At 43.2% G+C, this 61,168-nt stretch overlaps 3 protein-coding genes and 1 pseudogene across 5 annotated transcripts; all 4 read right to left on the reverse strand.

The window, feature by feature from the left end:
• Positions 1 to 3,267: 3,267 nt before the first annotated feature.
• Positions 3,268 to 4,932, reverse strand: CRYGC (crystallin gamma C). 2 transcript variants are annotated; one of them, XM_047770475.1, is made up of 3 exons: positions 4,888 to 4,932; positions 4,538 to 4,780; positions 3,268 to 3,608 (listed from the first exon to the last, which is right to left on the reverse strand). In XM_047770475.1, exons 1-3 carry the CDS (start codon positions 4,894 to 4,896, stop codon positions 3,336 to 3,338), a joined length of 525 nt encoding a protein of 174 aa, XP_047626431.1. In that variant the 5' UTR covers positions 4,897 to 4,932; the 3' UTR covers positions 3,268 to 3,335. The 2 variants fall into 2 exon arrangements, with proteins under 2 accessions (XP_047626431.1, XP_047626430.1); XM_047770474.1 differs by having other exon boundaries at positions 3,336 to 3,611; positions 4,888 to 4,896.
• Positions 4,933 to 13,173: 8,241 nt separating this feature from the next.
• CRYGB (crystallin gamma B) lies at positions 13,174 to 15,074 on the reverse strand. 2 transcript variants are annotated; one of them, XM_047770477.1, is made up of 4 exons: positions 15,045 to 15,053; positions 14,703 to 14,949; positions 13,986 to 13,995; positions 13,239 to 13,497 (listed from the first exon to the last, which is right to left on the reverse strand). In XM_047770477.1, exons 1-4 carry the CDS (start codon positions 15,051 to 15,053, stop codon positions 13,239 to 13,241), a joined length of 525 nt encoding a protein of 174 aa, XP_047626433.1. The 2 variants fall into 2 exon arrangements, with proteins under 2 accessions (XP_047626432.1, XP_047626433.1); XM_047770476.1 differs by lacking the exon at positions 13,986 to 13,995 and having other exon boundaries at positions 13,174 to 13,514; positions 14,707 to 14,949; positions 15,045 to 15,074.
• Positions 15,075 to 24,605: 9,531 nt separating this feature from the next.
• On the reverse strand, positions 24,606 to 26,930 carry LOC125121981 (gamma-crystallin A-like; annotated as a pseudogene).
• A 3,798-nt stretch (positions 26,931 to 30,728) lies between these two features.
• C3H2orf80 (chromosome 3 C2orf80 homolog) lies at positions 30,729 to 53,078 on the reverse strand. The gene is made up of 8 exons (XM_047770478.1): positions 52,968 to 53,078; positions 50,969 to 51,050; positions 48,897 to 48,979; positions 46,846 to 46,933; positions 46,393 to 46,464; positions 35,349 to 35,436; positions 34,667 to 34,788; positions 30,729 to 31,179 (listed from the first exon to the last, which is right to left on the reverse strand). Exons 1-8 carry the CDS (start codon positions 53,006 to 53,008, stop codon positions 31,171 to 31,173), a joined length of 585 nt encoding a protein of 194 aa, XP_047626434.1. The 5' UTR covers positions 53,009 to 53,078; the 3' UTR covers positions 30,729 to 31,170.
• Positions 53,079 to 61,168: the final 8,090 nt, after the last annotated feature.

Consider the following 61,168-nt stretch of genomic DNA (forward strand, 5'->3'; position numbering starts at 1 on the left):
AACCATCTGCATCCCTGTCTCCACCACCATCATTAATCATAACGAATCTTTATTATCTTCAGAATCCTTTGCTAAAGATGAATATATAAATTGCCAGCAAAGGCACAAAGCCAACGTGTGAAAGTGATTGGGACCCGGTTCCTTGATAGTTCTCTTTTGGATTTCTAAAGAAGAAAAAGTCCACTTCATGTTGGCTTGCAAGCTCCCTATAATTTGGTGTGAGAGAAAAAAAAAGAGAGATAAAATAAGTCATTTATGAAATGTTTGGAGATATTGTTCCAAAGCAGGGGAAAAAAAGTGTTGGAGAAAAGTTAGGTATGGAAGGAAGTTCTAAATGTGTATGTTATGCCAGGAAAACACATTCCCTCCCTGAACGTTAGGGAATAAACATACATAGCATGAGAAATATATAAATAAATATCACTCCACTTTTTTTTTTCTCCTAGAAATACGTCATGGGATGTCTTAAAACTGCTCAGTAAAAGTACTTGATAAACAAATGATTACATGTATTGTTTATTATTTGGAAAGTACTTGGCCAAAAAAAAGTTAAGAAGTACTTATTATTTAGTGTTAGTATTTAGTGTTATTTCTTGTTTCTTTCTTTCTTTCTTTTTTTTTTTTTTTTGTTAGTTTTTAGGGCCACACCTATGGCATATGGAAGTTCCCAGGCTAGGGGTCAAATCAGAGCTACAGCCACTGGCCTACACCACAGTCACAGCAACGCAGGATCCAAGCCTCGTCTGCGGCCTACACCACAGCTCAAGGCAATGCCGGATCTTAACCCACTGGGTGAGGCCAGGGATCGAACCCGTATCTTCATGAATACTGGCTGGGCTAGTTTCTGCTGAGCCACAATGGAAACTCCCGATTTAGTGTTATCTTTGTGTAGAGTTCTATGGTAGTAGGGACAGTGCTTTCTGTTTGTCTGTTTTGTGTGTTTTTTCACCCCCACAGCTGGCCTATGATAGGTGCACAGTGCGCCCCTAACTCAAAGAAGTTGGGCTCCCTGGTGGCTAATAATTGCTCAGTCCATTAAAAAAAAAATAATAACTTGCCATGTGTGTGGACAGTCTCATTTCTAGGCCTCTATCCTCCAGAAGTTATGGCAAGAGTAGATAAAGGTATATGCATGAAGGTATTCATTGCAGCCTTGCTTGTAAAGGCCAAATTGGAAAAGCCCAGTCACCAATGGATAAATGGTTAAATCATCTAGGTGACCTCCCACAATGGAACATAACACAGCTGTTCACAGAGAAAACTGACTTTGATATAGGTCCATATCTGGTTATGTTTGTTGTTGTTGTTGTTGTTATTGTTGTTGTTGTTGTTGCTATTTCTTGGGCCGCTCCCACGGCATATGGAGGTTCCCAGGCTAGGGGTTGAATCGGAGCTGTAGCCACCGGCCTACGCCAGAGCCACAGCAACGTGGGATCCGAGCCGTGTCTGCAACCTACACCACAGCTCACAGCAACGCCGGATCGTCAACCCACTGAGCAAGGGCAGGGACCGAACCCGCAACCTCATGGTTCCTAGTCAGATTCGTTAACCACTGCGCCACGACGGGAACTCCTGGTTATGTTTTAAAAGCAAGTTGCAGACTAATATGTACTGCATAATTTCATTTTTGTAAAAAAAAAAAAGCTCATGTTTCATGAGGTGTCTATACAAATAAGGGGAAAATTCATAAAGAAGACTAGCAATGAAGAGTGGGATCAGAAGAACCCCCTCACCTCTGTCTTTCTAGGATGTGTAATGTAGTAAGATTATGGAAGACTTTCACATTAGAGGGAAAATTTCAAGTTAAAAATAAATTTTCTGGAGTTCCCATCGTGGCTCAGCAGTTAACAAACCTGACTAGCATCCATTAGGATGCGAGTTTGATCCCTACCCTCTCTCAGTGGGTTAAGGATCCGGTGTTGCCGTGAGCTGTGGTGTTGGTTGCAGACGCGGCTCGGAGCCTGTGTTGCTGTGACTGTGGTGTAGGCCCGCAGCTATAGCTCTGATTGGCCCCCTAGCCTGGGAACCTTCATGTGCTGCAGTTGCAGCCCTAAAAAGACTAAATAAATAAAGTTTCTACCAATGAAATCATTTTCAATTTTTTTTTTTGTCTTTTTGTTGTTGTTGTTGTTGTTGCTATTTCTTGGGCCGCTGCCGCGGCACATGGAGGTTCCCAGGCTAGGGGTTGAATCGGAGCTGTAGCCACCGGCCTACGCCAGAGCCACAGCAACACAGGATCCGAGCCGCGTCTGCAACCTCCACCACAGCTCACGGCAACGCCGGATCGTTAACCCACTGAGCAAGGGCAGGGACCGAACCCGCAACCTCATGGTTCCTAGTCGGATTCGTTAACCACTGCGCCACGACGGGAACTCCATTTTCAATTTTTTTTGATATGCAGATCTTTCCTTGTGAGCAAACAAACTTTACTTCAATCAAAGGGCTCTAGAAATTATGGCTTTCTTCAATGTGCCTTTAAATTTGAGCCTGCTTTTTGGTCAAGAACTTTTTATTGTTTGCGATACACTGTATCACACCAATCTATTTAAAATATTAGTGTGCCTCTCATTAATTTATTTGCCTTAGCTGGCAGTTCATTCAGTGTTTGGCCAAGCAGCTATACTGGCCAAGAGATGTACCCTGGTCAGGAGCTGTTCTATTTACTTATTTATTTTTGGTCTTGCCTGGGCAGGTGGAAGAGCCAGGGCCAGGGATCGAACATGAGCCACAGCAGCAACCTGAGCCATGGCAGCAACAATTGCTACACCTTTAACACACTGAGCCACTGTTTTAGAATAGAAAGAAAACTCTTCAGCTGAGTCCAAAAATATGGCAATGGCTGATGGCAGCTCTGGCATCAGTTATTTAAAACTGTGCTTGAAAGTAAACAAAGCTTCAGTTCCTTCTACTGTCTGATCTGGCTTTTTGCGAATGGTCTGCCCTTCACCACTCATCTGTGACCCTCTGTGGCCAACGAACACTCCTTGGGTCAGAAGGAAACTGCTGGAATGTTGTTTCTCATGGTCCTCAGCTGAAAGCCTCCTTCCTCCCCATTCACCCTCTCCCATTTCTCTACCGCATCTGCCTTTCTTTCTCAAACAAGCTCTCTCTTTTCTCCGCCCCTACTTTGGAGGCTTTTTCAAAACTCATTCTATTTTGAAGTCCGTCTAGGCCAGATCCCTCCCCCTTTTATCCACTCAACCTTTAACCGCTAGCATCACAGGTGAATGAATGGGCACACGATGAAAGAAAAACAGAAGCCAGCGATTGCCAATGATACAGACTAAATACTTTATTAGGTTCCCAAAGGAGAAAATGGTAGCTGTGAACCTATTTTAGTATAAATCCACCACCCTCCGCAAAGAGCCTGCCTTCGCATCCACAGCCCCCCAGTCCTGGTAGCGCCTGTATTCTTGGGGCCGCAGCAGGTACTGCCGGCCACAGTAGTTGGGCATCTCGTAGAGGACCCAGCAGCCCTCCAGCACGTGGAGGGAGCGGACCTCGCTCAGGTGGAAGCGGTCCTGGATGCAGGAGCAGTCCTCGCTCAGCTCCATCATGAGGCCTTTGTGATCCTCTCGCTCATACAGCCGCAGCCTGTGGGAGCTTGTCTGCTCGGTCCACAGGGAGAAGGAACAGACAAAGCAACCAAGCAAGAGGTGAACTTGGCAGGTTGGGGCATGAGATGGTCAACGTCAAAACTAAGACTCTGAAATTGCTGTGAATGCTGTGTAGGAATCTGTGTTCTACTAGCATTTAACAAATATTTGCATGCTTATTTTTGATTTCTTCTGTAGGAGATGGAATTTTCAAGGTCTGGGTTAGAATCCATCAAAAATGCAAGTATATTGATTCCTAACTCTTAATTCCCTAATTTTTTGATTCCTAGGTAATAACTCAAAGCTATTGTTTGGGAAGAAAATGCATTTTGCCTATATTTTAATATGCATATAACCTCCCAAATTTATACACACACACACACACTCATACATTTACCACTAAAATAGAATTTTTAAAAAATCACATCCTTCATTGGAAAATTTGTTTAAATAATCTGAAATGAGAATTTAACTGATTTTCCAAAAGGTAATAAAGATTACCTTTTCCACAATTGGCCAATACTTTTGAATAGCCTATACTAACCATGGCGCTTTCCGTGTTTACTAGTCTGCAGTGGAAACTAATTTGTTCACTATCAATTCCTTTACTATAGTTCGAAATTAATTGGTTAGAAATATTGTTGCCTTGTATGCCCAACCAGCTTCCCACTTGCAAGTTTTGTTTAATATCCCACTATGACGTTACATTTGTTACAGACAAGTTTTGATGAACCCAATGGCAGCAAAAACTAAAAACAAAACTGACTCCCTAAGTGAATTCTTCCTCATATTCTCTGCTGTTTTCATGGCTGTATCTACCTGGGCTTTGGCAGCTACCTAAAGCCCATTTAACCCTTCGGTGTTTTGAAAGGAAAACCTCCCTCACCCTAACACCCATCATAGGCGCTCAGGCGGCAAGATTGGAATCAAGCCGGACTCACTTGGGGGATGAGGCGGCAGGAGCGGATGGAGTCATTGACGCCCATCCACTGCTGGTAGTCGGGGTAGTCGCCGCGCCGCAGGAAGTACTGGTGGCCCTGGTAGTTGGGGCGCTCATAGAGCATCCAGCAGCCACTGTCCACGCGGATGGAGTTGCAGCGGCTGAAGTAGGGCTGCAGGTTGGGGCAGTCGCTGCTGCACTCATAGCAGCGGCCCTGGAAGCTCCGGTCCTCGTAGAAGGTGATCTGCAAAGGAGGAATAATTCAAAATTAAATCATTTGCTCCCCATAATAGATCTTGTATTAAGGCCTTTTCTTCTTCTTCTTCTCCATTTCACTTGTGTTCCGCTTACCTTCCCCATGGCTGGATGACACGGGTGACGCGAGTTCAATGGGATGGGGCCCTGGCAGCGCGGCGGGTCTATATAGCAGGACGGCTGCTGCGTTGGCAAGAACAACACAAAAGGGGCCCCTGGGGGTGAGTAAGGGGATTTTATGGATCCCTTTACACGCTGCATTCAGTGGAAATGCCTGTCATTCTCTAGTATGTTCTAACGCTGTCCTGTTCGGGTTCTCGATGAGTCCCTAGAGTTGCTTTTATTTGGATTCATGGTGTTTTGTAAATTTATCAGCACATCTGTCTGAACCTTTGACCTGAAACTCACCTCTCTATACATATGATTCAATTATGCCCTGTGTATTTTCTGGGAAAAATCTATGTCTTTGTGGAAGAGGCTCAGAATTCCAGAGAAGCTGTGGGTGAAGCAGAATACCTGAGGCACTAATTTTCCTGAACGACAGAGACCACCAAGCTCTTAAAACCTCTTTCTTTACAGGATTTGTCAATCCAGTGCAGAACACAAACCTGCATTCTGATCTTTGCTAGTTTTAACTGTGTTGACCCAAGTCTTTTAAGACATAACCAATCAGTTCCTCTTTGGTAAGTGCACTTTATGTAACTGAAAATCACCTCCTGGTAGCCAACTCGTGATAGAAAAAAAGAACAGAAAAGAAAGGTTTTTAGGGCCCTTGGGTTCAAGGACTTAGAAGTATATTGCTTTATAAATTGCTTTCCCTTTGCCGGGGTAAGGCAGTCAAGTGGTGGATTCAGAATGTCCACTCAGTAGCCGTGTGAACTTGGCAAGGCACATGGACTTTCAGAGCATGGGTTATTTCATAGTACTTCTCTCATGGGGCATAGTATATTGCATGAGAAAGAGAGAGAGAGGGAAGGAGGAAGGAATGGGGGAGGAAGGAAGGAAGGAAGGGCAGTCTCTAATATTTGGAAGCCAGCCTGACCCTCAGAGCTAGGCCATATTTCCCCATTAGACGTAAACAATCTCACAAAACACTAACTTCAGGCCAGGTTACCCTGAGACCATGATGAAATGAAACATAAGAAGGCCACTTCATGATTCTGTCTAAGCACAGGCAAAAAACAAAGCCAACGTGCCACCCACAAAATACCAGACGCCTCCTCTCTCACGGCTACTTCTTTTCAAGGGCAGCTTTATCCTAGCTCTTTGCTCCCTTCTCCAGGAGTAGATTTATCAAGATACCCAATCATAAAATTACCCCTGCAGTCTGACAACACCCAATCCACAGTGAACGCCTGCCTTTTTGGACACGCCCTCAAGTCAGCCAACCAAAGTACAAATCCCATCATAGTTCTTTCTAACACCCTCTTACGGAGCCAGTCCATGCCTCCGTATGGTGTGTGATCCCCTCACTGTAACCGGTAACAATGGTAACAATCCTGCTTGCTTCACATCGGGTGTTTCTGGTGGTCTTTGGCTAAAGGACACTGACATGAATAAATGGGATTATGTGCTTCATGTTTTTAGCACACGCCTAGGCACAAATGAACACTGAAGGGGTATTTGATGGCAGTCACAGTGACATGTTACTAAGGATGACTTCAGCCTCTTGCTCTCTCTCAAAGATATTCCGTCTTCTCAAAGGTGCCTGAAAAATGTCTCCACCACAGAGCCATTTTGTGGTTTGAAAAAAATTGGTTAAAAGAATTTGCAAGGAACATTAGAAATCACCTAGTGATTTTCAAACTCTAGAGTGCATAAGAACCACCTGTGCTTATTTAAAAAAAGTAATTACCAGGCCCTGACGTCTTCTGAGATTCTGCATCATTAGATCTGGAGAAGACTCTAGGAATCTGCATTGAATCAGCACCAGATTGTTCTTGGAACAAACTTTGAAAAATTCTAATTTTTTCCTTCCCTCTCCCTTTTTTAAAAAAAGTATAGTTGATTTACAATGTTATGTTAGTTTTGAGTGTACAGAAAAGTGATTCGGTGATATATGTTTATATACATATCCTTTTCCAGATTCCTCTCCATTATAGGTTATTACAATTCAATTCCTCATTTTTTTGATATTAAAAACATGTTTTAGCTATCCCCGGTTAATGTTTTATTAGCAATGATAACAATATTCTTCTTCTACATGTAGGCAGAAATGCTCTCTGCTTTGTTCTGAAAAGTCTCACATGTATATAATGAGTGGCTCAAAGCAGAGGTAACAGCATGTAAGTGACTGTGCTGGTAAAAACAGGAAAAAAGATAAAGGGGTCAGAAGGTGAGTATTACTGAACCTTAGCCTTGCCTCAGAATGGCATAGTCTGGACATTTCTCCCAGGGTGATGCCAGGATGATCAGGATCAAAACACACAGAGTCACACTACCGCTGACTGACCGAATGTTTATTTCCCCCCAAATGCACATGTTGGGAGCCCAATCTTTACCATGATGGTACCTGGAGATGGGGCTTTTGGGTGGGAACTAGGTCATGAGGATGGGGCCTCCTGATGGGGTAATGAGAAGAGCCCTGAAACAGCTTTTTTTCTCTCTCTGGCAGGAGAGGAACAGGCAGGAGCCTGTCTGCAGACCAGGAAGTGGGTTCTCACCACCACTGGATCTGCTGGCACCCTGATCTTGCACTTCCAGCCTGCAGAACTAGGAGGAATAAATGTTTGTTGTTTAAGCCACTCAGTCTATGTGTGGTCCCACTGTCTACTTGGTTCTCCAAGCATCTTGTTCATACCAGTGTAATGGTAGTTATCACTTATCTAGTTATTTGATTTAGACATCATTTCTTTGAAATACAAGAAGAGAGTCCCATGAGGGCAAGGACTATTCCATCTCTACTTTTTCTTTTTTGTCTTTTTAGGACTGCATCTGTGGCATGTGGAGGTTCCCAGGCTAGAGGGTCGAATCAGAGCTACAGCTGCCGGCCTACGCCACAGCCACAGCAACACGGATCTGAGCCATGTCTGCAACCTACACCACAGCTCATGGCAATGCCAGATCCTTAACCCACTAAACGAGGCCAGGGATCAAACCTGAATCCCCATGGATGCTAGTCAGATTTGTTTCTGCTGAGCTGTGATGGGAACTCCAATCTCTCTTCTTTTTCTTTCTGTTGAAGCATAGTTAATTTAAATGATGTATTAGTTTCAAGTGCACAGTAAAGTGACTCAGTTATACACACACCCACACCCATACACGTATATATTCTTTTCAGATTCTTTTCCATTCTAGGTTACTACAAAATATTGAGTATAGTTCCCTATGCTCTGCAGTAGGGCCTTGTTGTGTACCTAGTTTCTTAAGTTTAAATTTTATTGAAGTATAGGTGTGTTTACCTCTTTTATGTAGTAATATATGTAACTCCTAGTTTATCTCCATTCCCACCCTCCGCACCTCCCCGCCCCCGCCCCACCCAGCCTTACTTTTGTATTCTCGCTAACTGGCAAAGTGAACTGGCATGTAAAGGTTACTCCATGAATGTCTGGGGGCTGTGAATCTTGTTGCCTCATCTGAAATGCATCATTGTAATAGTCCACGGGACCTATTTCAAATGCTCGGCACAACAGGCCTACACACTCACATCAAAGTTCAGCATTTGCATCTCAATGTGTAGGATGACACAAACACCCCACATTTGATCTATTTAATGAGCCTTTATAACAGGCAAGATGAGCAAGCAGAACCCAGAAAAGAGAAATGTTGTGTTGTCCCCTAAGTCCTCCGCTCCTTCCTAATTCTGTCTAGTTTTTATGTCTCCTGAGATGCCAAATTCGTGTTACAACAGCAGTGACCGATTCCAGGATTTTGCTAGTGTCCGAGGTCCAGTCAGCAGTTGCTGACTTAACCACCCACCTGCTTGCTTCCTAGGACTTAATGCAGCATTTGTATCATATGTGTGCTTGGCTGAATGAGAAGAAGTCATCTGGTTGGCAGCCATGTAGAACAAACTCTCCCAACAAGTAGCTTGGGTAAAGGCCAAGGACCACCAGCATAGTACCAGCCTCTGGGTCTCTTTCTCAGCTCATCTTGATGACCATTGAATAGCTGACAAGAAGATACGAAGCAATTATTGGCCTACCTCCGCTTAACTCCTATGGCTATTCCTCTTGGGACAAATAGACTTTCATGTTAAAAATCTTCAGAGTTTCTGTTGTGACTCAATGGTAATTAGCCCGAGTAGCATCCACGAGGATGCGGGTTTGATCCCTGGCCCCGCTTGGTGGGTTAAGGATCCTGCAATGCCATGAGCTGTGGTATAGGTCACAGACACAGCTTGGATCTGGCATTGCTGTGGCTGTGGCATAGGCTAGTGGCTGCAGCTCTGATTCGACCCCAGCCTGGGAACTTCCATATGCCACAGTTGTGGCCCCCCCAAAAAACTTTTATTTGCACACACACACACACACACACACACAGAAAGAGAGAGAGGTCCCACTGTGGCACAGTGGGATAAGGATCCAATATTCCTGTAGCTACGGCTTGAATTTAGTCCCTGTGCTGGGAACTTCCATATGCCGCAGGTGTGGCTTAAAAAAATAATACATTTCTTCTTGCTTAAGCAATAGGTGGTTGTGATTGCCGGTGTTGCTTTAACAGACCCACAAAGAAGACAATTTGAACTCTGAAAGTCTGGAAGGGAGGGAAGAAGACACCTACCAACATTGGGACCTAACCCTATATGGCAGCAGGGCAGGAAAACTGGAGAGGGAACCCGTACGAGGGGGATATTTTGAGCGTGTAGCTCAATGGAATTGGTCCTTGATACTCTTTTATGGAATAGCTGCTACTTTAGTTTCTTTGCTTGGAGCTTGTATAAAGTTAATCAGGCCAGAAGACACTGTAGATTCAAAGGAAGAAAAGAGGGAAAAAAGAAAGAAAAACATTTAATATCTGGATTCATTACAAACTAGGGAATACAGGAAATGCCAGTGTGTGTAGGGTATGTAGGCTGCTGCCAGGGTTGTCTTGAATTGTTGCTTCATCTTAATGGGGAAGATGTTAGTGGAATCTTGTAGATATCCTTTCTCTGCTTTCACCTCTCCAAGGTCCCAGTGCTGAGAGAGAAGACAGAGAGAAGGAAAGAGGGTAGATTAGGAGTTAGTTTGGGAGTTCCCACTGTGGCTCAGTGGATATGAAACCGACTAGCATCCATGAGGATGCAGGTTCGCTCTCTGGCCTCGCTCAGTGGGTTAAAGATCCAGCATTGCTGTTGCTGTGGTGTGGGCTGGCAGCTGCAGCTCTAATTGGACCCCCAGCCTGGGAATTTCCATATCATAGATGAGGCCCTAAAAAGCAAAAAATTTTTAAAAAAAAATTAAAAAAGAAGGAGTTAGTTTGGGCATAATCTCTTCCTCTGGCCACTCCCCATGGTTGACCTTTTTTTTATGCTGGGGTTGGAGGGTAGATAAGATTCTCTTTGGCTGGAGTTCCCGTCGTGGCACAGTGGTTAATGAATCCGACTAGGAACAATGAGGTTGCGGGTTCGGTCCCTGGCCTTGCTCAGTGGGTTAAAGGATCTGGTGTTGCTGTGGGCTGTGGTGTAGTTTGCAGACACAGCTTGGATCCCGCGTTGCTGTGGCTCTGGCGTGGGCCGGTGGCTACAGCTCCGATTCAACCCCTAGCCTGGGAACCTCCATATGCCGCGGGAGCGGCCCAAGAAATGGCAAAAAGACAAAAAAAAAAAGATTCTCTTTGGCTGAGCCCCAGGGAGAGAAGCAACTTGTAAACTCAATTGATAAATCCAGGATCTCTAATTTTATGCAAGCTTTTGGTTCAGGTGTTTAAGGACAACTGCCATGTCTGAAGTCTGTGATTTTATGGCTACTGGGCAAAAAATGTAAAACTCGGCCCTCTAAGAAGCTTTTGGCTTTCTAATTCATGTTTGCTGTGCTATTATTGGCAAACAGAGGACACTGGCTACCGTCTCTAAGAAGCCAACTGTAGTGTTGGGAGTTTAAAGGTTAAAAAACTGGAATTTCAGAACAATAAATACCAAATAATACAAGACTCTGACAGTTGTGCAGGGAAGGAACCTTTATAAAGAGCCCGCCCATATGCCCCAGTTTGCCTGCAAATGTCCTGGTTCATGCCTCTTACCCTAGGGTTTGGATGTGGAGACCTTGAGTGTGTGGGATGGAAGGAGACTCTACAGAAATGAACAACTATGTGAATACAGCTAAGAACAAAGAGAGGAGCAAGGAAGGGAAGGAAGACCAGGCCATCCAGCGGCAGGTTGGAGCTTACAGACTGACCAGGGCTGGGCCATCTCATATGAAACTTGATATTATTGTGCTTTGATGATCTAAGCATCTCTTCCCCCCAACAATGTCTGTAATAAACCTGGCTGCACACAGGAATGCTTTATGGGAGAGGTGATGCAGGAGTTAAAGGAAAAGGCACTATGCGTCCCATTTGGATCCGTGTAGGGGGAGGGGAGGGGGCGGGCACATGTGGGAGATCAGATGATCCACCCAATGACGAGGCAGGAGTTGGGAGTGGAGAGTGACTGGGAAAAGCATAAACAACTCATTCCCTCTCCAGAATACAAGACACATCGGGTGTATATGTGTTGGGAGAAGTGGGTACACAAAGTCTTCCACCTGCTGTGAGATGGGATTTGGGCCACTTACTAGAATCTCCAAGAATGGGGTGTTTCAAATGAATTTTGACCTGAAGCCATCAGCTTCGTTGAGGAACTTTTTTTTTTTTTTTTGGCTTTTTGCCTTTTCTAGGGCTGCTCCCGCAGCATATGGAGGTTCCCAGGCTAGGGGTTGAATCGGAGCTGTAGCCACCAGCCTATGCCAGAGCCACAGCAACGCGGGATCCAAGCCGTGTCTGCAACCTACACCACAGCTCACATACACCACAGCTCACGGCAACGCCAGATCGTCAATCCACTGAGCAAGGGCAGGGATCGAACCCGCAGCCTCATGATTCCTAGTCAGATTCGTTAACCACTGCACCACAACGGGAATTCCTCACTGAGGAGCTTTTTAAGAAACAGCCCTAAGAACTGAATCTAATGACTGCAGGATGTTATCAAGGACATTGTTTACTCAATATCTTCCTTCCTAGGACCCACAAGAAAATTTTCCTTTATGTTTCAGTACTGGGAATGGTTTGGCTAGTCTTGAATGATGAATTTATTTGTCTTATAGACTCTGTCAGTCATGGAACTGAACTTGTTCTGCTGTCTGTCTGTGTCCAAACCTGGCTCTATCTTCAGCCAACGAAGTGCCTTATAACACCCAGTTTAGGCTCGGACTTCACCGCTGGCTCCCTCTCTCTCCTCTCACTCTCTCACTCTTGTTTTTATTCGGGCTCAATTGCCTCATTCACCTGTTTTTTATTTCTTTCATTTATTATGTCGTAGTTTTTTTTTTTTTAATTGCTGACTTTAATCCATTTTTTAAAATAAAGGAAACAAATCAATCAGACTTCTCCAGAAAATGTCAGTGTCTTATTTTTGATTTAGTATTATTATTTTCCATCAATGGTTGTAGTACTTTACTTTCTATTAAAATGATAGGAGGCTGCATTTTTCCTATGTGCATGTGGTTTTGGTAAAAATCCTGCAATTATTCTACAAAGCACATGCAGCAAAGAGAAGATGAATTCTGTTTGGATGTCTGTTTGCAGGTATTGGGGATGGAATTGGGAGAAAGGGGATGGAGGCTGTTAGAAGGGTAATGGATGCAGTAGGTGAGAGCGACCATTTTGCTGATTTGTTTATGGAGCTAAAGTAAGAGTCTAGATGCTGAGAATGACTTTCCTTATCACTTAAGACTTGGACTCATAGGGAAGATCACCTAGAGGTAATAATTTGAGGTGTGTTTTTTAAAAAAATTTATTTCTTATTTTCTTTTTATGGCTGTACCTGCAGCATATGGAAGTTCCCGGGCTAGGGGTTGAATCGGAGCTACAGCTGGAGCCTATGCCACAGCCACAGCAGCACTGGATCCTTAACCTACTAAGCAAGGCCAGGGATCGAATCTGCATCCTCAGGGATACTCTGGCAGGTTCTTAACCTGCTGAGCCACAATGGGAACTCTTGAGGTGTTTTAGTAAGTACTTTCCTGTCATCGTAACCAGATATACCGTTGTGAGACTAACCACAAATGGCCTGAACCCAGTCAAGCTGAACTTTGAGCCTACATGATCTAGTCTTTACAAGAAGGCTGGCAATAACATCCTCTACTTAATTCCCCTTATTAGATGTTTTTTGCTGTCTTGAAAACATATGTCATCATGTTTGGCCAAGTGTCATTATTGCTTATGGAGGCCAAAGAGATGAAAAGAAAGGCAGGACTCTTTTAGTGCCAGAAACACAAACTAAATCTTTTATTAGCTTCTAAAGGAGAAAAATGGAGAATATAAATACTTCAGTAAAAATCCATCACTCGTCTTAAAGAACCAACTTTGGCATTCATGGCCCCCCAGTCAAGATATCTCCTATACTCCCCAGGCCTCAGCAGGTACTGCCTTCCCCTGTAGCTGGGCATCTCGTAGAGGACCCAGGAGCCCTCCAGCACATTGAGGGAGTGGATTTCATTGAGGTGGAAGCGGTCCTGAAGAGAGAGACAATCGTCTGTGATCTCTGACATCTGTCCCCTGAAGTCGTCTCTCTCGTAGATCCTCATTCTGTAAGTGCCGGCATGCTGGGGTGGCAGACAGAAAAGGAAAGTAAATGAGCACCAGTAGAAATGAAAGGTCTGGCCCCTGCACCTCCCTGGTCCCACCTGCCCAGGCATTCTCTTAGTCCCAGTTTGCTTCCAGCACAATCACGTTGCAGAGTTAAGGAGCTTTCCTAGCCCCCCATCACCTGCCTGTGAATCAAGCAATTTATGGACTAAGCCTGGAACAGACTCTGTCCTTGGGAAGGAAACTTTGTCTGAAATAAGATTGATCATTTGAGAGTTTGTTATTAAAGTCCTTCTCAAAGGAGAAAAATGAGAAGCATGGGAAGTAAAGCCTCATTTGACATACTATCCTTATAAAAAGGAATCAACCTTTACCTATTTTCTATAAGACTAATGTTTTGGTTTTCCCGTACATGATGGAATATAGGCTTATTAAGCTCCTGGAAAGAATAAGATGGCACGAGCCTCATTTTCAGTTCAGATTTCAACCTATGTGATGCTTAAGCTTCCGTTCTTGCCCCTACGCCCCACTTTGTCCCCTCAGCAGCAGGCACCACCTTCCTGAGGCTCTGTTTGGATGACACTATATTCCATACCCACCCCCAGCCCTCCACCCCCCACACGCACCCACCCATTCTTCTAAGAACTCTGCCATTGCTCTCCAGGAAATACCCAACCTCTACCTTTAGTTTTGGATGTGGTCTTTCCTCTAATTTCTACCCCTAAGAGCGCTAATAGGTAGTGACCATAAAATTGGAATAGAAACCAGGGGACCTGTCTTCTCTAGAGGATAATCCAAGAGACCAGCAAGCCAAAGCAAGCACAAGCCTTTTGTCAAGTAAGCAGACATGGATGGTACTGATATATTTTGATATATTAGATTCCTGAGTTGAGGCTGCTTGAAATGGACCATTTTTTAAGCAATTCTATCTTGAACAAATGATCATTTCAGTCTCTTCTATGTCCTGCTTTTTCCTAATGTTTCTGATGTTTCAATTTTTGATTACATTTAAAACATAATACTGGGAACATGTACGGGGGTGGGGGCAGGGGGGAGACATCACAGGCTGTTTTCTGAGACACGCTTCTGGAATGAACTGCACGCCCTGGGCTCACGTCTTTCTGCTCTCTCGTTGGAACGATTTGGTTGAAGAGTGCTATTTTTTAATGGCTTTGATTTGCCAAGAGATGAAAACAGACCCACACTCACATGCGGGATGAGGCGGCAGGAGCGGATGGAGTCATTGACGCCCATCCACTGCTGGTAGTCGGGGTAGTCGCCGCGCCGCAGGAAGTACTGGTGGCCCTGGTAGTTGGGGCGCTCATAGAGCATCCAGCAGCCGCTGTCCACGCGGATGGAGTTGCAGCGGCTGAAGTAGGGCTGCAGGTTGGGGCAGTCGCTGCTGCACTCGTAGCAGCGGCCCTGGAAGCCCCGGTCCTCGTAGAAGGTGATCTGCAAAACAGAAGATGTGGGAGCATGGGGCGATTTGCCCGCGCTGAAGATGCCGCGACAGCGCAAAGGTGGAGCCGCGGATCACAGGCACTTACCTTTCCCATTTTGGAGAGAGGGCGCAGGAGGTGTTCTCCGGGTGGTGTGTGGGACTAGGGGGAGTGCCGCTGTATATATAGCAGCCCTGACTGCTGCCTCCGCAGTAAATCACACAAAAGGGGCCCATTTCGGTGAGTAAGGGGATTTGCCAGCTCTCCGTTCCCCCGCCCCCTGGTCATTGGGGTTAGCTGAATGTTTACTCTCATTCTCTCTGGTAGGTTCGGGTTGTTCTCATTCACTAAAGCTGTTATTGCCACCAAAATGAAAAGACTCTTTAGAAGGTCGAGCGAAATTCTATCCCCATGCTTGTATTTTATAGCCTGCTCTGCTTTAATTGACTCCTTTAAGGTAATTAAATGAAGCAATGTGTTCTGCTCAGGGACTCGTTTTAAAACAAAAATAAAAACAAAAGTTCGTGAAAACCAGAATTTATATAATATAAAATCTCAAGGAAGAGGGAGTCAAGTGAAGCCGTCTGTGAAAGTGCTTTGAAAAGCGTAAAGCTTAGATCAAATTCAAGATCATGGGTGTTGTTGTTTTGGGGCCTATCCTGAGAAAAGTTAATACTTGACTGTACATTTGTGGGCTCCCTGAGACTGGGTATTATCTCTTGTTCCTTCCTGCCCCTGAGCCCTAGGGCAGGGGGTGGGCACACAGTAGGCCCTCAATACTTGGTTTTGACCTGAAGGAAAGCAGTTAGTTATAACCTTCCTCCCTGTCTCCTATCTCCCTGGGAGCTTACATCCTTCCTTCTCCTGACAGTTGGCCCAGAGACTTGCTGGCTCTGTGGGGTCCCTGGCCTCCTTCACATATCCTAAGATCAGGAGTTCCCGCTGTGGAGCGGTGGGTTAAGAATGTGATTGCAGCAGCTCTGGTTGCTGTGGAAGCATGGGATCTGTCCCTGGCCCTGCACCATAGGTTAAGGATCCAGTGCAGGGCAGGTCACACCTGAGGCTTGGATTCAATCCCTGGCCGGGGAACGTCCATATGCCACAGGTGCAGCCATAAAAGAAAAAAACAAAACGTCCTAAGATCTGTCTTTCTGCTTCACCATGATATCTCCTGCTCATTTGAAAAGGGCGTGTGAGTTAGTGTAAGGAATAATGTAGAAACTCTCAAGATACCACACCCCCTACCTCCTCAGACTTTTGAGAGGCTGGACAGCATTCAGGCCAAACAACAGGTCATCTCGATAGTATGGATCTCACAGTGTGGTATGGGGACCCCAAAGTCCCTGAGATGCTTTCAGGGGGTTCACAAGGTCAAAACAGTTTTCATAATAATACCAAGATATTGTTTGCTTTGTTTACTCTTATTCTTTCACAAGTGTATAATGGAGTTTTTCCAAAGGCTTAACATTATTCAAGAGATTTGTTAGAATGTAAAGCAATACCAGTCTTTTCATTCATTGCTTTTGCTTTGGAAAATATGGTTATTATTCATAAAATATGTTGTTTCTGTTAACATGTAATACGTTTACTACCCAAGGCTCTTCCTATAAAAAGGGAATCCCATCATAGGTAGGGGTCTCTCAATTGGAATAGAACCAACACAGAATCCAGCAGATACCCAGGCCCTGGCATGACCTTCCGTGGAATGATAAAGAGTATAGATGGATATAGGCCGACTGCAGTCTACTTCATAGCCTAGCTCCTGTGACATTGTAGAATTCATCCCGATCTCATGCAAAACTGGTGGCAGCGTTAACAGAGCCCTGAGGCAGACCATTCTATTAAGACATTTTAGGGATCAAATAAAACACCTAGAAATAAAACACAGCTGTCCCTTGTTATTCATGGAGGATTGGTTCCAGAACCTCCGTGAATACCAAAATCTGCAGATGCTCGAGCCCCATATTTAAAATGGTGTAGCAACCTATGCACAGCCAACCATATACTTTATTTATTTTTAGGGCCCTACCTGCGGCATATGGAGGTTTCCAGGCTAGGGGTCGAATTGGAGCTGCAGCTGCCAGCCTACACCCCAGCCACAGCAATGCTAGATTCTTAACCCACTGAACAAGGTCAGGGATTGAGCCTGCGTCCTCTGGATAATAGTTGGGTTCGTTACCCCTGGGCCACAACGGGAACTCCTTCCCATGTGCTTTAAATCATCTCTAGGTTATTTATAATACCTAGTACAATGTAAATTCTCCGAAGACAGTAGTAAATACATTTCAAATGATATGGGAATAGTTGCCAGTGTGAGGCAAATTCATTGTGTCTTGAAACTTTCCGGATTTTTTAAAAAATATTTTTGATCTGTAATTGGTTGAATTCATGGATGCAGAACTCGCAGAGACAGAGGGTCGACCGTACTGGTTCAGGAGACTGGTGAGAACATTAACCTTATCTGCTGATTTCAAAGTCCTGGGAAAGGTTGAGTCAGAGGCCTGCACATGAAGCCTTTCATTTGTATAGTCAGCTTCTAATGTGAGAGCATCAGGGACCTGGCCTGGGTCAGGAAGGGGGGTGAGTGGTGCTTTTGGGGCCTGCATCATTGGCTGGTGGAAGAGCAAGTGCTTGCAAAGGACATTACCGGTGAGCACCTACCTCACCTAGCCCATGTCTTTCTTTCACACTGCTTCCTCTAAAGCTCTTTTTCCCCCCGTGATACTCACAAGCACTGTGAAATTATTGAATAGGCCCCATTTCTGAAGAACACATTCATGGGGCAATGGCTACATCCATCTATCCATCCACAGGCCTGCAGTTTCTATTACTGCTCTTATAATTGTGTAGTTGCTTATCCTCCCCAAGCTTCAGTTTTCTCATTTGTAAAAGGGAATGACAACAAAAGTGATGAGAGAGTGGACTTGAGAAAACACATGGTAAATTATAAAATCATGGCAGAGGTAAATAAAAAATTATATATTTATATTTTAATAAATGCTAAAGAAGCCCGAGGCTGAATCAGGAAGAAATAAAAAATATGAACAGACCAACTACCAGCAATGAAATTTAGTCAATAATAATTAAAAAAAAAACTTCCCCAAAACTAAATGGCCAGGGCCAGAGAAATAGATGAGGGAGACTAGGAGGTACAAACTTTCAGTTACAAAATAAATGAGTCTTGGGTATGAAATGAACAGTGTGGGGAATATAGTCAATATCTTTTTTTTTTTTTTGTCTTTTTGTCTTTTTGTCTTTTCTAGGGCCGCTTCCGTGGCATGTGGAGGTTCCCGGGTTAGGGGTCTAATAGGAGCTGTGGCCACCGGCCTACACCACAGCCACAGCAACGCGGGATCCGAGCCATGTCTGTGACCCACACCACAGCTCATGGCAATGCCGGATCCCTAACCCACTGAGCGAGGCCAGGGATCAAACCCACAACCTCATGGTTCCTAGTGGGATTCGTTAACCACTGTGCCATGACGGGAACTCCGATATCTAATATCTTTTATGGCGACAGATTACAGCTAAACTTATCCTGGTGATCATTTTTAAATATCGAATCACTGTTTTCTGTATGGGAACTAACAGTGCTATAGGTTAATTATACTTCAAAAACAAACAAACAAAACTCATAAAAAAGAGATCATATTTGGGGTTGCCAGAGATGGGAGGTCAGGGTAGGTGGAGGCAGTCAAAAGGTACAAACTTCCAGTTATAAAATAAACAAGTCCTGGGGATATAATGTATAACCTGACAAAGATAATTAACATTGCAGTAAGTTGTATATGCATGTAATTAAGAGGGTAAATCCTGGGAGTTCCCGTCGTGACTCAGTGGTTAACAAATCCCACTAGGAACCATGAGGTTGCAGGTCCGATCCCTGGCCTTGCTCAGTGGGTTAAGGATCCAGCATTGTCATGAGCTGTGGTGTAGGTTGCAGACGTGGCTTGGATCCTGTGTTGCTGTGGCTCTGGTGAAGGCTGGCCCCTGTAGCTCCGATTAGACCCCTAGCCTGGGAACCTCCATATGCCGCGGGAGCATCCCTAAAAAAGAAAAAAAAAAAGACAAAAGAAAAAAAAAGAGTAAATGCTGAGTTTTCATCACAAGGAAAATATATTTTTTCTGTTTCTTTTATGTTGTAAGAGATAATGGATGTCCACCAACCCCACTGTCATCATTTTATGGTCTATGCAAGTCAGATCATTATGTTTCACACCTTAAACTTGTGCAGTGCTGTATGTCAAGTATATTTCAATAAAACCAGGGGGAAAAACTCAAAACAAATACAGAACAAAAAAAAGGAGGTTAATAAATCAATGCTTGCAATAAAAAATACTAAAGTTGATAATATTAATAGCATCCCTTGGTAATCAATTAAAAATAAATGTGTTTCTGCAGACTCAGACATACAGAACAGACTTGTGGTTGTGGGGGGTAGGAGAGGAGGGAGTGAAGGGACTGGGATTTGGGGGTGAGTAGATGCAAACTGTTACATTTAGAATAAACAATGAGGTCCCACTGTAGAGCGTGGGGAACTATATCTAGTTTTGGAATCAAACATGGTGGAAGATAATATAAGAAAGGTAATGTGGACTTCCCGTTGCGGCGCAGTGGTTAACGAATCCGATTAGGAACCATGAGGTTGCGGGTTCGGTCCCTGCCCTTGCTCAGTGGGTTAACGATCCGGCGTTGCCGTGAGCTGTGGTGTAGGTTGCAGACACGGCTCGGATCCCGCGTTGCTGTGGCTCTGGCGTAGGCCGGTGGCTACAGCTCCGATTCGACCCCTAGCCTGGGAACCTCCATATGCCACGGGAGCGGCCCAAGAAATGGCAAAAAGACAAAAAAAAAAGAAAGATAATGTGTATATATGTATGACTGGATCACTTTATTGTACAGCAGAAAGTGGCACAACATTGTAAATCAACTATACTCTAAAAAAATTAAAAAGAAAAATAAATACATTTCTAGATTTCAATGTCACAGTGTCTGCTTTTGCTTAGGGTATGGAGACTAAATGGGATCAATGGATATTTTCTATATTGAAACACTTGGGTCTAATTTAGCAAAGCTTCTTTGTTTAGTAATTTTAGTTTCACAATCAGAGGATGACCATCGTTTGTATGTGATCTTGAGCAAGAGACCAAGAGGAGGAATGACATATGTGACAACCTGCAGACCGAATGGAGTTGTCAAAGTCCACCCACTGCTGGGAATGGACACACCAGCCGGGAGCATCCAGCTCTTGCCGTTTACTTGCATGCACTAAGTTGCTGTAGCTGAAGCAGGACTGTGGGTAGCAGTGATCACGGCTGCACTCTTTGGAGGGAATCTGCAGTGGAACACACCAACAGCAAGGGAAATCCTCCAGGAACAAGTTACCATGAGTTCATTGACAAGCCCCTATTCTAAGCCCACTTCACTGTGGCTAGTGGACTTCGGATGCAGAAGCCAGAGGCATAATCATCTGTAACAGAGGCTTAGGACAGTAGGTGCGTGTGTGTGTGTGTGTGTGTGTGTGTGTGTGTGTGTGTGTGTGTGTGTGTGTGTGTGGTGTATACTCCCGTGTGTTTCAGATCTAGCCAGTGATTTAGGCCTCATTTAGCTAACAATAGAATTTTTCCCTTTTTCCCACTTGCATGTCATCAAGGAGGTTTTTTTGGTGTGTGTATTTAACTTGTAGTCCTTATGACATTATGTATCCTTTCTCAAAGTTTTTTGGAGGCCTTTGAAGCTGTGTGGAAAAGAAAAATCCACATATATAAGAACGTAGTTGGAAGACGTGTCCTTGCTTTCATTGTTGTATTGAACCCTTTTATGGTTAAGTAGAGAAACAGTAGAAGGAGACCCAAGTTACACTGAAAACTGTGGGTACATTCGTTTAAAATCTTGACAGTGTAGAAGAGTTAACTAGGGAGATCCCCCCCGCCCCCCCTCCCCCCCCCTCCGGCCAACCCATCCTCCTATTTCTTTTCCTTCTTCCCCCTCCCCCTCCTCTCCCCTCTCCCCCTCCCCCCTCCCCCTCCTCTTCCCCTTCTTTTTTGTCTTTTTAGAGTCATACCCATGGCATATGGAAGTTCCCAGGCTCAGGGTCGAATCAGAGCTGCAGCTACCAGCCTTACACCACAGCCACAGCAATGCCATATGGGAGCTGCATCTGCAACCTACACCACAGCTTACAGCAATTCTGGATCCTTAACCCACGGAGGGAAGCCTTGGATTGAACCGGCATCCTCATGGATACTAGTCGGGTTCGTTACCACTGAGCCACCACAGGAACTCCCCATCTGTGAGGATCTGTGAGGATCTGGGCCTAATACTGGAACACTGTGTTACAGAAAATTGCCTTCCAAATGACAAGACTATACAAAGCACATATTAATTTGGGGCCCAAGGAGAGCCAAATTGCCTTAGCTTCCGTACTGTATGGTGATGACACAGTCTTAAGAATGTCAGGTTCCAAGGCTAACGCAGGGAACAAAATCATTCATTTAGGAGCCATTAAAGTTACCTGGGGCCTGTTAGATGCCTCAGTGGAAACAGATCTCCTCCCTCCCCCCCTCCCCGCAGACACACACGCATGTTCTAGTTTGTAGGCTAGGTTTTTCAGAAGCATTTGCAGACTTCTTTCTCTGGTCTCCCAGATGAAACCTTTGGAGTTCATGGGCACATCATTGACATGCTCCTGCTGAAGGAAGCACGTCCGCTTTAACTTAAGTGGGTAGGAGCTCCTTTTGTCCACACCCCTTATCTTACAGAGAAGGAAGTTTGTGGCATATGAAGCTTTGCTAGATAAAAGGCTGTTTTCTAAACCCTCAAGTTCACCAGATTAAAACAGAACAATACTTCAAGTTAACAAAATTATTTTCAGTGAGACTTGTCACCTGATTTTTTTGTTGTTGTTGAAACAGAGCTTGATTACCCAAATTACCATGAATTACCCAAAGAGAGGAGAATGCACTATGCCTACACCACAGCCACAGCAATGAGGGATCCAAGCCGCATCTGCAACCTACACCACATCTCATGGCAACCCTGGATCCTTAACCCACTGAGAAAGGCCAGGAATGGAGCCTGAGTTTTCATGGACACTAGTCAGGTTCATTACCACTGAGCCATGATGGGAACTCCCAGACAAAAAGTTTATAAATGTTTTCTCCCATTCAGTGGGCTGCCTTTTTCCTTTCTTGATTGTATCCTTTGATGTAAAAAAGGCTTTCATTTTTTTGGCTGTGCCATGACCTGCAGAAGTTTCCAGGCCAGTGATTGAACCTGCACCATAGCAGTGACCCAAGCCACAGCAGTGACAGTGCCGGATCTTTAACTGCTAGGCCACCAGGGAACTCCTAAATGGTTTCAATTTTGATAAAGTCCAGTTTATTATTTTTATTGTTACCTGTGCTTTTGGTGTCATATTTAAGATATCATTGTCTAATAAAAGATCACAAAGATGTATGTCCAGGTTTATCTTCTGAGAGTTTTACAGTTTGTATTCTTATATTTAAGTCTTAGATCTATTTTGAATTAATTATTATTATTTTTAAATAGTTTTTTCTCCAATACAATTTTTTTCTACTGTACAACATGGTGATCCGGTTATACATACATGTACACACTGTACTTTCCCACATTATCCTGCTCCATCATAAGTGACTGGACATAGTTCCCAGTGCTACACAGCAGGATCTCATTGCTCATCCATTTCAAAGGCAATAGTTTGTATCTATTAACCCCAAGCTCCCCAACCACCCCATTCCCTCCCTCTCCCCCTTGGCAACCACAAATCTATTCTCCAAGTCCCTGATTTTCTTTTCTGTAGAAAGGTTAATTTGTGTCTTATATAATAGATATATTTTTATATGTGGTATGAAATAGGGATCTAACTTTATTCTTTTGCACCTGGATATCCAATAGTAACAGCACCATTTATTGAAAAGCTGTTCCTTCCCAATAGAAATTCTTAGCACCCTTGTCAAAAACCCAATAAATATGGAGTTATTTCTGACTCTCAAGTCTATTCCGTTCATCTATATGTCTATCCTATGACAGTACCTCATTGTCCTGATTACTGACAATTTGTAGTAAGTTGAAATTGAGAAGCGTGAGTACTCCTGCTATGTTCTTCTTTTCTCAAGATTGTTTTAGCTATTCTGGGTCCCCTGCAATTCCATTTTTTTTTTTTTTTTTTTTTTTTGCTTTCTAGGGTTGCCCCTGCAGCATGTGGAAGTTTCCAGGCTAGGGGTTGACTCAGAGCTTCAGCTGCCAGCCTATGCCACAGCCACAGCAATGCTGGATCCAAGCCACATCTTCAACCTTCACCACAGCTCATAGCAATGCTGGAACCTTAACCCACTGAGCGAGGGCAGGGATCAAACCTGCGTCCTCATGGATACTAGCTGGGTTCATTACTGCTGATCCACAATGGAAACTCCCCATATGAATTTTTAAATCAGCTTATCAACTTCTATGAAGAAGTTAACTGGGACCAAGGACTATTTTTGCTTCTTGTAAATTTGTAGAAAGAATTAGCCTTCTGGGAGAACAGCTTGACTCTAACGGAAAGAAGTCCAAGAGAGTATGCAGGATAACAAATAGTTCTACTTCATTCTACATAATTGAGTCTTTGACAATTGAATCTTGATAAAAGTTCATGATAGGGTCCAAAATAAAAATGACTACATTGCACTGTTGAATTTGGGGGAACACTGAGCATACATTAATTTCTTACACTTACATGTGTACAATCATTTAAAGATTACAAAGTGTGCTCACAATCTTTCCCCATCTTTTTATCATAATTATCCTGGAAACTAGTGAGGCAGGAATTTATTATCACCTGTAGTTTTCAATAAGGCCGTTTAGGCACAGAGAGAATAAGAAGTGACTTGCTCAGAGAGATAAGCTGGTAAGAGTTAAAACCAGGAGAGTCCCTTAAAAACTAGTCTGAGTTGATCACTCGACTAGTAAATAGCTAAAAACTCAGGCCCTTTAACTCTTTTTTTTTTTTTTTTTGATTTTATGACTGCACTCGAAGCATATGGAAGTTCCTGGGCCAGGAACTAAATCTTGAAGCTGCAGCTGTGACCTATGCCACAGCAAGGCTGTATCCCCTAACCCATTGTGCTGGCCATTGAACCCGAGATTTGGCAGCCACCTGAGCCACTGAAGTTAGATTCTTAACCCACTGCACCACAGCAGGAACTCCCATGGCCCTTTAACTCTTAATTTAACACTTCTCGTACCAGATGACCTCAAGGTGACCCAACTTTCTTGACGTTGGGAGTCCTGCTTAAAACCCCCTCTCTTCACTCCGTGTTTCTTGGCTAATCTTATCTGAGTCTTCAGCTGCCCTGATCTCTCAGAAATCCCTTGTCTTTGGTGTCCCAGCCACGAGTGGCTCTATATTTTCTCCTCGATATGGGTTTAGTAGTTTCTCATCATGTTGCTTCCCTCTCTCCCTCAGATTGTGGGTTGTAGAAGCTGAGTCAGCGTTTCATGACCTGAGTGGGGACTTCATATACAGCTGCCTGATCAGCAGGAAGGAAGCAGACCTTCCACACACTTGACCTTCAGGGTCAGGTGAGTTGCCAAGGGTCACCATTTATTAAAATTCAGTGATTATTTAAGATGAACAAGAGTCACTAAGTGCCGGGAACAGAAGTTGTATATTTAGTGCATTTCTATGTGGATCTGAACAAGAAAAACACAGCCTAGTACAAATCGAGGGCCCACTCGGGCATCCAGGGCTCCCCAGTCGTGGTAGCGCCTGTAGCCCCCTGGCCGCAGCAGGTACTGCCGCCCCAGGTAGTTGGGCATTTGTAGGGGAGCCGCCAGCCCTTCAGCACGTGGAAGAAGTGGACCTCATTGAGCCAGAAGTGGTTGTGGATGCAGGAGCAGTCCTCTGTGAGCTCGGATACCAAGCCTCCCTAGTCCTCTCACTCGTACAGCCTTATCCCATGAGAGCTGGTCTGTTGGGACAAGAAACCAAAGACAAAAACTAAGCTGTGGGCATCTTTGGTATCAATAACCATGACTGACTCAGCCTGCAGCTTCATGAAACAGAGTTTTCAGACCATCCCGTCATGTCTGTATCCTCTCCTACATTGTTGCTCTGAGAAATTAGGGAGGGTATTAAAGTAAAATTTACCTGACCAGGGGTCTATCTTGCGGAAGAAACAAGCATCGGGAGTTCCCGTTGTGGCTCAGTGGTTAACAAATCCGACTAGGAACCATGAGGTTTCGGGTTCGATCCCTGGCCTTGCTCAGTGGGTTAAGGATCTGGTGTTGCTGTGAGCTGTGGTGTAGGCTGGCAGCTACAGCTCCAATTAGACCCCTAGCCTGGGAACCTCCATGTGCTGTGGATGCAGCCATAGAAAAGATAAAAAAAAAAAAAAGAAGAAGAAGCAAGCATCGAAATAAAGTCAATAAACAAGATCCCTTTGTAAAAAGCCATCTACTCACAACCGTATTTAGTGAGTCTGCAGAGAGGATTTTTAACTCCCTTTTCCATTATGACTGCATATAACTGAATCCTGCTAAGCTGGGGTTTTTTTAAGAGTCGGACATGGGTTTTAAGTCACTTTTGTGTTCGTCGTTTACAGCAATTCGTATTTACTCTGAGTCCACATGCTTGACATTTTGCCAAGTTCCTTGTACCGCTTGGGTTTCTCGTCTCAAAGAAATTCCTATGTTGTTTGTACCTCATTGGGAATCTGCAAATTTCTCCAGCCCAGTTTTGGTTTCACATCTTGAATCTACTTGCCACCCCGCATAATTTGGTGTCATTAGGATGTAGAAACATAAGCTCCACGTGCTTAAAGGACGTGAAGCAGCACTTTGGTGGGGACCATGGCCCGTGAAGCCCTAGTTAATGATCTGTCTCTGACCCTAGTAAGAAATTAGTTGAAAACAACTACTGGAATACAAGGAACAACTTACAAGCTGAAGCATATTATTCCAGTTTCTAGATCCGAATGTCACAGGGAATGTATTGAAAACAATTGCCAATAGTGTCAGAATGCATTGTACCTATGTTGGTCTCCTGTAGTCTGTTAGTGGGTTTTTTGTTTGTTTGTTTGTTTTTCTTTTTAGGGCTGCACCTGTGGCATATGGAAGTTCCCAGGCTGGGGTCGAATTGGAGTTGTAGCTGCCGACCTACACCACAGCCCACGGCAATGCCAGATCCTTGACCCACTTAGTGAGGCCAGGGATGGAACCAGCATCCTCTTGGATCCTAGTTGGGTTTGTTAACCGCTGAGCCACGATGGAAGCCACTCCCTGTTAGTGTCTTCATCACTGAAAAAATAATGATTTTTCTTTACTGAACAAGGGCATTTTTATTTATAAATTAGGAATCAGCTAGATACTAACAAATTCAATTTTAGGAGCTATGTTGTGATTTATTGCGCCTAACACAATCTGTCTGATTTTTTTTAACTGCTTTACTGAAATGAGTTTAAATGTTTCCATATGATAATATAGTACAGGCAATTGATTTTTTTTTTAAATGCTTGAGAGTCAGACATGGCAATTTTGCTGTGAACACTAGTCCTGAGCTGAGACAAACTGACTTCTGTAAACAAGAACTTCTGGCCATGGATTAGCGAGGCTTTCACGGCAGTCAGGTTGACGTAAGACTCGTATAAGGAATTGGGCAGTAGCAGCGGATGGAGTCATTGACGCCCATCCACTGCTGGTAGTCGGGGTGGTCACCACGCCTCAGGAAGTACTGGTGGCCCTGGTAGTTGGGGTGCTCATGGAGCGTCCAGCAGCTGCTGTCCACATGGATGGAGTTGCAGCGGCTGAGGTAGTAGGGCTGCAGGTTGGGGCAGTCGCTGCTGCACTCATAGCAGTGGCCCTAGAAGCCCCGGTCCTCGTAGAAGGTGATCTGCAGGTGGAAAACAGGAAGTCAGCTGGATGGTAGACCCCACCCCACATGCACAATAGACATTCAACAGGCATGGTAGGGCCCCTCAGTTGGCTCACCTTTCCCATGATTGTTGACAGCAGATGATCAGCGTCCAGTGTGATGGGACAAATGTGGCAGCTGGTATATATAACAGGACGGCTGCTGTGTTGGCAAGGACAGCACAAAGGGGGCCTTGGGGTAGTGTGCGAGGGCATTTTTATGTTCTTTCTTTTTTCATTTTGGATCATGGGGCAGGGGGTCTCATTCTCTCCGGCCTTTTCGGGTTCTTCTCACTTGTTCCAGTGAAAGGAATTGAAGTCGCAGAGCCATTATGACCTTGGAGATAAAGGATGCACAGCCTATGCAGCTCTCTAGAAATACATTATGTGCCCAGTGTTTTGTAAAGTTCGCCTATGGAAACTGCTAAGATGAAGTCAGTGGTTCTCTCTGGGGTGATTCCTGACAATCCTATGAGTTCCAAAAGAATTTGAAGTGCTAAGAGCAACAACAACAAAAAATCCTCTAACTGAAAGATAATTACATTTCCTAAATTATCTCATCAGTATTATATGGTTTTGGTAAAAATATTTTGTGTATGTTTAGGTAAGAAAAAATATATATACATATATATAACAGTGTATATATATACGCCAAGATATCAATCATGGTTACCAACAAATGGCAAGATATAGGGTTTTTTTTTTTTCTTCTTCCTCTTCTTTTTTAGGGCCACATCTGTGACATAGGGAAGTTCCCAGGCAGGAGTTGAATCAGAGCTGCAGCTTCTGGCCTACACCACAGCCACAGCAACACTGGATCTGAGTAGCATCTGTGACTTCCAAGGAACTCCAAGATATAGGTGTTAGTTTTATGTTTAATTTTAGTTTTATGTTTAATTTCCTATTATTTAAATACATATTACTTTTGTGACATAAAAAATAAATTCCATTTGTGTGTATATATATATATATATATATATATATATAAGTGTGTATATATATATATATATATTAGTGTGTATATATATATATATATATATTAGTGTGTATATATATATATATATATATATTAGTGTGTATATATATATATATATATATATATATAGACACATAGAACTTTGAGTTGCTGGTGAAAAGCAACTCATTTTGAAATTAACCACATTTTGTCTTGACAGCAAACACTTCTCCTTGGGCTAAAAAGAAAGAGATCTCCTAAGACTCTATGAGATGCTCTAAGAGCAGGGAAATACATAGGATCCTCCCATTCCCCTCTCCCCACAAACCCATCCTCTAAGCTTGCTTTTTGTTTTCAAAACTAGCATATTTTGAATATTGAAAAAATTAATATTTTAATTTTAATATTGAATATTAAATATTTAATATTGAATATTAAATAAATATTTCAATTTTAATATTGAAAAAATTAATATTGTTAAAATGGCCATACTACCCAAAGCAATCTACAAATTTAATGTGATCCCTATCAAATTACCCATGACATTTTTCACAGAACTAGAACAAATAGTCCAAAAATTTATAGGGATCCATAAGAGACCCAGAATTGCCACAGCAATCTGAGGAAAAAAACAAGGTAGGAGTCATAACTCTCCCAGACTTCAGACAAAACTGCAAAGCTACAGTAATCAAAACAGTGTGGTATTGGTACAAAAACAGATATATGGATCAATGGAACAGAATAAAGAGCCCAGACACTTACAGTCAATTAATCTTTGGCAAAGGAGGCAAGAATATAAAGTTGGAAAAAGACAGTCTCTTCAGCAAGTGCTGCTGGGAAAATTGGACAGCTGCATGTAAATCAACAAAATTAGAATACACACTCACACCATGCAAAAATTCTCTGACATATATCATACAAATATTTTGATAGGTCAGTCTCATAAGACAATAGAAATAAAAATAAAAATAAACCAATGGGACCTAATCAAACTTAAAAGCTTTTGCACAGCAAAGGAAACCATAAACAAAATGAAAGACAACCTATAGCATGGAAGAAAATATTTGCAAATAATGCACCAGCAAGGGATTAATCTCTAAAACATACAAACAACTCATACAACTCAACCACAAAAAACAACCCAATCTAAAAATGGGCAGCAGACCTAAATAGACATTGCTCCGAAGAAGACATGGATGGCCAATAGGCACATGAAAAAAATGCTCAGCGTCACTAATTATTAGAGAAATGCAGATGAAAACTACCACCTCACATCTGTCAAAATGGCCCTCATTAATAAGTCTACAAGTAGCAAATGCTGGAGAGGTATGGAAAAAAGGGAACCCTACTACATTGTTGGTGGGAATGTAAATTGGTACAACCACTAGGGAAAACAGTATGGAGGTTCCTAAGAAAACTAAAAATAGAACTACCATTTGATCCAGTAATCCCACTCTTGGGCATATATCCAGACAAAACAAGAATTCAAAAAGACACACACACCCCTGTGTTCACTGCAGCACTATTCACAATAGCCAAGATGTGGAAACAACTTAAATGTCCATTGACAGATGAATGGATTAGTAAGATGTGGTACATATATACAGTGGAATACTACTCACCATAAAAAAGAACAAAATAATGCCATTTTTAGCAACATGGATGCAACTAGAGATTCTCATACTAAGTGAAGTAAGTCAGAAAGAGAAAGACAAATACCATATGACATCACATATATGTGGAATCGAAAGTATGGCACAAATGAACCTATTTACAGAACAGAAACAGACTCAGACATAGAGAACAAACTTGTGGTTGCCAAGAGGGAGAGGGGAGGGAGTGAGTTGGACTGGAGTTGGGTTAGTAGATTATTACATTTAGAATGGATAAGCAATGAGGTCTTACTGGATAGCACAGGGAACTATATCCAATTTCCTGGATAGACCATGATGGAAGGTAATATTAAAAAACAATGTATATATACATATGACTGAGTCACTTTGCTGTACAGCAGCAATTGGCACAACATTGTAAACCAAGTATACCTTAATTTAAAAAACGCAAAAACAAAAAAAAGAAGAAATACACACACACCCCCAAACTAGCATCATGATTTGCATGAGTTTTCTCACCCTGAAGCATCACTGTTTCATAGGACTCAGGTGACTGCTTCAAATGCTTTTTCCATTGCTGCTAACCTACTGATTTAGAAGCACTCCTTGGATATGCAGCAGGAGAGGATGACTTTGGTCCCCAATTCTTTTGTCATCCTCTGTGTATGTAGAAAGAAAAAAATGTTCCGTTGCAACTAGCAGAGCTAGATGAGAGAAAACTAGGCAGAATTGCATGAAGCTAGACAGGGACCAGAGGATCTTCTAGTGTGCAGGGCTACTGGTAAACCTTAGTTACAGCCATAATTAAACCAGTATGGAGAAGGCTGCCTTGGTCCCCTCAGTCACCATACCATCAGTTTCAGCAAAAGTCAATGAGCCACACACCAGTTTTGGCACATTTAAAGTAAACCATTCCTGAGTTCCCATCGTGGCACAGCAGAAACAAATCTGACTAAGAACCATGAGGTTGTGTGTTCGATCCCTGGCCTCGCTCAGTGGATTAAGGATCTGGCATTGCCCTGAACTCTGGTGTTGGTCACAGATGTGGCTTGGATCTGCCGTTTCTGTGGCTGTGACGTAGGCCAGCAGCTGTAGCTCTGATTGGACCCCTAGCCTGGGAACCTCCATGTGCTGTGGGTGTGGCCCTAAAAATAAATAAGTAAAGTAAACCATTCTGCAAAAAGATGACACATCAAAATCTGAAGATGGTATAATTTATTCCCACATTCATTTGGTCACATCGTTACTACACCTATTTATAAGCATAGCTATGTGTCTAATCAGCATTTTTGGAAAGGTGATGAAAGACTACACCAGTTTTTCTTTTGATGCTTTATTGAAATGTTTAAATGTTTCCGTATGAGAATATACTAAAGACAATCAATGACAGGTCAATTTTATTTTGGATTGAATCTTTGGAAAACTACCTCCTACTCTAATATTCTGCAATGTTCAGTGCTAACCTTTTGTAAAATGTGCTACAAAGCCAGCCTGGCCTGAGATGGGAATAGTATATATTCTCCACATCCTCCAATCACAATGAAGTAGTATAAGATACATACTTTTTTTTAACCACAATATAGCCAAACAACATGATTCTAAGAGAAAAAAGCTCACCATCCAAATAACATTTCAATGCACTTTGTATCAGAAACTAATTGCAAAGAAAATATTCCGGCAAGAGTCGCAATTCTAACATGATGGTTTTTTCCTCTCCCAGAGATTTTATTGTGAACTCTCATGGTGCAATTCCAAGTTGCTAAGTCACCTGCAGAATAAAAAGATGATGTTGGTATCAAGCACATTAATTTGACATGGAACAGACATCAGCTTTCAGGCTACAGGGAGATAACGTCAAATAGCAGATGCTAAGTAACTGACAAAGATGAATTAAAATACAAGTGGGGAGTTCTCGTCGTGGCGCAGTGGTTAACGAATCCGACTAGGAACCATGAGGTTGCGGGTTCGGTCCCTGCCCTTGCTCAATGGGTTAACGATCCAGCATTGCCGTGAGCTGTGGTGTAGGTTGCAGACGCGGCTCGGATCCCGCGTTGCTGTGGCTCTGGCGTAGGCCGTGAGACCCCTAGCCTGGGAACCTCCATATGCCACAGGAAGTGGCCCAAAGAAATAGCAAAAATAAATAAATAAATAAAATAAAATAAAATAAAAGTGGGTACAAAAGAATTTCCATAGACCTGATCTCAGACCTTTGGAAATTGAGTTATGTTTCTCAACTAAATACAATATATAATCCCATATTGGATCATAAGCAGAAGGTAAAAATGTATAGAAAATAAAATTATTGAGTCCATTGACAATAGTATTTGGTCAATTGATAAAACTGATAGACAGTAGATTAAAGTATCACTGTTAGATTTTCTGAGGTTGATAATCATACTGTGATAATTTAAGAGGATGGCTGGATTCTTGGGAAGTTCATTCTGAAGTATATTGGGTAAAATAATATGGTGTATATAACCTCAGATGGCTCATAAAAATATGTATATGTATCTATATACAGAGAGAAAGAGAAACAAAGAGAGATTGAAGAAGAGAATGAGAGAGTGAGATAGAGACAGAGAGAAAAATGGTAAAGATACTGAAGTAAAATGTTATATTAACCACTGCTGAATCTGAGTAAAATGCATATGAGGGCTCTTTGTACTATTTTTGCAACATATCTCTAAGCTCAAAATTATTTCCAAATAAAAATGATAATAAAAGTAATACTTCTTTTCACTAACCACTCCCAAAGCAAATCATTTTTTTTGCCCCTTAGCAGTTGTGTATTGTGCTTGTACCATATTATCTTGAATATTTTTATGTACTGCTTTGAATATAAGACAACTTAAACTTCTGTTACACTCTCTCCATTTCTGAGAGGGGAGCGTTGACGTCTCCAACTCGGATAGTGTGGTCATCTGTTTCTCCTTGTAATTCTCTTAGTTTTTACCTCATGTAGTTTGATGCTCTGCTGTTTGGTGCACACATACTAAGGATAATTATGTCTTCTTGGAGAATTGACCCCTTTATCATTACGTAGTGCCCTTCTTTTCATCCCTGATACATTTCCTTGCTTTGAAGTCAGTTCTATTCAAAATTAATATAGCTTCTTTTCTTTCTTTTGATTAGTGCTAGCATGATTTATTTTTCTCCATCCATCAATCGGTATGGACAGGGCACAGTGGTTTGAAAGCACTCACCTAAGGACCATTCACTCACTGCCACTAATCAACAATAATTACTGAATGTTACTGCCTGCAAAGCACTTTATATACATGTGGGAAGTAATAAGGGAATAAAAGATCTGCTTCCATCAAGAAGCCAGCGGTCTTCAATGGTTATGGAAGAAACCATACAGGGGGAGTTCCTGTCTTGGCTCAGCAGAACCAAATCTGACTAGCATCCATGAGGACACAGGTTCAATCCCTGGCCTTGCTCAGTGGGTTAAGAATCCAGCATTGCTGTGATCTTCCATGTAGACGTGGCTAGGATCCTGCATTGCTGTGGCTGTGGTGTAGGCCAGCAGCTGTAGCTCGGATTCAACGCCTAGCCTGGAAACCTTCATATGCCGCGGGTGCAGCCCTAAAAAGACAAAAAAAGAAAAAAGAAACCACACAGGGAGTGAAACTATATTTTGAAAATAACATACTAATGAGTAACCTTGAGAGCTAAATTTTCAGTACATAGAGTGCATAGATAAACCTCAGGGGGCTATGAACCACTGTTTCAGAGATCTCTATTCATGATTAAGTTTAAAGTCCAGATTATCTGTGTGTGTGTGTGTGTGTGTGTGTGTGTGTGTATGTGTGTGTTATTTCTGGAGTTGATCTTTTTTAAAATTATTTTCTGTTGTTTTGTTTTACTGTCTAAAGCTTGCTATCTCCAAACTCATATTTTAAAAACTAATATCATCTTACTTCAAAAAAGATCTTTAGTTACAAAGATATGGTTTGAGAAAAGCTATACCTCCAAGTTTCATTATAGCAAATGCCTTTAAAAGAAAACTCGATATAGTAAATATTTCCTAATAGTGTGAATGCTTTGTTACTAGAATAACACATATGAAATCCCTGATGTGACCAAAGATTTCAAGCAGTTCTTAAAGCATTTGCCATAATAAGGTTACATTTTTAATCAATCCATAGTTTGCTTTCAGAAAACCTGAATAAATCCTGAGCCCTGAGTGGCCCAGTTTATTCAGAGATTCACATTTTAAAAATGCATAATAAAAGAACCAAACTTTTTTTGGCTGCACCCGTGACATGCAGACGTTCTGGGCCAGGGGTTGCACCTGCACCACAGCTGCAACACAAGCCAGAGCAGTGACAACACCAGATCCTTAACTTACTGAACCAACAGGGAACTCCTTAGAGGAAGCAAACTAAATAAAAAGGAATTTCAATTTTCCCTTGTACTTCTTGAGGCAAATCCAATTCATATCCCAGTGATTCTGTTTTCACAATTCCCCTTTCTCGTTTCCCTTTCCTTTTAACCATCCAGAGTCTCTCATTCAATAAAACCTTAAAATATCCCAGCCAGCCAGCCTGGACAATTTTCTGATTCTCTCCCAGCTCAGCTTTTATTATGCTGACATCTTGGTCTCTCTGACTTCTTTTAAAATTTCCCTTTTACTTTTCAGATTACAACTAAGAGCCCAGAGCTGGACCAGCAAAGAACCCTCCTTCCTTTCTCCTTCCTTTCCAGCCCTGTGCATTTCTGACCATTCTCTGAATTCGGCAACATAAATGTCCCAGGAATCAGATGCACAAGGCAGAGGTGGCAGTGATGCACAGCCAGCAAAGATAAAATTCTCATTAGTGAGAAAGGGACCGAGAATAGGAGTGTCTGATGCAGACATTAATAAAAATCCTCTCTCAACACACTTATTTGAATCAACAGAATAATAGCTGATTAACTATGGGGGATATTTCTCAAATGTGAAAATGATAATAATGGTCAATATTTATTTAGGGTCAATATTTGCCTCATCTCTTAACATGCATAATATCAGTTAATCATTTCAACAACCTTAAGAGGTAAGCACCATTAGTCTCCCCACTTTGCAGAGGAGGAAACTAAGGCCCAGAGAGGTTAAGCCACCTGCCTGAAGTCACAGAGCCAGTAAACAGTGGGCTTTAGTTTCAAACCCAGAGCATCTAATTCCCAAAGGCTAGACTGTTCACCACAATGTAAGTCAAATTCTCCCAAAACACCTGGTATCATTTTGGTTCAGTTTGGATTTTTGGACTTACTTTGTTCTTAGGCTGTGTGTTCAAAGACAATTTTTTGGATGATTTCCATTCCATGGCATTTGCTCTCCTCGTAGAGCCGCTGGTGGCATTTTTATTCGTTGCTCCCCTTCCTAACTTGACACCTAAAAACACATGTAGTAATCATATCTGTATTAAAAACATTTTTTTTTGTCTTTTTGCCTTTTGTAGGGCCTATCCTGCAGCACATGGAGGTTCCCAGGCTAGGGGTCTAATCAGAGCTGTAGCCACCGGCCTACGCCAGAGCCACAGCAACACCAGATCTGAACCGCGTCTGCGACCTCCACCACAGCTCACGGCAATGCCGGATCCTTAACCCACTGAGCAAGGCCAGGGATTGAACCTGAAACCTCATGGTTCCTAGTCAGATTGGTTAACCACTGAGCCACGATGGGGACTCCCTAAAAACATTTTTTAAAATGAGTCCATCCGTGGTTTTAGATTCTTCCCTTCTGGAATGCTTTGCTTCCATCACCAAAGAGTCTGAGAAATGACTTCCTTGATTTTGATGATGGAGAAAAACCCAAGTCGTAAATGCTCCTGATGCTTTTAAATTCAACCAGCCAGAAAGATGGTATTGCCATAACAACTTTGACCTTTCTTTGTGAGCTCACCTCCTAGTTTTACTTAAATTTCTCTAAGCGATGGAAGTAAACAGGCTTACTCTGTTTGCGGGCATATTCTGCTGCTTTGGGTGCTGTCAACATGGCAAAAGGGTGCAAGGAGAGGCGGAAGGGTGGAGCTCGGGGAACCTGAAAGGAAAACAGGCTTACTTTTTTTTTTTTTTGTCTTTTTGCTATTTCTTGGGCCGCCCCTGCGGCATATGGAGGTTCCCAGGCTAGGGGTCGAATCGGAGCCATAGTCACCGGCCTACGCCAGAGCCACAGCAACGCGGGATCCGAGCCACGTCTGCAACCTACACCACAGCTCACGGCAACGCCGGATTCTTAACCCACTGAGCAAGGGCAGAGACCGAACCCGCAACCTCATGGTTCCTAGTCGGATTCGTTAACCACTGCGCCACGACGGGAACTCCCAGGCTTACTTTGAAAAGCTGCCCCCATTCCATGCTGTTAGCACCTGCTGGTTATTACACTTGTTTCAGAACTGGGCTTGTTTATCCAACCCATGGTCCCTATGCATTGCTAGCCGTTGAGGCTCATTTCACGGGTCCCACACCTTCCCACACTGCTGTTCTTTGCTTAGAAGGCCTTTTCACACACTGATGCTCATGGTTCCCGTTACCCGGAATGGCCTTTTCCTCCTCTTCTGCCCAGAAGCTCCTACGTTTCCTTTGAGATATGGCTCAAATTTCACCTTTTCTGAGAAATGGGTCCATCTCCCCACCATCCCTCTCCGGTGCTGGCCCCTCCACCCCCCCAAGGCTGAATTTTCCGCTCACTCATCTGTGAACCAAAGCACATTTCACATGAAACACCCCAGTGTCTTAAAGTGAGCTATACCCTGCTGTCTGCTGCAATGCCCTGGCAGCTTCCTCAAGGATTGCCTCTTCCATCATTCATTCATTCAACAAATTCCCAGTGAGCAGCTACTGTGGGCCAGGCCCTGTTTTATGAGCTGTGGTTAGTAAGACAGACCAGATTCCTGCCTTTGGGGGGCTGAGTGAGGAGAAAAAAAACAATCAACTACCAGGGTAATCATATATTGTGGCAGTTCATCAGTGAAACAAGGGGATATGCTAGCAAGTTACTGGGCAGCCAGTCACTTCAGACAGAAAGGACAGACAACATGAGTTAAACAATAAAAGAGGTGGTGTTCTCTTTACAGACCTCTGTTTCATAGCCACCTCAGCTGGGACACTTCTAGATTTGACCTCGGTCCTTTATTCAAATGGCGCACATATTTATTGAGCGTTTATATCATGTTCAGCATTGCGAAGTATTAAACAAAAGCATGAATGATGGCTTCTAACCTTGAGAAGTGCGTAATCTATTCAGAAAGATGAGCTTAACTCTCAGAAAGTAATTGAAAGTAGGCTCTGTATCAGTGTGTGGAGTAATGATGGCTGAGAGAACAGCCCAGCAGGATGCTGTCTACCAGGCGTAAGAGAAAGAGAACTGGCTCCTACAGCCTTCTCTCTTTTTTTTTGTCTTTTTTTGTCTTTTTGCCATTTCTAGGGCCGCTCCCATGGCATATGGAGGTTCCCAGGCTAGGGGTCGAATTGGAGCTGTAGCCACCGGCCTACGCCAGAGCTACAGCAATGCAGGATCCGAGCCGGGTCTGTGGCCTACATCACAGCTCAGAGCAACGCCGGATATTTAACCCACTGAGCTAGGCCGGGGATCGAACCCACAACCTCATGGTTCCTAGTCGGATTTGTTAACCACTGCGCCACAACAGGAACTCCCTCGTACAGCCCTCTTGATGGACTTCTGCACTTAGGAGACTCAAGACAGGCTTTTCAGGCTCCAGTTTCCTGCCCATTGGGAAAGAAAGAACCCGAGGAGTTTAAAGGTCACTTCCAGCTCACGTGTTCTATGAGTCCTGATAATCTGATGACTCACACAAACAGCTAACATATCTTCCAGTGTGGTTTATATTAAAAAGTAATTTTTTATGGCTGCACCCATAGCATATGGAAGTTCCCAGGCAAAGGATTGAATCCAAGCCGCTGCTGTGACCTTCACCGACCGGCGCCACAGCTGGGCAATGCTGGATCCTTTAACCCACTGCACTAGGCAGGGGATCAAACCCACGCCTCAGTAGCAGCCTGAGCAGCTGCAGTCAGATTTTTAACCCGCTGCACCACAGCAGGAATCCTGAAAAATCATTTTTAAAGCGGGATGAAATCGAAATCCTAAACCTAGAATTAATCATATGCTGTTGTGTGTGTGTGTTATGCACTGTTGGAGAAAGTATAAATAGATTTAACTTTTCTGGAGGGCCATTTGGCAATACATACCAAACTTTAAAATATGCCTAATACTTTTAGGAATGAATCCCAAGGAGATAATCAAGCATAGGTATTATTTTAGGATAAACTAAATTATGCTGCAGTTATTTTAAAAAGCCTCAAATCTCAGTGTATTAAAAAAGATTTATTCCTTCTCCCATGACCTGATCATAGGAGGTAAGGCCTTATGACCTCCTTATGGTCACTCAGGGACCCAAGTCACGTGGAAACATGGGCCACTCTTGACGCACGATTCCATGATCAAAAGAACAGAAGATAAGACTGAGAATCAAGTACTGGTCTGCCCAGAATATCACAAGTCACCTTGCTGAGGACATTGGCCAAAGCATTAGGAAAGCCATGCCTGACTCAAAAGTTAAGAAAGTTCAGTCCTGTCATGTGCCTGGGAGTAGAGAATTTGCCTACTTGTGAACTGCCTTAAGGACCACTACAAGTGTTAAGCCATATGTACGAGGTTATCACTTAAAGTTGCTGTCCACTGCAGGTCACAGTCTTAAGTCTAGAATTAAGTAATCCAGGCCTAGAACAGCTGCTCTAGGAAGTCATCAAGAACCTAGGCCCTTCCTAGCTTCTCCCTTCATCATCCACAGTTTACAGCTTTCATGCTAATGATCACAATACGGCTGTTCTACCTCTAGCCATCACATCTGAGTTTCAGGCAGAGGGTAGGGGGAAAGATAACCATAGCTTTCCTGGGAGTTTTATCCACACATCTTCCACTTATGTATCATTAACCAGAATTGGGTCACAGCCAGCACTACTGTAGGAGACTTTGGGAAGGTAGTGAGGGATTTTCTTTTCTTTTTTCATTTTACTTTATTTTAAAATTTTTTTTTCAGGTGCTCTTTTTTTTTTTTTTTTGTCTTTTTGGGCTGCACCCACAGCATCGGGAAGTCCCCAGGCCAGGGGTCGAAACAGAGCTGTAACTGCTGCTCTACACCACAACTCACAGCAGCACTGGACCCTTAACCCACTGATCGAGGCCAAGGATCGAACTACCATCGTCATGGATCCTAGTCAGATTCGTTTCCGCTGAGCCACGAAGGGAATTCCTCATGTGTTCTTTTTTTTTTTTTTAACTTCATACTTACTTATGGATATCTTCATTGTGTCACGGTAAAAGCATTCTTGCAATTGTTATTTCTCGATTCAAGACTTATTGAGTGCTAAATTACATCCCAAACACATTCCACAGCAATTTCTTCTACCTGGAAGGGGGAGGAGGCGCTCACAGGGGGATGTGTAAAGGCCCGGAGGCGCTCACACAGAAAGGCCAAGGCAAGGGATGCATCCTAAAGGGATGAAGAGCATAGTAGGATCTTCACCTGCTTTGAGCAGTAACTTATTAAAACATCATTTTGGTCTCACTCACATGGAGGGTGAAGCATTTTGATCCTAGATGTGAAGGTAATTGAACATATGTTTAGGACAATCACATTTTCCAAAGTAAAAGCAAAGCATGTTGTCTCGAAAAGCAGTTTGTACCTGTCCAAGAAATTTTGCAAATGTGATTGGGATATTGCAAAATCATATTTTCTAAACATTTTAGTGTTTATGTTGAAAAAGGGCAAATTTGAAGTGGGAAGAGTACTGAAAAATCTAGGACTTGATGGATGATATCCTATAGCAGTTTTTCTAAAAATTGAGACTCCATATAAATAAAAAAGAAAAAGACAAATGACCCAACAAGAAATGGACAAAGATTTCAATGGGCACTTTACAAAAGAAGAAAAAAACAGGGAGTTCCCTTTGTGGCGCAGTGGTTAACGAATCCGACTAGGAACTATGGGTTTGCAGGTTCGGTCCCTGCCCTTGCTCAGTGGGTTAACGATCCGGCGTTGCCGTGAGCTGTGGTGTAGGTTGCAGATGCGGCTCGGATCCCGCATTGCTGTGGCTCTGGCGTAGGCCGGTGGCTACAGCTCTGATTTGACCCCTAGCCTGGGAACCTCCATATGCCTCGGGAGCGGCCCAAAGAAATAGCAAAAAGACAAAAAAAAAAAAGAAGAAGAAGAAGAAGAAGAAAAAAAAGTGTGCATAATTCCCGCTGGCCTTCAGGGGAAGGTGAAGTAAGACCACAGTGTACACTTAAAAGACTGACAAACTTTAAAAAGCCCCCCCCCAAAAAGAAACCTTTAAAAAGCCGAAAAACATCATGTTGATAACAACCAGATAATCTATATTACAGATAGAAGCGTACATTGGTACAATTATTTTGAAAAATAATTTGGCTTTTAAAGAGCTGAAGGAGTTCCCGTCGTGACTCAGCGGTTAGTGAACCAACTAGCATCAATGAGGATATGGGTTCCATCCCTGACCTTGCTCAGTGGGTTAAGGACCTGGCATGAACTGTGGTACAGGTCGCAGACGTGGCTCGGATCCCGCATTGCTGTGGCTGTGGCGTAGGCTGGTGGCTACAGCTGCAATTAGACCCTTAGCCTGGGAACCTTCATATGCCTCGGTTGCAGCCCTGAAAAGGCAAAAAGACAAATAAATAAATGAATAAATAAAGAGTTGAAGATGCACATACCCTGTGACATGGCCATTTCACACGGAGGCATACGCCATGCAGAAGCGCTTTACTAGGCACCAAAAGACATATAAAAGAGATAATCCAAATGTCTAAAGCAGAAAAATACATGAATAAATTGTGGCATATTCCGCCAGTGGACTACTACCTGCGGTGAAATGTACAACAAGATGGATGAGCTTCTGCAAAATAATGGTGAGTGAAAAAAGAAAACTAAAGAATAATACCTTTACTTCATTTCATTTATACTGCTTCATATATACGTACTGCTTTTATTTCATTACATACAATTCAAAGAACATGGAAAACTAAACAATATCTAGATTAGAAATGCTTAGGTGGTAAAGCTACAAAGAGGATGATAAACATATAATCTGAGATAGTAACATATAATCTGAGATAGTAATCTGGGATTGAGGCCCAATCCCATTGAGCCTGCTGTGGCTCAATGAGATTGGCAGCGTCTCTGTAGCACCAGGTCACAGGTTTGATCCCCAGCCTGGCACAATGGGTTAAAAAGAATCCAGCATTGCTGCAGCTGCAGCATAGGTGGAAACATGGCTCAGATCTGATGCCCAGGAATTCCATATGCCTCGGGGCACCCAGAAAAGAAAAGAAGAAAAAAAAGTAAGATAGTAGAAACCTGGGGCAAAAGGAAGAATGTGGGATTGGAGAGGATACAAAGAGAGCTTCAGAACTGTTAGCATCCCATTTCACACACTTGGTAGAGTTGCTTATTTGCTTGGTCTTCATGCTTTAAATATATATTTTAAGTTTTCTTTGGGACATAACCGTTCCTGAGGGGAGTGGAGACAGGGCATAGTGGAAATGAATCCGACTAGGAACCATGAGGTTTCGGGTTTGATCCCTGGTCTCGCTCAGTGGGCTAAGGATCTAGCATTGCTGTGGTTGTGGCGTTGCCCAGCAGCTGTAACTCTGATTGGACCCCAGTCTAGGAACCTCCATATGCCGTGGGTGGGGCCCTTAAAAAAAGTAAAAAAAATTTAAAAAAAATAACTGATATTGAAAGCCTGTCTTTTAATCCCTCATCATGGAGATCTGTCAGTACTGAGCTTTTGGTTAAACCTAGGTCCCTCCCCCTATCTTGAAAACACTTGTGCACTTCTGTGCAGTTCAGACCGAGTCAGCATCCTTCAAGAAGACACTCAGATTATTGGAGTCAGTGCCTGGTGGCCGGAGCTGCAGAGGTGTGTGAGGGTGAAGGATGGGCTTGCTGCAGAGACCAGGCTGCTATGGATGGCCTCCTGTGGATAGGAGGAGGGCGGCTGGCCAGCCTGAGTGAGGGTGAGTTTGGAAATAATAGTACTAATATTGCGGGGCCTCCGGTGCCAGCAGTTTAAAATTGAACAGGACCTCTTATATTTATCTGAAGCTAATTGCAAATAACCCGCGTTTGTGTGAGACCCGAGTTAAATTTTTATTTCATGGGTCTAAATTCCTTAGCAGAAAAATGGCGCCCTCTGAGCAAAAAAACCAGCTTCCTCTCAAGGGCAGAGCGTAAAGCTAATAGGATTGAACAGTACTGGGTCCATGAGGCCTTTCTGTCACCAGGTGGCAGCAAATAGTGCTGAAGAAAGCTATCAAGCCCACACACACTGTACCCATGTGGTACCAAGTGGTCAATTCTAGCAGCCAGAAATCTACATAATCTGATTAGAATTCAACAGGGTTTTAAGCTCTAGCTTGGAAAGGATTTCAGCTGTTGCTTAGGAGACATTTTATCTGAAGGAATTAAAGGTCATTCAGATACGTGTAGCAGTTAGAGAAGAACTTTTGTTAGTAACGATTTTTTTGAAGAGTAATGATTTTTTTTTTTGAACAACCACACCTACTAGTTAAAACCATTTTTGGAAATCCCAAAGGAATGTCTTAAAATAGCCCTTACAATTTAATATTTGAAATGCGACCTTTCCGTGATGAGGTCCTGTTAATTCCTTATTTAAGATGCAGAAGGGGTGCTGGAGTAGAGCTGAGAAAGAGAAAGGCCTGCACTAACATCCTTGAGGCAGGGAGGAGCTTGTGAGGTCCATGTGGGCAGAAGATTCTCAGATGCTTATATGTGCAGCTCAAATCAAGTCATACCCTTTGTGATAATTTGTTGTCTTGAATAGGCAACGTTTATATTGGATACAAACTATTGGTTATAATGGATGTGTGATGAGTTATTTAATTTTTGAATATTTAGAGATGATTTTGCCTTTTAGGGTACATGCGGCAAGGCTGAAAGACATTTTTGCTGGTCATATCTGAAGTAGGGGTGGGAAGCTATTGGCATCTAATGGGTAGAGGCCAAGGATGCTGCTAAACATTCCCACAATGCACTGGACAGCCCTGACTCCACTCCTACACACACGGCAAAGAATTATCTGGTCTGAAATGCTGAGAACCCCTGATTTAGAGGAATATAGGGGTAATCAGATACATTCCCTGCCCCTGAGTGCCAGAACCTTAACCATAGCTATTATAACTCACCTCATTTCCCATGGCAACCCCATCTTCTGGTCCCTATTTTTACAAATGAAAGTGAGGCTGATAGAGCAGCATATGGAGGTTCCCAGGCCAGGGGTCTAATCGGAGCTGCAGCCAGCCTACACCACAGCCACAGCAATGTAGGATCTGAACCACGTCTGCAACCTACATCACAGCTCATGGCAAAGCAGGATCCTTAACCCACTGAGCAAGGCCAGGGATCAAACCCGAAACCTTGTGGTTCCTAGTCAGATTCGTTAGCCACTGAGCCACAACGGGAACTCCAGAAGCACAGGATTATTCTTATAGCTGGTGGAGCTGAGGTTCAAATTCAGGCAACCTGACTCTAGAATCCTCATGCCTCACCCACAAACTATCTTTCATATACAGGACACTCATATCCTATAATGACAAACAAACACAGATTTATGAAGGAAACCCTTGAAACTGAGTCCCCCTAACACTTAGTTCCTCAGCTGAGTTTATGACTAACCTCTCTATTCAAAAGGTTATTCCTTTTCTTGGCCAATACCTGTTCCCCTCAAGACTGAGGACTGTCAAAGGAAAGGGGGAATGGAAAGCAAGCGTGACTCTGCGGGGCCTTCCCAGGTATAAAGGCCTTTCTGTGTCCCCTGTTTCTTGTTTGTGGGAAAAAGGTTTCACTTCCTAGACCTTCCCCAAGTTCCAAAGGGCAGATGCAAACTGTTACTTATTAAAGGAGTGCAGGAAGGCAGGAAGAAACAGCAGTGCAGCCTGGGCCCTGGGCCTGGTTCCTCCAGGGATGGGCACTACAATTTGATCCAGATCTCTGAGTTCTGCAGGAACCCAGAAGGAGGATGGTAATTTCAGGCTGAGTACAAGTCTGGGGAGCCCAGGCTGGTTGGAACCAGAAGGCTGATAATTGACATTTCTGGAAAACCATCCAGGTACCTTCTCACCAAGCAGTCAAAGAAGGGCTACACGCCCTGCGGCCCTCCCCTCCAAATTTTGCCCATAAAACCTTTTTTCCTGAAACCCACTGGGGAGTTCAGATCTTTGGAGCTTGCTTGGCTCTGCAATAAACTTTTCCAGTCCACTCTAAACAGCATGGCTGTTTTGGCCCTTTTTTTTTTTTTTTTTGTCTTTTTGCCTTTTCTAGGGCTGCTTCCCTCGGCAAGTGGAGGTTCCCAGGCTAGGGGTCTAATCAGAGCTGTAGCTGCCGGCCTACACCAGAGCCACAGCAACGTGGGATCCAAGCTGCGTCTGCGACCTACACCACAGCTCACAGCAACGCCCGATCCTTAACGCACTGAACAAGGCCAGGGATAGAACCTGAAACCTCATGGTTCCTAGTCGGATTCGTTAACCACTGTGCCATGACGGGAACTCCTGTTTTGGCCTTTTTAATGAACCTGGTTCCTCTGAGGTACTTGGACACCATGTTTGCAAGCCTTCTGGATGGATAACCCCGGAGAGACTGGAGGGCTTCACAGCTTCATTCTTTCCTGGATGGGATTTTTCCGTATTTGCTCTCTGTCCACTTGCATTGAGACCAACCAACCAGAGTGCCTGGTGCCTGCCCTAGACCTCCCCAGGCCCCAGAAGAGAAGGGTGAGAACACGTGATGTCTGAAACAGAGGGGCCTGGGCTCAGATATTTATGTGTCTCTGTTGGGGTGAAAGTGGTTTGAGGAAAGGTGAGAGGATGGAAGCCTGGAAGGGAGAAAGAAAAAACAAACAGGAATGAAGCAGCATGGTTTGCTTGGCTCTCTAAGAACACAAAAGAACTGGGCTTTCTTTAAAAGTCAAGAACAGCTTTGTCTCTGAGGAACACTGGGCTTGGGGTGGCTTATACCTCAACCAAGGTCAGGTGCAGTATAAGATATAAGCCATCTTATCTGACCTTCTCACCCTTAATCCCCTGTACCCTCCACTATATCAAATGAATGAATGAATGAATGGTTAGAGTTGAAACCAGAGTGATCAGAGAGGAGGGGCTGGTTTCCTCTGTAGTCAAGGAAACTTGCGTCTCAGGATCAGGCCAGGTTACACAGGAATTAAGTGAGTGGACCGCTGGATTCAGTTACAACACTTCTGAGTCAATGCTTGACTCTTAAGCTGGTCCTGGTGGACTCCTGGCTTTATATGACCCCACCGCTTGCAATATGTCTGCAGGTAAAAGAACAAGAGAGGCAGGTGTGCTGTGGCCAGAGCCCCGGCCCTGCCCTGGCCTCCCTTCCCGGGTGGGGGCATCGAAAGGGACCGAGTGAGCAGCTGTGACAGTGTGAACAGAATCCTCTGTGAGGGTGGGGTTCTCCCGGTTTCCCCCGACTCCCTCTGCACACCAGCCCTGCCCACGCCACCTGCCCTTTCCCCTTCCCGTTTCCCCTTTTGCTATCAAGACGGAAAGGGATCAGTAGGTAGCTCACCTCTAAATAGAAGCCCATACTTTTTTTCTTTTTATTTAGGGCTGCACCCATGGCGTATGGAGGTTCCCAGGCTAGGGGTTGAATCGGAGCTGCACCTACCGGCCTACATCACAGCCACAGCAAACGTGGGATCAGAGCCGAGCCTGCAACCTACATCACAGCTCATGGCAACAGCAAATCTCTGACCCACTGAACGACAGGGATCAAACCTGTATCCTCATGAATACTAGTCGGGTTCATTACTGCTGAGCCACAACGGGAACTCCTGGGAGTCCATACTTTATATGTTTACTAAACATTCATACTTCCATAAATAATAAAACCTGAACTTGTTGTAAAGATCATTCAGAACAGTCCATTTAAAAAAAATTTTTTAAAAATTAAAAAAAAATTTTTTTTTGGCTGTGCTTACAATGTGTATAAGTTCTCAGGCCCGGGATCAAACCTGAGCCATAACAGTAAGCCAAGCCACAGCAGTGATAACACAGAATCCTTAACCTGCTGCAGGACAAGAGAACTCCAGAATACCCCATTTTTAAAAAATCAATATATGGAAGCCCAAAGAAGGAAAAAGACCTGGTCAGAACTCAGCCCGGGTCTCTGGACTCCCAGATTTTTACTGCTTCTACTGTACTGATTTCCAAGTAGTCTTGTGGGAAGGAGATGCGGCCTCAGTAAATTAGATAATTTAACATGAGAAGGAAGCCCACAGTATTTTGTGGGTTTTTTTTAGGGCCACACCCACAGCATATGGAGGTTCCCAGGCTAGGGGTCAAATCAGTGCTGTACTCACCGGCCTACACCACAGCCATAGCAATGCAGGATCTGAGCTGCGTCTTCAACCTACTCCACAGCTCATGGCAGCGCCAGATCCCTAACACACTGAGCAAGGTCAGGGATTGAACCTGCATCCTCATGGATACTAGTTAGATTCATTTCTGCTGCGCTGCGAAGGGAACTCTGGAAGCCCATAGGTGTTGTCCTCATTCTGGAAGTTATAGTACATCATACAAGAGGAGCGCTTGGATTTGCCAGAGCCATAGTATAGAAAATGTAAGGGAGAAATTCTGTTTGTTAGCAGCACAGGCAGAATCTTGACTCCAAGGCTGGGGCTCTCTTGGCTCCCTCTATTAGGCCTTACGTAAAATGCATTTGTTACTGTGAATATAGTTCTCTACATAAGGAAAACACCTTACATTTATTACCCAAGTAAGATATCCCTACAGCTGGTTGTGTACATTTTACAGACAGCTGTTATTCCATGCCTGAAAATGTAGCATTATGAATTAATGAAATAAAGAAATTCTCTCTAAAATTCCCTTTTATTGATGGTCTCAGGTCATCCCTACCTTGGCAGTTCCATAACTGGCAGAAGCATCAGCCCCATAAATTTTAAAGACTTCCTCAATTGGGATACTGTTCTGTTAAACAACAATAACAATAAAAAAATGTATTATCAGATCATGGCTTTTCTTTTATTACAAAACAAAACTATTTTAGCTCTGGTACATTCAGTACCATGCCTGGAGAACATGGGTACCCAACAAATAACTTCCATATAAATGGATAAATCAGAGTATCCTAATTATTTATGTGTTATTTCCCCCCCTTAAATGTTTTCACAATGCAATGCAGAAGTCAGTCTTTTTATTAATCTTCAAAAATGAAGAAATTAATAAATTTTAGTAAATTCTAAATTTTTAGAAACATTGGTTGAAAAGTAAAATAAATATTCATTAATATACAAATGCACTTTGTAGATACAAAATCTCCAGATATGCAAATAATGGTCTTTTCCTTACCATTAAGATTCCAGCATAAGATGATAAAATCATTGCTTCTCGTTCTCTGTGGTTTGGATATATGGGTCTACCCCGAAATGGCATTTTCCTAAGGAGGAATATGAATAAATAAGAAGGGGGGGGGGTTATTTTTGTTCTTTTTGACACATGCTAAGGTTGTGACGATAATCAGAAGTAATAAGTGTCAATGGCTGTGTGTCATGTGTTTATTCGCAAAACTGATACGATTAATCCATCATCAGTTAAGTATACCCTTCGAATTTGGAATCTTCCAACAGTAGCGATGAATTTGCACTCATCTATCCATGTTTCTGCAACTATCAAACACTGGCAGACTGGCCACTATTGTGGACAATTATGGTTTCCTGTTCTTGTGGCAGTTTGCTGGGGGTAACTGCTTCATCCCATTGTAAGCCTATACATTTCTAGGGAAACTGACAACACCTTAGAATCCAAGGATGGAGAACATACTGTGGACTAAGGTAGTCAGTGTATTCTGTCCCCAACTCCACCCCAGATAAGTCAGAGCAAACAGAGCCATTAAGACACAATTCTGTGACTTAAAAAATTCCTGGAGTTCCCATCATGGCTTAGTGGTTAACGAACCTGACTAGAATCCATGAGGACACGGGTTCCATCCTGGCCTTGCTCAGTGGGTTAAGGATCCAGTATTGCCACGAGCTGTGGTGTAGGTCGCAGGTGCAGCTCTGATCCCACCGTGGCTGTGGCTGTGGCGAAGGCTGGCAGCTACAGCTCCAATTCGACCCCTCGTCTGGGAACCTCCATATCCCTCGGCTGCAGCCCTAAGAAGGCAAAGGAAAAAAAAATCCATTCTCAGGAGTTCCCTGGTAGTCCAGTGGTTAGGATTCAGTGCTTTCACCACTGTGGCCCAGGTTCACCCTCTGGTCTGGGAACTGAGATTCTCACAGCAAGCTTTGGCATGCCATGGCCAAAAAGAAAAAAGAAAAAAAAAATCCATTCCACCCTGGCCTGGATGTTGTGAGAAAGTGGGCTGGAACTATGAATCGTGTCCACCCAGATGAAAAAGCAAAGAGATAGATCCTGGTGATCTGGTTTGAGTTTTGAATTAAGCCATGCCTAGTGGACCTACCCATAGATTTTTCAGAGGCAGTAAATCAATCCTTCCCCCTTCTCTATCTCTCTCTCTCTCTTTTTTTTTTTTTTTGCTTAAGTCTGTTCAAACTAGATTTTCTGCTTATTACAACTACATGCTGCTGTTAACTGATACAACTATCCAGGACCAGGTGTGTATTCTAAAGCCATGGAACAGAAACAACTGGCCTCTGGAATAAGCCATTCAGTCCTGGCGTCATTAGTTTCATGTTCTTCCCAACTGAGTGGCTCTGCCTGGCACACATGGAAGAAGATGCCAGTAATTTTGAGAAGGATTCAAACAGCTGTGATTCTAACTGCTCCGTTCAGGTACCCATCAGGTTAAATGCTTAAGAAGTTGTGTTTGAAAGTCCTTAGGAAAAGGTTGCAACCTTTAACCAGGAAATTGACCATTAAAAAAAAATCGAGACATGTATACAATAAAGCAGAGTTCTATGCAAGAAAGATGTGCATCTGACAGAAACCAATTAACAGAGATGCAAAATATGTCAGCAACATATACAACTTCTTTGAATTGATGACCATGGGGTTTCTAGCTGGAAAGAGAGATTCACCCAGCAGTATTTTCAAATCAGAGTGCCTCCTGGTGAAAGATGCCAGAGAGAACTTCCCCTGTCATCACTCAGAGTCACACATTAAAACAAGACAAAACGGAGTCCCCATCGTGGCTCATCAGGTGAAGAACCCCATTAGTATCCATGAGGATGTGGGTTTGGTTCCTGGCCTCACTTAGTGGGTTAAGGATCCGGTGTTGCCATGAGCTGCAGTGTAGGTTGCAGATGCGGCTTGGATTTGGTATTGCTGTGGCTGTGGTGTAAGCCAGTGGATACTGCTCCGATTCAGCCCCTAGCCTGGGAACTTCCATATGCAACAGGTGTGGTTCTAAAACAAAACAGAACAAAAACTCTTCAACTTACACTTCCTCCCATTCCAGCCAAGTTAAATCTTCTGAGTGATCCACCCATTGCAAAGCAGCACTGATGGCCAGGTCATAGTGTGCCTGGAAGCAGGAAGCACAGGGAGCAAGGGAGTGGGCTGAGGCATTGGCCAAAAGCATGCCCTGGACCCAATGACAGGGGCACTGCCAAGCCTATTCTACTCTTTTGTCATGTCCACAGCGGGGAGGGCCATCAGCTGTGTCCAGTAACATGATGCTCAGACAGAAATAACTAGCATTTTTCAGGCATGACATTTACCTCCCACTAGAGCAGTTTGTGTGTGTGTGTGTGTGTGTGTGCACACGCGCACGCGTGTGCGCGTACAGACCAAAAATGAAAGAATAGATTCATGGAAAGAACTCTAAACTAGGAATAAGGGAATCTAGGTTCAAATATTGCAACAGCTCGTGGTACTATATTCTTGGGTGAGCAACTGATGTTCCCTGGGCCTCAGTTTCTTTGAATTATAACATAGAAAAAAGTGGAGTTCCCTGGACCTGGCCTTGTCACTTGTGGCTCAGGTTCAATCCCTGGCCTGGGAATTTCCTCATGCCACAGGTGCAGAGAGAAAATCAAAAAAGAAAATGAAGACAGTGAAGGTGAAGGAAGAGGGACATAGAGACCAATTTCAGAAACACACTCGGGGCGGGGGTGTCTACCCGGGGAGCTGGGGGACTCCCAGGAGGCTTCAGAGCTGGGGTTTGAAGGATGCGGAGAATTTCCAGAGGTGGAGAAGGGCTTCCCAGGTAGAGGGTCCAGCAGAGGTGAGAACTGGACGTAGACCAGGTTAGGTGACTTGCTAAGAGTCTCCTATGCAGGAAAAAGCTAGGACAAGTTGGAATGCTCACTCCTTTCCTACCAAACACATTTGCTGGTGATTCCTAAGCATACTCCCTGGTTATCTATCAAAACAGTCCTTCTTTCCTCCCGATCCCCAACTCCAGAAAGGGGAAGATCAGTTTTGGTTTTGTGTTTTTCGATGGGTTCCAAGGCTTTATCTAACTCTAATATTCTAATCATACAACAATTACATTGTTTGCAGTGCAATTATAGCAGGGTGGTTATTTCTTTCAGGGACTAAACCAAACCTGAAAGAGGGAAAGAAGGAAGAGAGGGATGGAGGGAGGGAGGAAAGAGGGAGGGAGGGAGGGAAGGAGGAAGGAAGGCCGGGAGGGGAGGAGGGACTGTGATCACTTGTTGAAACGGAATCCAAAGATTGTTGCCTGGACCGGGAGCACTAGCCTCATTGACTTGCTCATTAGAAATGCATATTCCCAGCCCCACCCCAGACCTCCTGAATCAAACCAGTCTTGTAATGAGATCTCATTAAAATTTAAGAAGCACTTATCTAATTGATTTAATTTCTCCATTTCATACATGCACAGGGATGTAACTTAGAATGCCAAGCCTTAACTGCTCCTTCAACTCCGGGGAGATCAGACAGGATGGGGAGAGGGGAGGGGGGCAAGTGATACTTTCTTCCTCATTGGGGCCCAAAGAGTGAATGGGTAGCATAGAAAAGCTGAGGGCTCACTAATCTCTTTTGAATTAGATCTTTACACAGTTCCCTTAATGTATGTGATGTGAACTTTCATTACAGAACATGAATCTGAGTTTCAGCATGCAGAGCAATAAAGTTTAGGATTAATCACGTCTTTGGTTTTCTCCATTAATGAAAATGTTTTTAAAAATGATTATGTTTGAGAACTACATGAGAGTTAATCTCCACAAAACGTTTTAAACATTATGTACATCATAATTAATCTTGTACTCATTTTGCTTTTTAATGTGCCACAGCTGCGGCAACCCTGGCTCCTGAACCTGCTGTGCCGCAGCGGGAACTCCCTCGTGACTTTTATTTTCCCATTCTTTTTGCTTTCAGTTTAATGAGTTGAAAAGACCACATGGACAATCCTAGGATGAGAAGATGAGGACGCGGACCTTCTGGGGGATCTAGATTAGCCTCGTTTATGATAGACATTACGTCCTTGTTCTGTCCCCTTAATACACACGTGACAGACGTGACTCACGGCAGCAAGAACTTTCTTTACCATATCATCTAGAAAAGTGAGTTGTCTTCTTCCTTTTGGATCAAATTCATTCTCCCGGAGTCTGATGCCAATATAATCTCTCCTTAAAAGCAAGAGAGCAGAACAGAAGAAAGGGTGAGGGAAAAAATGTAATTGCAATGTATACATGTAAGGATAACCTGACCCCCTTGCTGTACAGTGGGAAAATTAAAAAAATTATAAAAAAAAAATAAAGTACACTAATATATGTTTTCTTGAAAAAAAGAAAAAAAAAAAAAAAGCAAGAGAGCAGGATTGAACCAGTGGGAATGTCTCAGAAGCTCCGTCTACAGACGATTCCTTCCCAATCCCGCCCTCCTCCACCAAATAGAAGAAAAGTCACCCATGGCTCTTGTAGCTGAATGAATATTCATTTTGATTTAAACAGCCATTCTGCAACCCTGCAGGTGTAAAGTATCTAAATTTAGTGAAAAATCACATTTATCGAAATATAAACTCATGTGGAACAGAGTCTCTAGGAAAGCAGGGAGTATGATAAATTCCCATAAGCAGAGCAGATTGTACAAAACCGAAGGGCTTGAGAACCACTGTTTAAAATAAAGATTCCCTTGCTGCCCTTGCTAAACTCAGGCAGAATGTCCAGAGTCGATAAATTCCAGATATATGCCATTCCACACAGATATGCTCTTTGGCCCGAAGACTTTTTTCCCCATTAGAATGCAGATACCCTTAGGAGGAGTTATGCATAAAAACATATTAGTGATTCCACTTTACTGAATCTTACCAGGTCCTTTCCTAATGGACCTTTAATCAGAGGAGGGGAGAATATGGCCCTGAAAGGTGAGCAGAAAGGGTGTTACCCTGGGAACGTTGGGAAAAGGCACTGGATGTAGGCAAAAGGACTCCTGGGTCTCCAAGGTAGATCTCACAATATTTTGTTAGGACAAGTTCTGTTTGTCAACGTCTTTACCAAACACTTTGAGCAAGTTCCTGTACTGGGGATAAATTTGCTTTTGGTTTCTAAAAGCTCTTCTTCTGAGTCATTAAGATATTCTAGATTGCTGAAAATTCTTGAAGTTTTGTTTTGGAATTCCAAAACATCTTATTGAAAGTAGCTTAAATGGATTCTTTGGATGTAAAATGAATTTATATCAGTTTTGAAATTCTAGTTCTTTGGATGAGATATGCAGAGAAATTGGAATTCATAATTATGGTTTGTGCTTTATTAGGCTGGCCTCCAAAAACATACATGTAAACATATATGAATTCATAACAGTTTACTGCAGCATTTCTTAAGGACTTGTTAAAAAACAATTACCTTAGTAGGCAGAGAAAGGACATTTAATGGGGACTGTGATATGGTCTCTGATAAAAAGTGTCTAATTGTACTATAGTCATGAAATGAAACATAACCTTTTTTCCTTCTTATAGTACAGTCTGTGATTTTCACCAAACTGTTAACAAAGTACCAAGTCAAAGAAAAGCTGCTATGGGAGAAAAACATTTTCACGGGAAAACTTAATGTTTTCTTCATGTGTTTAAAAAATTCAAATGGCAAAAAAAAAAAAGAAATTCAAATGGCAAAAAGTGGAGATGAATCATTTAACCAGTAAGATGGACAATAAAAGAAGCAGAAGCTGCAGCTTAAATGCTGGGCCCCTGGGTACCTTTTCCAGAAATCTCTCCTATACCTTTTTACCAGCCAGGCCCATTCAAAGGCATACCTTGCCCAGTGCAGGCTGGGGCTGTGGACTCAGATCTTAGGCTCTAGAATGGGGATGCCTCGGATGTGCACGCTGCTGGCAGAAACATCCTGCCAAGATTCAGCATCCTGCTTAGGACCACATGTGAGGCCTCTTGGGCAGGAGACAGAGGCCAGATCATCTGAATTTCTCTTAGAGCCCAGACACAGATTCTCCCTTCGGCTTTTACCCACCCCTGCAATATCCAGCCCATCTATGACATAATACCCATCAAATGCTGAGTGTCATAAATGAAAATTTTCCTCAATCAGACTTACAGGAGCTTTTTAATTTCCTTCTTTAGGAGCCTTCTTTCCATGTTAAAGGCTTGTCCAGCTGAGCAGGTATATGCAGTTGCACTGCACCTGTTATCCTTTGGAAAGACCCAGCCTCTCCGAGCCTGGAAGCTACAGCAGCGAATGGGAGAGAATCTGAGTTAGGGATGCTATCACTCCTAATACCAGTCATGGAGTCCTAAGCTCTGGAAGGGATCTGAGAGTGTGCAGGCCTCTTGCCAGCAGGTACCAGGTCAGAAGGCTGTCTGGAGGCCAGTACACAGTACTTTATCTGATGCCTGTAATTCCTTCCAAGTTGTCTTTTTTTTTTTTTTTTTTTCTCCTTTTTTGGCTGTACCTGCAGCATGTGGAAGTTCCCAGGCCAGGGATCAAATCTGAGCCGCAACTGTGACCTATGCCACAACTTTGGCAATGCTGGATCCTTAACCTTCTCCATCACAGTGGGAGCTCCCCAAGTTTTTCTGATATTCATCATTTACTTATCCTTGCAATAAATGAACAAGTAGGAAACAGAAACAAATCTGACTGGTATCCGTGAAGACATAGGTTCGATCCCTGGCCTTGTTCAGTGGGTTAAGGATCTGGCGCTGCCATGAACTGTGATGTGGGTCACAGATGTGGCTTGGATCCTGAGATGTTGTGGCTGTGGTGTAGACCGGCAGCTGCAGCTCCAATTCGACTCCTAGCCTGGGAACCTCTGCATGCCACAGGTGCAGCCTTAAAAAGTCACACACACACACAAAGCAAGTAAAACAGCCATGGCTCATGTAATTGTGGATGAGACTATCTAGACAGAACCATCCAAACACGGATGGTTTGTGATCTGAATGTGTCTGAATTCTGTGTGCCTTCAACACAGTGACGTCCAGGGAATCCACCTGGTTCATGGCTCATGATGGAATTTTCCGCAGAACCCCATGATCAACTTCTTATGGCCAGGAGGTACTGATAAGAATGTGTGATGGCAAAGGTGAGGCCAGGTCTTCAATTCTCACCCCCACATTGAACTAGAAATAAATTCAGGTGATGGGGTCAAACAGGGCCTGAAGTCACAAAAAGGAGTTTATTTTTAAAAATCGTCACTATGGGGTGATATATGAGGGAGAAGTATATCAACTCTGTCTGCAATGTATTATTTCTTTAAAAAAAAAAGATATAAAGCAAACGGTGATGGATAATTTTATAAGTCAACTTGGCTGGGCCACTGTGCCCAGATGTTTGGTCAAACATTATTCTGGTTGTTTTGTGAAGGTGTTTTTTGGATGAGACTAATATTTAACTCAGTGGACTTGGAGTTCCCGTTGAGGCTCAGTGGGTTAAGAATCCTACATAGTAAGATGGCGGAATGGAAGGACTGGAGCTCAAATTCTCTCCTAAAAACAACAAAATTCACAACTAAAGACTGAGCAATCTCCACCCAAAAGGACTGGCAACCTTAAAAAAGATATCCTACTCCAGAAGAAAAAGAGGAGGCCACATCAAGAGGTAGGAGGGGCGATTGTGCAATATAAACAACTCCATACCTCCTGGGTACGGAGCTCCACAGACTGGAAACTAACTGGTTCACAGAGACTCACCTACAGGAGTGAGAGTTCTGAGCCCCACATCAAACCCTCACATGCGGGGACCTGGCACTGGGAGAAAGAGCCCCTGGAGCATCTGGCATTGAAGGTCAGTGGGGCTTGTGTGCAGGAGCTCCACGGGACTAGGGGAAACGGAGACCCCATTCTTAAAAGGCGCACACAGACTTTCACGTGCACTGAGTCCCAGGGCAAAGCAAAGTCTTCATAGGAATCTGGGTCAAACCTGACTGCAGTTCTTGGAGGACATCCTGGGAAAACAGGGGTGAATGTAGCTTGTTGTGAGGGATAGACATTGAAAGCAAAGCTCTCCAGGATATTCAGCAGCTTGCCTGTCTCTGGAGGTGGCCATTTTGGGAAAATCTGGCCCCACCCGTCAGCCAGCTGCTGAGAAGCCCCTGGGCAAACAACAACCCAGGTGGGATCACAGCCCCCCCCCTCAGTAAACAGGCTCCCTAAAGACCCCTCAGGCACACAGCTGCCTCTAATCCCATCCAGAGACTAAGCCCCACCCACCAGAGGGATTAGAATCAGCTCCACCTACCAGTGGGCAGGCATCACCCCCCCATCAGGAAACCTACTGCAAGCCCCCACACTGACTTCGGCCACAAGGAGGGCAGCCATCAGAAGTAAAAGAGGCTACAACTCTACTATCTGTCAAAAGGTCACCACACCAAAAACCTATAAAAATGAAAAGACAGAGAACTATAACTCAGATGAGGGAGAAAGGAAAAACCCCAGAAAGTCAGCTAAGCCATGAGGAGATTCTTAGCCTCCAGGAAAAAGATTTGAGATTGTTGATGCTAAAGATGATGCAAGACATTGGAAATAAACTGGAGGCAAAGATGGATAACTTACAGGAAACACTGATCAAAGAGATACAAGATATAAAACTTAAACAAGAGGAGATGCAAAATACAATAACTGAAATAAAAAATTCACTAGAGCAGCTAACAGCAGAATACAGGAGGCAGAAGAACGAATAAGCGAGGTGGAGGACAGATTAGTGGAAATTACGGATGCAGAACAGAAAGGAGAAAAAAGATTGAAAACAAATGAAGAGAGTCTCAGAGAACTCTGGGACAACATGAAATGCAACAACATCCGTATTATAGGGGTGCCAGAAGGAGAAGATAGAGAGAAGGGGACAGAAAAAATATTTCAAGAAATGATAGCCGAAAACTTCCCTCACATGGGGAAGGAATCACTCACTCAAATCCAGGAAGCGCAATGAGTACCATATAAAATAAACCCAAGGAGGAATACACCGAGACACATATTATTCAGACTGACCAAAATTAAAGAGGAAATCTTGAAAGCAGCTAGAGAAAAGAAACAAATAACATACAAGGGAGTCCCAATAAGGTTATTGGCAGATTTTTCAGCTGAAGCTCTGCAGGCCAGAAGGGAGTGGCATGATATACTTAACATGATGAAAGGAAAAAACCTCCAACCAAGCTTACTCAACCCAGCAAGGCTCTCATTCAGATTTGAAGGAGAAATCAAAACCTTCACAGATAAGCAAAAGTTGAGAGAATTCAGCAACCCTAAACCAGCCGTACAACAAATACTAAAGGAACTTCTCTAGGCAGAAAAGAAAAGGCCACAACAGGAAACAAAAATTCCACAAATGACAAGGCTCACCAGTAAAGGTATGAAATCATCCATGCACAATTATACCACCAAAATCAGAAATCATGAGAAGAGGTGGGTACAAATGCAGGACACTAGAGATGAACTTGCAATTAAGAGACCAACAACTTAAAACAACCTCATATACATATAGACTCTTATATCAAAACTTCAGAATAACTGCAAACCAAAAATCTACAATTGATACACAAACAAGGAATCTCTGGAGAAGAAATATATCTCATAGTAAATAAGTGCATAATCCACCATGAAGGGGGTCATTTGACATCATTCTTGGAATGCTGAAGTCTTCTTAGATCTGATTCTGATTTCCTCTCCATCAAAGAATTTATGATAATTATAATTAAATAATACAACTGTACAATTAAATAATACAGTTCTACAATTGTATTATCAATAACCATTTCTCTCCATGGTACAATGTAAGGTCTATAATGTCTTGTTTATCACATCACCTAGAATGGTGTAATGCCTATATTGAAGAATCAATAAGATGTGACAAATTGTGAGGACATATTTATATAGTTACACTATTTTTTAACCAATTTATGCATTTTATATTTTACTTATTTTCAGAGGGTGTATTATTTTTGTTATTCTTACCAGTTAAGTTATTCTTTTTATTATGCTATATAAAATATTAAAAAAAAAAAAGAATCCAACATAGTGTCTTTGAGGATGCGGGTTTGATCCCTGGCCTCACTCAGGGTGTTAAGGATCCAGCATTGCTGCAAGTTGCAGTGCTGCAAGTTTGTGGAGTAGTAGGTGGTTGGAGCTCAGATCCTGCATTGCTGTGGCTGTGGCATAGGCTAGCAGCTGCAGCTCCAATTCTACCCCTGGCCCAAGAACTTCCACATGCCACAGGTTTGGCCATAAAAAGAAAAAAAAAATCAGTGTGATTTGAGTAAAGCAGATTACTCTCTGTTATGTGGCTGGGCCTCATCCAATTAGTTAGCCTTAAAAGAACACACCCATCCTGAGCAAGAAGGGATTCTGCCAGCAGACTGCCTTTGGACTTGAATTGCAACTCTTTCTTGAGTCTCCATCCGGCCAGCCTACACCCTCAGATTTTGGACTGGCCAAGCCAACCACAATCACACAAGCCAATTCCTTAAACTAAATTTCTCTCTATGTATATATACACACCCTACTGGTTCTGATTCTCTGGAGAACCCTGACTAATACACATGTAAGAAATTTGTTAACACTTAATCAACTCTGGGATTCTAGGTCCATGATTGTTCATTTTATTTCCTTCTACACTTTGGAAATTTTGCATGTGGTTTTAGATCGCTACTCTAAAATGGTTAGACAAAAACTTTAGAAACTTCTTTTTTAATTATAACATATAAACATTACTTATTCAGCTCGCCAACTATAATCAGAGAGGAAACAGGATGCTATTGATTAAAAGAAATTCTTCATCTAATCCGTTTAATTGTTTTGGTTTTTTATTACTACAGCTACATCTGCTAAAGCTTTGGATGGGATGTAGAAAAGGGAATGCAGTTGCAACATTCTATCGGGAATGGATTAACTGTAAATAACAGTAATAATTGTTCTCTACGGGAGAGTCAATTGGGAAAAGATACTGCAAACCAGAAAGGTTACCTTGTGGCTTAGACGAGGAAAAGACTGTGACTTAGACTGGACTGGAGAGGCCAATGCCAGAATGTGAAGTCCACGTGCCATTGACCGGTGTGGCCATGGCCAAGCCTCCTAACTCTTCTGCACCCTAGTCTCAGGAGTCCCCTAAAATGTGATGAGCCTGGTTGGCACGCCCAGAGAGCCTCTCACCGTAACATTCCACAACTCCATAAAGGCTAGCATGTGTTATCATTCTTCTAACTCAATAATTAAAAAAGAAAATTGGTAGTAGAACATTTGTCCTACCTCAATCCTTGACTGGGGTGGGAGGGTACTTCCTTTTTTAAAAAGTAAAGATTTAGCATTTGGTTTAACTGGTTCTTTTTTCTAAGTCTGAACTAGCTCTGAATTTCAGCCACTCAAATTGTAAAATATGAGTCCTTGGTTGTTGGGACAACTTCTTCTTAGACCCATCTCCCCTCCCCCTTACCATTCAATGTGGCAGAAGATGCAAAGATTTTTAAAATATGAGCATCTTCCATTCCCACTAGGCTGGACGTCAGGGGACCCTGTGAGACTACCTTGGACAAGTGAATTTGCTTCTCTGTGTTTCTCCTCTGTGAAACAAGCATTGAGTGATTGGAGAGGTCCCTGCCAGCTGTCCAGTTCAGTGACTTAGATACATTAAGTAGTTACGCTTGGTTGAGAGAGGGCCATTTGCACAGACTCAGTGTAGCTTGGGTTTGAATTCAGCCAGCCACCCTTTTTTTCTGTCTATAGCGTTTTAACAAAAACAAGAGTCTGGCTGGGAAATTCAGATAAAAGAGCTACTGGAAAGATGTCAGCTGTCTGAGGCATTAGCTGTTTCATAGAAACTACCCCCCCTAGAAGTCACAGCCCCCTGTTCTACAGGAATAGAGAGCCTTGCCAGAACATTTGCACCCTCCCTTCAGGTTCCTGCTTTGCACCCAGCATCTATGGTACAGTTCTCTCAGCCTGTGTGCTGTTAATAGATTCCCCTTTCAGAACCTCACAATCGGAGTCTATTCCAGGGCTTTTGTTCTCTCTGTGCTTCGTGCTGCAGGAGGCGGGCTTGGGTTTAGCAGCCGGGAGGAACTGGTGTTCACAGACATCCGGAAAATAGATTTTTTTTTTTTTTTGGTTGCTAGGAGACAGTGACTGAATGAACATAGTTTGTTTTTTAAATACCACCACACAACCTGGGGCGGGGAAGGGGGGGAAATCGTATGGTTGGGACAGGAGTATATGATCCTGACCTGGAGTTCACGGCTCTTTTTAACCTGAGCAGGCTTCGGTTTCCCAAACAAATGATTCATGGAAAGCGATCCGAGCCACCCCACCCCCGCCTCCAGGAGTTTTTGTAGCCCGGGCTGCAGACCTAGGAATCAACTAACTGAGCAAGGATTTCGGGGAGGAGGGGGGCGGGGGGCAGGGAACCTCTGGCCCCTCACACCGGCTGATTCTACTGGTGACCGTGGACACGGGCGGGGGACTTCCTGAAAAACCATCACCATTTCTCTCCTGCTAAGTGGTCTCCCTGCTCACACACTTCAACGCTTCGGCCCTTAAAGCTTGCTGGCGGGTCCCCGCTGCTCTTAGAGTAAGATCTAGACGCCTAACCTTGGCTGTGAGTGAGCGTCTTCCACGCCCCAGGGCTGCTGTCACTACCACCTCACCCTCCTTTTCACAGCTCTCCGCCCACCAAGTCTCTTGCTTACCCGATATCTCAGGCGTGATATGAGTGACAGTAACACTCTGGACTTAGATTTTTATGTGGAATTTATATTGTACTCAGAACATTCCAGGTTTTGTGAGCCTGAAATTTATGCAATTTGGGAACCCTCTTTAAGAAAAAGAATGCACAATTGTGACTGTAAGATTGAATGTCTATTTAGAACTATTCATCACCACATGTTACACATTCTAAAGGTCTAACAAATACCACAAACATTAAAAATGTAGAAAAATCTCAGTATTAATATTACTTTTATAAACTCATCAACATATCCTAAAATCCTTCTTTTCTTGCATACGCTTTGATTACCTCTTTTTTTAATGATTTTTATTTTTTCCATCATAGCTGGTTTACAGTGTTCTGTCAATTTCCTACTGTACTGCAAAATGACCCAGTCACACGTATATATATATATATACATTCTTTTTCTCACATTATCCTCCATCATGCTCCCTCATAAGTGACAAGATACAGTTCCCAGTGCCATACAGAAGGATCTCATTGCTTATCCATTCCTCTTGATGTGACAAAGATTTTGTAATAATTATTTTCTACAGAGAAATTGGAAAGGCAATTCAGTGTTTCCTCTAGTGTGGCTGTTTACAACTCATTTTAAATTATAATTAAAATATTAGAAGAAACTAAGAGTTATTTTTTAGCATACTGATTTCATGTTTGTAATTTCTCCATTATTCTATTTGCCAAGATTTTCTGCTGGAGAGATGCTCCTTCCCCAGGGCAACCCCTGGAGAACTTTCACCTTGACCTTGCTAGGCTTTTTCATCCCTGCCCTCCTCTTCCTGTCAACCCCACCCTACACCCATCCCCATCCCCACCCCCACCCCAGGGGAATCTGCTTCAGCTGGTCCAACTCAGCCAAGTATTCCTGGACTCCAGGGCTCCCCGCCCACCCCAGCGTTAGTCCTTGGAGACAGAGAGAAGGCTCAAGTGCTCAGTGGTCCATTAGGGACAGACTGCTGCCAGCCCCAGTGTTGGCAGAGGCAATGCTAGCAGTGTGCCTGTTCTGCCACAATGCCAGGACCACCCCTGGGGCATGGAGAGTGACCCCTGGCTGAGGCCATGCTGCCCCCTTCCTGCATCCCCCCGAAGAACATGTCCAGCCTTGGCAGGAAAATGAGTGGCCCTCCACCTTGGCTGCTCTAGCTCACCTCTTTTTGGCTGCAACTGTGGCATGCAGAATCTCCCCGGCAAGAGACTGAACCCAAGCCACAGTAGTGACAACACGGATGCTAGGCCATCAGGAAGCTCCAACCCACCCCCTTTTTAAGTGTGTTAATCTCAGGATATTAAAATAAAAACAAAACTACTTTTATACCACAGTGAGGAAATTCTCCATTCTCATAGCCTGTCTTTGAGGAAGGTATAAAAATAGTATCCATGTTTTATACATAAAGAAACCAAGGGATGGAAATTTTCTGGAGAAATTCATTTTATGGGGTCTGACTTCCCAAGCACTGCATCTTCACCAGACATTTTAATGTCTTCTTTTAATTTTCTAAAATTCCTAAAATAGTCATGATATTGACTATATCCTATCATATAGTATATTGATACTGTGGAAATTGAATTACACTTTCATAGAATAT

This window comes from Phacochoerus africanus, chromosome 3 (genome assembly GCF_016906955.1).
Source record: "Phacochoerus africanus isolate WHEZ1 chromosome 3, ROS_Pafr_v1, whole genome shotgun sequence".
NCBI lineage: Eukaryota > Metazoa > Chordata > Mammalia > Artiodactyla > Suidae > Phacochoerus > Phacochoerus africanus.

Bases quoted from the DNA above. Each gene is read 5' to 3' on its own strand.
- CRYGB (XM_047770476.1), bottom strand. The intron at 13,515-14,706 runs GTGAGTGTGGGT...CTGCCACCCCAG, and splicing joins CCTGCCGCCTCATCCCGCAT to CATGCCGGCACTTACAGAAT.
- CRYGC (XM_047770474.1), bottom strand. The intron at 3,612-4,537 runs GTGAGTCCGGCT...CTGTGGACCGAG, and splicing joins CCTGCCGCCTCATCCCCCAA to CAGACAAGCTCCCACAGGCT.
- C3H2orf80 (XM_047770478.1), bottom strand. From the start codon at position 53,008: ATGGAAAGAAGGCTCCTAAAGAAGGAAATTAAAAAGCTCCT. The intron at 48,980-50,968 runs GTAAAGAAAGTT...TCCTGCTTCCAG, and splicing joins TCACTTTTCTAGATGATATG to GCACACTATGACCTGGCCAT. The intron at 46,934-48,896 runs GTAAGTTGAAGA...ATTCCTCCTTAG, and splicing joins TGGCTGGAATGGGAGGAAGT to GAAAATGCCATTTCGGGGTA.